This window comes from Salvelinus alpinus, chromosome 35 (assembly GCF_045679555.1).
Source record: "Salvelinus alpinus chromosome 35, SLU_Salpinus.1, whole genome shotgun sequence".
Lineage (NCBI taxonomy): Eukaryota > Metazoa > Chordata > Actinopteri > Salmoniformes > Salmonidae > Salvelinus > Salvelinus alpinus.
Window position 1 is genome coordinate 13079504 of NC_092120.1, and position 60948 is coordinate 13140451.

The 60948-nt window shown below is 43.9% G+C and overlaps 2 protein-coding genes across 2 annotated transcripts; both read right to left on the bottom strand.

Moving 5' to 3' along the window:
- Nucleotides 1–30953: 30953 nt before the first annotated feature.
- Nucleotides 30954–39513, bottom strand: LOC139564138 (uncharacterized). The gene is made up of 7 exons (XM_071383355.1): nucleotides 38828–39513; nucleotides 38101–38388; nucleotides 37811–37907; nucleotides 33588–34497; nucleotides 33371–33440; nucleotides 32933–33107; nucleotides 30954–31845 (listed from the first exon to the last, which is right to left on the bottom strand). Exons 1-7 carry the CDS (start codon nucleotides 39144–39146, stop codon nucleotides 31692–31694), a joined length of 2013 nt encoding a protein of 670 aa, XP_071239456.1. The 5' UTR covers nucleotides 39147–39513; the 3' UTR covers nucleotides 30954–31691.
- Nucleotides 39514–39614: 101 nt separating this feature from the next.
- LOC139564139 (uncharacterized) lies at nucleotides 39615–41587 on the bottom strand. Its single transcript, XM_071383356.1, has 4 exons — nucleotides 40961–41587; nucleotides 40446–40862; nucleotides 40263–40359; nucleotides 39615–40036 (listed from the first exon to the last, which is right to left on the bottom strand). The coding sequence occupies exons 1-4, from the start codon at nucleotides 41331–41333 to the stop codon at nucleotides 39835–39837; spliced, it is 1089 nt and encodes a 362-aa protein (XP_071239457.1). The 5' UTR covers nucleotides 41334–41587; the 3' UTR covers nucleotides 39615–39834.
- Nucleotides 41588–60948: the final 19361 nt, after the last annotated feature.

Genomic DNA, 60948 nt, shown 5'->3' on the forward strand with positions numbered 1-60948 from the left:
TCATCTCTCCCAAGTGGACATTCTCTCTTTCTCCCCTGACCCATCTGTCTATCGCCTCCTTTGAATTCCATGCTGTCACAGTTACCAGCCCTTTCAAGCTTAACATCCTTATCATTTATCGCCCTCCAGGTTCCCTTGGAGAGTTCATCAATGAGCTTGACGCCCTGATAAGTTCCTTTCCTGAGGATGGCTCACCTCTCACAGTTCTGGGTGACTTTAACCTCCCCACGTCTACCTTTGACTCATTCCTCTCTGCCTCCTTCTTTCCACTCCTCTCCTCTTTTGACCTCACCCTCTCACCTTCCCCCCCTACTCACAAGGCAGGCAATACGCTTGACCTCATCTTTACTAGATGCTGTTCTTCCACTAATCTCATTGCAACTCCCCTCCAAGTCTCCGACCACTACCTTGTATCCTTTTCCCTCTCGCTCTCATCCAACACTTCCCACACTGCCCCTACTCGGATGGTATCGCGCCGTCCCAACCTTCGCTCTCTCTCCCCCGCTACTCTCTCCTCTTCCATCCTATCATCTCTTCCCTCTGCTCAAACCTTCTCCAACCTATCTCCTGATTCTGCCTCCTCAACCCTCCTCTCCTCCCTTTCTGCATCCTTTGACTCTCTATGTCCCCTATCCTCCAGGCCGGCTCGGTCCTCCCCTCCTGCTCCGTGGCTCGACGACTCATTGCGAGCTCACAGAACAGGGCTCCGGGCAGCCGAGCGGAAATGGAGGAAAACTCGCCTCCCTGCGGACCTGGCATCCTTTCACTCCCTCCTCTCTACATTCTCCTCTTCTGTCTCTGCTGCTAAAGCCAATTTCTACCACTCTAAATTCCAAGCATCTGCCTCTAACCCTAGGAAGCTCTTTGCCACCTTCTCCTCCCTCCTGAATCCTCCTCCCCCTCCTCCCCCCTCCTCCCTCTCTGCTGATGACTTCGTCAACCATTTTGAAAAGAAGGTCGACGACATCCGATCCTCGTTTGCTAAGTCAAACGACACCGCTGGTTCTGCTCACACTGCCCTACCCTGTGCTTTGACCTCTTTCTCCCCTCTCTCTCCAGATGAAATCTCGCGTCTTGTGACGGCCGGCCGCCCAACAACCTGCCCGCTTGACCCTATCCCCTCCTCTCTTCTCCAGACCATTTCCGGAGACCTTCTCCCTTACCTCACTTCGCTCATCAACTCATCCTTGACCGCTGGCTACGTCCCTTCCGTCTTCAAGAGAGCGAGAGTTGCACCCCTTCTGAAAAAACCTACACTCGATCCCTCCGATGTCAACAACTACAGACCAGTATCCCTTCTTTCTTTTCTCTCCAAAACTCTTGAACGTGCCGTCCTTGGCCAGCTCTCCTGCTATCTCTCTCAGAATGACCTTCTTGATCCAAATCAGTCAGGTTTCAAGACTAGTCATTCAACTGAGACTGCTCTTCTCTGTGTCACGGAGGCGCTCCGCACTGCTAAAGCTAACTCTCTCTCCTCTGCTCTCATCCTTCTAGACCTATCGGCTGCCTTTGATACTGTGAACCATCAGATCCTCCTCTCCACCCTCTCCGAGCTGGGCATCTCCGGCGCGGCCCACGCTTGGATTGCGTCCTACCTGACAGGTCGCTCCTACCAGGTGGCGTGGCGAGAATCTGTCTCCGCACCACGTGCTCTCACCACTGGTGTCCCCCAGGGCTCTGTTCTAGGCCCTCTCCTATTCTCGCTATACACCAAGTCACTTGGCTCTGTCATATCCTCACATGGTCTCTCCTATCATTGCTATGCAGACGACACACAATTAATCTTCTCCTTTCCCCCCTCTGATAACCAGGTGGTGAATCGCATCTCTGCATGTCTGGCAGACATATCAGTGTGGATGACGGATCACCACCTCAAGCTGAACCTCGGCAAGACGGAGCTGCTCTTCCTCCCGGGGAAGGACTGCCCGTTCCATGATCTCGCCATCACGGTTGACAACTCCATTGTGTCCTCCTCCCAGAGTGCTAAGAACCTTGGCGTGATCCTGGACAACACCCTGTCGTTCTCAACTAACATCAAGGCGGTGACCCGTTCCTGTAGGTTCATGCTCTACAACATTCGCAGAGTACGACCCTGCCTCACGCAGGAAGCGGCGCAGGTCCTAATCCAGGCACTTGTCATCTCCCGTCTGGATTACTGCAACTCGCTGTTGGCTGGGCTCCCTGCCTGTGCCATTAAACCCCTACAACTCATCCAGAACGCCGCAGCCCGTCTGGTGTTCAACTTTCCCAAGTTCTCTCACGTCACCCCGCTCCTCCGCTCTCTCCACTGGCTTCCAGTTGAAGCTCGCATCCGTTACAAGACCATGGTGCTTGCCTACGGAGCTGTGAGGGGAACGGCACCTCCGTACCTTCAGGCTCTGATCAGGCCCTACACCCAAACAAGGGCACTGCGTTCATCCACCTCTGGCCTGCTCGCCTCCCTACCTCTGAGGAAGTACAGTTCCCGCTCAGCCCAGTCAAAACTGTTCGCTGCTCTGGCACCCCAATGGTGGAACAAACTCCCTCACGACGCCAGGTCAGCGGAGTCAATCACCACCTTCCGGAGACACCTGAAACCCCACCTCTTTAAGGAATACCTAGGATAGGATAAAGTAATCCTTCTAACCCCCCCCCCCTTAAAAGAGTTAGATGCACTATTGTAAAGTGGTTGTTCCACTGGATATCATAAGGTGAATGCACCAATTTGTAAGTCGCTCTGGATAAGAGCGTCTGCTAAATGACTTAAATGTAAATGTAAAATAGTATTTTTTAGTGTGGTTATGAATGAATTCCTTAATGAGAAGTGAGTGAAACCACAACTTAAGTGTTATGGAAAAGGTACATTTTATAGTAATCCACATTTTCGGGAGGCAGTGTGTAAATGTTTGATCTAATGGATGTAATCAGGTCCAAAAGAGAAAATAACAAAGAGCACAACAGGAAGTAGCATTTTAATGGGCTACTGTGTTTAATGAGTTTGCCAGATCAGAGGCAGTAAGGATGACCATCCTTTTGTCTTTTAGTTATGACTGCTTTACCATGAGCTCATAGCTATCACACATTTTAATCTAGTTCCTATTTCACTTTTCATTCATTTTCATTGTTTGATTGACTTAAAGGTTGAGTGAATCTGTCCCTCTAAACCAGTGGTGGAAAAAGTACCCAATTGTCACGTTATACTTGAGTAAAAGTGAAGATACCTTAATAATAGAAAATTACTCAAGTAAAAGTAAAAGTCACCCAGTAAAATTGTACTTGACTAAAAGTCTAAAAGTATATGGTTTTAAATATACTTAAGTATCAAAAGTACATGGAATTGCTAAAATGTACTTAAGTATCAAAAGCAAAAGTATGAATCATTTAAAATTCCTTATATTAAACAAACCAGAATTTTTGCACAATCCAACACTCAGACATAATTTACAAACGAAGCATGTGTGTTTAATGAGTTTGCCAGATCAGAGGCAGTAAGGATGACCATGGATGTTCTCTTGATAAGTGTGTGAGAATTGGACTATTTTCCTGTCAAAATGTAACAAGTACTTGGGTGTCAGGGAAAACATATGGAGTAAAAACTATATTATTTTCTTTAGGAATGTAGTGAAGTAAAAGTAAAAGTTGGCAAAAATATATATAGTAAAGTACAGATACCCCCAAAAAACAACTCAAGTAGTACTTTAAAGTTGTTTTCCTTAAATACTTTACACCTCTGCAGATTTCCAGCTGTCTAATGTCCATTGCTCGTGTTTCTTGGCCCAAGCAAGTCTCTTCTTCTTATTGGTGTCCTTTAGTAGTGGTTTCTTTGCAGCAATTCGACCATGAAGGCCTGATTCACGCAGCCTCCTCTGAACAGTTGATGTTGAGATGTGTCTGTTACTTGAAGTCTGTGGAGCATTTATTTGGGCTGCAATCTGAGGTGCAGTTAACTCTAATGAACTTATCCTCTGCAGAAGAGGTAACTCTGGGTCTTCCTTTCCTGTGGCGGTCCTCATGAGAGCCAGTTTCATCATAGCGCTTGATGGTTTTTGCGACTGCATTTGAAGAACAGTAAAAATGTCTTGAAATTTTCCGCATTGACTGACTTTAATGTCTTGAAGTAATGATGGAGTGTCGTTTCTCTTTGCTTATTTGAGCTGTTCTTGCCATAATATGGACTTGGTATTTTACCAAATAGGGCTATTTTCTGTATACCACTCATTCCTTGTCACAACACAACTGATTGGCTCAAACGCATTAAGAAGCAAAGAAATTCCACAAATTAACTTTTAACAAGGCACATCTGTTAATTGAAATTCATTCCAGTTGACTACCTCATGAAGCTGGATCAAAAAATGCCAAGAGTGTGCAAAGCTGTCATCAAGGCAAAGGTTGGCTACTTTGAAGAATCTCAAAGTAGCCAAATCTCAAACACTTTTTTGTTTACTACATGATTCCGTATATGATATTTCATATTTTTGATGTCTTTACTATTAGTCTACAACGTAGAAAATAGTACAAATAAAGAAAAACCCTTGAATGAGTAGGTGTGTCCAAACATTTGACTGGTAATTGTAGGCCGATAGTTTTTTTTACATTTTCCGGGTCAAGGTTTGGCTTTTTGAAGAGAGGCATTATTACTTCCACTTTTAATGAGTTTGGTACACATCCGGTGGATAGGGAACCATTTATTATGTTCAACATAGGAGGGCCAAGCACAGGAAGTAGCTCTTTCAGTAGTTTAGTTGGAATAGGGTCCAGTATGCAGCTTGACGGTTTAGAGCCCATGACTATTTTCATGAATGTGTCAAGAGATACAGGATTAAAAAACTTTAGTGTCTCCACTGATCCTAGGTCCTGGAAGTTCTGAGCAGACTCAGAACAACTGAGCTTTGGAGATATATGCAGATTCAAATTGGAGTCTGTAATTTGCTTTCTAATGATCACAATCTTTTCATTGAAGAAGTTCATGAATTTATCACTGCTGAAGTGAAAGCTATCCTCTCCTGTTGAATGCTGCTTTTTAGTTAGCTTTGCCACAGTTTCAAAAATAAATGTTGGTTTGTTCTTATTCTCCTCAATTAGGTTGGAAAAATAAGATGATCGAGCAGAAGTGAGGGCTCTTCGATATTGCACGGTACTGTCTTTCCAAGCTCGTTGGAAGACTTTCAGTTTGGTGGAGCGCCATTTCCGATCCAATTTTCTGGAAGCTTGCTTCAAGGCTCGGGTATTTTTTGTAAAGCAGGGAGTACATTTCTTGTGACAAATGTTTTTAGGGGTGCGACTGCATCTAGGGTATTACGCAAGGTTAAATGAAGATCCTCGTTTAGGTGGTTAACTGATTTTTGTACTCAACAAAAGGGTAGGTGGAGAGAGTCTGGAAGGGCATCTAGGAATCTTTGGGTTGTTCGAGAATTTATAGCACGGCTTTTGATGATCCTTGGTTGGGGTCTGAGCAGATTATTTGTTTGCGATTGCAAACATAATAAAAGGGTGGTCTGATAGTCCAGGATTATGAGGAAAAACATTTAAATCCACAATATTTATTCCACGGGACAAAACTAGATCCAGGGTATGACTGTGTAAATGAGTCGGTCCGGAGACATGTTGGACAAAACCCACTGAGTCGATGATGGCTCCGAAAGTCACCAAAATGTGAATATTATCTGCCATGACTACAAGGTCCGATAGGAATTCAGGGAACTCAGTGATGAATGCTGTATACTGCCCAGGAGGTGTCACATTCTGACCTTAGTTCCTTTTTTATGTCTTTATTTTAGTTTGGTCAGGGCGTGAGTTGGGGTGGGCATTCTATATTGTTTTTCTATGTTTTGTTCTGTAGGTAATTTTCTATGTGTTTGGCCTAGTATGGTTCTCAATCAGAGGCAGGTGTCAGTCGTTGTCTCTGATTGGGAGCCATATTTAGGTAGCCTGTTTTCTATTGTGTTTTGTGGGTGATTGTTTCCTGTTTTGTGTTTTCACCTTTCAGGACTGTTTCGATTTTCGTTTGTATCATTCACTTTGTTATTTTGTATTTTTTAGTGTTCAGTTTAATAAACTATCATGGACACTTACCACGCTGTGTATTGGTCCGATCCTTCATACTCCCCCTCCTCAGAAGAGGAGGAAAATCGTTACAGGAGGCCTATAAACAGTAGCTATAAAAAGTGAATGAGTAAGCTGCATATATTTCATGACTAGAAGCTCAAAAGATGAAAAAGCAGCATTTTTTTGTTGTTGTGTAAATTGTAATTTGCTGTCATAAATGTTAGCAACACCTCCGCCTTTGCGAGATGCGCGGGGATATGGTCACTAGTGTAACCAGGAGGAGAGGCATTTAACACAGTACATTTAACACAGTACATTTAACACAGTAAATTCATCAGGCTTGAGCCATATTTCAGTCAGGCCAATCACATCAAGATTATAATCAGTGATTGGTTAATTGACTATGACTACCTTGAAAGTGAGGGATCTTACATTGACTTCTCTGGGATAGGTGGCAGTATTTTCACGTCCGGATGAAAAGCATGTCCAAAGTAAACTGCCTGCTACTCAGGCCCAGAAGCTAAGATATGTATATCATTAGTAGATTTGGATGGAAAATACTCTGAAGTTTCTAAAACTGTTTGAATCATGTCTGTGAGTATAACAGAACTTATTTGGCAGGCGAAACCCCGAGGACAAACCATTCAGATTTTCTTTTTTTGAGGTCACTCTCTTTTCAATGGGGTTTCATTGGGAATCCAGATTTCAAAGGGACCTTCTTGCAGTTCCTATCGCTTCCACTGGATGACAACAGTCTTTAGAAATTGGTTGAGGTTTTTCCTTTGAGAAATTAAGAAGTAGCACTGTTCAGAACGAGGGTAGAGGGAAGTGTACTCTTTGTTAGAGGCGCGTGACCTGAAAGCTTGCTACACTTTGTTTTCCTCCGGTATTGAACACAGATCATCCCGTCTTAAATTTTATTGATTATTTACGTAAAAAAATACCTAAAGTTGTATTAGGAAAGTAGTTTGAAATGTTTGGACAAAGCTTACAGGTAACTTATGAGATATGTTGTAGTCACGTTGCGTGAGTTGGAACCGGTGTTTTTCTGGATCAAAAGCGCCAAATAAATGGACATTTTGGATATATATCGATGGAATTAATCAAACAAAAGGACCATTTGTGATGTTTATGGGACATATTGGAGTGCCAACAGAAGAAGCTCGTCAAAGGTAAGGCATGAATTATATCTTTATTTCTGCATTTTGTGTCGCTCCTGGAGGGTTGAAATAGGATTGTCTGTGTTTGTTTGCTGGGGTGCTATCCTCAGATAATAGCATTGTTTGCTTTCGCCTTAAAGCCGTTTTGAAATCTGACACGTTGGCTGGATTCACAACAAGTGTAGCTTTAATTTGGTGTATTGCATGTGTGATTTCATAAAGTAATTTATTTGAATTTGGCGCTCTGCATTTTCACTGGATGTTGGCCGGTGGAGCGTCCCACATATCCCAGAGAGGTTTAAGTAACCCTATTTTGAGATGTGAGATATCACAATCTCTTTCATTAATGACAGGAATGGAGCAGGTCTTTATTCCAATGAGATTGCTAAAGCGAACACCGCCATGTTTTCTTTTGCTCAACATAGATTGAGGCACAGACACGGTCTCAATGGGGATAGCTGAGCTGACTACACTGACTGTACTAGTGGCAGACTCCTCTAAACTGGCAGGCTGGCCAACAGACTGCTGCCAATAGTCTGGTTTCTGGATTATTGTTTGCCACTGACTTCACTGGTATTTCATTTGCAGACAATTTAGAAAGATTATACAGTCATTTATTAAAAGAGACTAAACAAAAAAACTGGCATTTGACAAACACATGAAAATGAAGTTATAGGTAATAACTGTTTTCTGTTTCTATAAAAGGAAACCATTCTGTAATCCACATGACCACGGTGTATTGTTGAGTTACTTGGGAGGAGGGATGCTTATGCAAACAAAAACGTGTTACTGTTTGAGGACTTTGCACCCATCATCCCGGATTTGAGTAATTCCCATTGGAAAACAGATGTGGATTGGAATGACAGTTCCCTAGAAATAGGGTTGAGCCACAGAAAACAAAGGTGCTTCTCAGGCATAGTGGGTGCTATGAGACGTGAGATACATATGGAGGTTGGGTCACAGCCAGATACTGTAGGTGCATTACCATAATTTGCCTGTATCATCAACACTGCTAATACAAGCATAAAATGTGATATCATAAGCATTTCGCTTCACCCGCAATAACATCTGCTAAACACGTGTGTGTGACAAATACAATTTGATTTGAATATCACTTTATGGCTTAGTACACTGAGAGCAGCTTAGTTATTAGGTCACTTCTGCCACACTCTTAAAATATATGCCCTCTTTTTTTCTATATCCCACTACCGTGAGACACCCTCGGAGAGATGCACGTATACTTCCTCAAATTAAAGGTTATCATAAATGGTTGTGTCTAATCATTTTGTTGAATATCTAGCTATAGTATTTCCACCTTGCCACAAGATGTCACTTCAGTTCACTGGAAAGCACCCCTGTGTCTCATCCAAGAACCCCATTAGGTTCTAGAAAGCAATTTTTTTTCTAAGAGTGTATAAATAAATAGGTTTGAGCCACAGAAATAAAAGTGCTTCTCAGGCATAGTGAGTGCTATGAGACATGAGAGGTTGGGTCACAGCCAGATGCTGTAGATGCAACATCATATGTCTGTATCATCAACATATGTGAGTGCTAATATGAGCATAAACTGTGATATCACAATATAATATCACTTCATGACATGGTATACTGAGAAATGCTTAGTTATTAGGTCACTTATGCCACACTCTTAGAAACACACACACATAGAAACACACACATATATATATATATGTGTGTTTCGATCTCTTTTGCATCTTCCACTCCACTGAGACACCCTCGTAGAATGGCATGTATATTTCCTCAAAAGTTGAAGGTCAGAAAGATCAAGTGTGGTCAATAGCATTAAGGAAATCTTATTTTTCCTCAATGCTATTGACCACATTTGATCGTTCTGACCTTGGCCACCAGCTATAGTATTTCCTTCTTTCCACAAGATGTCACTTTAGTTCACTGGAAAGCCGCCCAGTGTCTCATCCAACACAGAACATACATTTTTGCCAGAGAGGTAGGTTGGGCATGAAATGGACAGCTTTTTGCATAATGTATATAGACATGATGTACTTGTTCTATAATTAGTTGGTCCTGAATATGGTTGGGTGAGGGCAAATTGGAAGAGTCTTTCATGCTATGATGAGAGGTGTGTGAATTTCAGACTACACCCTGATTGACACAATAGTCTGGTTTGTAGATTATTGTTGCCACTGACTTCACTGGTATTTCATTTGTAGTCAATTTAGAAAGATTACACAAGACTAAACCAGAAAAATGGCGTTTGACAAACACATAAAAATAAACGTATAGGTAATAACTGTTGAGTTACTTGGAATGAGGGATGGTTACGCAAACAAAAAGTTGGGACCATTAAGAGAACTTTGCATCCGTCATCCCGGATTTGAGCAACTCCCATTGGAAATCATTTGTGGGTTGGATTGAAAGTTCCCTAGAAATAGGGTTGAGCCACAGAAATAAAAGTGCTTCTCAGGCAAGGTGTGTGCTATAAGACGTGAGATACAGCCAGGTTGGGTCACAGCCAGATACTGTAGGTGCATCAACATCATATGTCTGTATCATCAACATATGTGAGTGCTAATATGAGCATAAACTGTCATACCACAATATAATATCACTTCATGGCATGGTATACTGCTTAGTTATTAGGTCACTTATGTCAACCATGTACAGGTGTGGTATCTTAATTTGATCACTTTGTTGTCGCTAAGAATTTTCCTAAGCTGCATGAAATTCAAATGAGCCTCATGATTTACATACATTTTCTTTCTCTTTCGCTCGCACAAACTCTACAGAACCAGACAGAATAAATGTCCTACTACTGTAGGTCCTACTACTGCGACATTCCAAAGTACAAGAATGTATCCGAAATACAGCCATACACATTAACAACTGTCATTTTTTATAGCTTAAGATATTGGTCTTCATTCTAACATACAAGTGTATCTGAAATACAGCCGTAGGCTACACCTGAATTATAGCCTAGTGTAGCCTATCAAAACCAATTTCCTGTTAGAAATCACCCTCTTTTTGAGAATCCTCCTGCTCCAGGAATATTTTACTCCTGAGATTGGTCAAATTAAGATCTTACACCTCAGTGGGCACAAACAGGTTGAATCCATGTTGTTTCAATGTAATTTGTCAACGTATTGTAAAATCAAATGATATTTGTCACATGCACCGAAAACAACTTTACTGTGAAATGCTTACTCACGAGCCCTTTCCCAACAATGCCAAACTATTGTTTTGAGGGCAAAATTCAACCGCACGATTATGTCATCATGGTATTAGATAGGGTGCAGGCCAGGCCGCAGGCTATTAGCCTGCCTGCCTGCTTAGTGTAGTCTGCCCTTAGCACAGTCAGTGTTGTCAGCTCAGTTTTTCCCATTGAGACCATGTCTTTGCCTCAATTTAGGTCAGGCAAAACTAAACATGGCAGTGTTCGCCACCGTGCTTCTACATCTGCATTGCTTGCTCTTTGTGGTTTTAGGTTGGGTTATGTATAAGCACTTTGTGACATCTGCTGATGTAGAAATGGCATTATAAATACATTTGATTGATTTATTGCTGGTAACCAATTTCCAACATAGACAAACCTTGTATAAAATGTTGAATTTGTACCTTTGAAATAACTTCAGATCTTTAACGTTATATCCACTATCAGAAAATAAAACTGAAGGCTGGGCAGCACCTCTTGCTGGTAAATTGATCTACATACAGCTATTCATTTAACTCAGCCCTGCTTAGCTTAGCTATTTATCACCGACTGCTATCAATGTGCTATTGTGAGAATGATTAGTGAGAGATACTGTATTATAAAATCTACTGTAAATAGATTCTCTGATGCTATCAAAGTCATTCCAAAGGGTAGGTTTAACAGAGCAAATTAAATGTAAGTCATATATCATCAATATTTAGGCCTATATAGCATTTGCGAAGTCATCAACAGCTATTGTTTCAATTCAACCCAGGGTTCAACAAAAAATAGACTACATACTGTATGTTAACCAAATGTCCACTATGAAATTACATTCTATGCCCAGTGGGACCTGCACACAATTTTTTTTATGAGAATGTTTCAGTTATAGGTTGAAGTTGAAATTTCAAAGTGTACTGCTCTGTCTTCAGCTGCAAGCATAGCTTCTCTGTCCTGTAGATGTTTCCAGGTCACAGAGAAAACATGTAATATGATGACAGATGACTTAAATGCAGGAGATTCAGCACCACTTGGCTGATTTGAGGCAGTCGAGGAAGATGGAACAGAAGGAAACTACTTCCCTTGGTGAATGAGGTACCACAGGAAAGGAAGTGAAAGTGACAAAAAACGTGGACCACTCCTTTTTGTCGATAATTCACTGCACTACGCCTGAGCAATGGTGATGAAGAAACTGAGTGAGGCAAAATTATAAAAATATTCATAGGCTACAATAAATTAAAGTTATGTTTGTTACAGAAAACATTGTCTCTACATTTTACATTTTTCAGGTTCAATGTGGACATGTGTTAAACTAAGCAGTATGGACTGGGCTGTTGCCCTCCTCATGCAGGAGGGCCAGCCTGTGGCATTCGCCTCCAGGGCACTCACTCCAACAGACTAGAACTATGACCAGATCGAGAAGGAGTGTCTCAGAATTGTGTTTGTGTGCCAATGCTTCCACAACTACCTCTATGGGCGCGACAACATTACCGCATTGACAGATCACAAGCCCCTTATTGCTATATTCAGCAAGCCTCTCCTGAACAGCCTGAAACGCCTTCAGATCATGCTACTGGCTCTACAAAGCTACAACCTCGAGGTGGTGTATAAGCCAGGGCCGGAGATGTATGTGAGTGACTCAGCAGGGCTTCTGCATCAGGCAAACACGCTCCATGCATGAACAACACGCAGTGTGCAGCTTACAAACAGAGCAAGTGGATGTTGAACACATCAACCAGGCTGACTACCTCAATGTCACAGACCAGCACCTTGTACAAATCAGACAGCACACAGACAGGGACGAGCACCTCCAGGCAAGCGGTACTGGAGCACCAAGTCTAGGTCCAAGAGGCTTCTAAACAGCTTCTACCCCCAAGCCATAAGATTCCTAATCATCTAATTAAAATGGCTATCCAGACTATTTGCATTGCTCCCCCCCCCCTCTCTTTTACACTGCTTCTACTCTCTGTTTATTATCTATGCATAGTCACTTTAATAACTCTACCTACATGCACATATTACCTCAACTACCTTGGTGCCCCCGCACATTGACTCTGTACCGGTACCCCTATACATAGCCTCGCTATTGTTATTTTACTGCTGCTCTTTAATTATTTGTTACTTTTATTTCTTATTTTTTGGGGGGTATTTTTCTTAAAACTGCATTGTTGGTTAAGGGTTTGTAAGTAAGCATTTCACTACCTGTTGTATTCGTCGCATGTGACAACTCAAATTTGATTTGATAAAAGCTATGTGAGAGGGAAAGGATGCCTGGAAAGCAGTCCTGCAGTGGTGCAATACCTCAACAGAAGGCATGTGTCACGCCCTAACCTTAGTTATCTATGTTTTCTTTATTATTTTGGTTAGGTCAGGGTGTGACGAGGGTGGGTATGCTAGTTTTTTATTGTCTAGGGCTTTTTGTATGTCTAGGGGTTTTGGTAGTCTAGGTATATGTATGTCTATGGTGGCCTGAATTGGTTCCCAATCAGAGGCAGCTGTTTATTGTTGTCTCTGATTTGGGATCATATTTAGGTTGCCATTTTCCCTTTTGGTTTTGTGGGTTCTTGTTCTATGTTTAGTTGCCTGTCTGCACTATCCATATTAGCTTCACGGTTCATTTTGTTAGTTTTATTCAGTGTTCATTCTTAATAAAGAAGAATGTACGCATACCACGCTGCGCCTTGGTCTCCACCTTTTTATTTTTATTTTATTTCACCTTTATTTATCCAGGTAGGCAAGTTGAGAACAAGTTCTCATTTACAATTGCGACCTGGCCAAGATAAATCAAAGCAGTTCGACACATACAACAACACATAGTTACACATGGAGTAAAACAAACATACAGTCAATAATACAGTAGACAAATAAGTCTATATACAATGTGAGCAAGTGAGGTGAGATAAGGGAGGTGAAGGCAAAAAAAAGGCCATGGTGGCGAAGTAAATACAATATAGCAAATAAAACACTGGAATGGTAGATTTGCAGTGGAAGAATGTGCAAAGTAGAGATAGACATAATGGGGTGCAAAGGAGCAAAATAAATAAATAAATAAATACAGTAGGGAAAGAGGTTGTTGTTTGTGCTAAATTATAGATGGGCTATGTACAGGTGCAGTAATCTGTGAGCTGCTCTGACAGCTGGTGCTTAAAGCTAGTGAGGGAGATAAGTGTTTCCAGTTTCAGAGATTTTTGTAGTTCTTTCATTGGCATTGGCAGCAGAGAACTGGAAGGAGAGGCGACCAAAGGAAGAATTGGTTTTGGGGGTGACCAGAGAGATATACCTGCTGGAGCGCGTGCTACAGGTGGGTGCTGCTATGGTCACCAGCGAGCTGAGATAAGGGGGGACTTTACCTAGCAGGGTCTTGTAGATGACCTGGAGCCAGTGGGTTTGGCGACAAGTATGAAGCGAAGGCCAGCCAACGAGAGCGTACTTTTGACGGCCGTGACAGAAGAACCCACCATAAAAGGACCAAGCAGCGTTAAAAGGAGGGGCAGCGTCTTATGGAAAAATGGACCTGGGAGGAGATACTGGATGGAGCAGGACCCTGGACGCAGGCCGGGGAGTATCGCCTTCCGAAGGAGGAAATTGAGGCAGCAAAAGCGTAACGGCGATATTATGAGGACAAATACAAATAAAGCAAGCACGAGAGGCAGCCCCAATAAAAAATGTTGGGGGGGCACATGAGGAGATTGGCTGAGTCAGGTTGGAGACATGAGCCAACTCCTCGTGCTTACCGTGGGGAGCGTGTGACTGGTCAGGCACCGTATTTTGCAGAAATGTGCACAGTGTCTCCAGTTCCCATTCATAGCCCGGTGCGCTCTATTCCAGCTCTTCGCATTTGCCGGGCTAGAATGGGCATCCAGCCAGGACGCATTGAGCTAGCTCTACGTTCCAGATGTCCAATGCGTCTCCACGGCCCAGTGTATCCTGTGCCTCCTCCCGCACTCGCACTGAGGTACGAGTCACCAGCCCGGTACCACCAGTGCCGGCACCACGCACCAGGCCTCCAGTGCGCCTCCAGAGTCCAGTACATCCTGTTCCTGCTTCTCGCACTCGCCCTGAGGTGCGTGTCTTCAGCCCGGTACAACCAGTTCCGGCACCACGCATCAGGTCTCCAGTGCGCTTCCACAGTCCAGTATGGCCTGTGCCTCTTCCCCGCACTCGCCCTGATGTGTGTGTCCTCAGCCCGGTACCACCAGTTCCGGCACCACGCAGCAGGCCTCAAGTGCGCTTCCACAGTCTAGTACGGCCTGTGCCTCTTTCCCGCACTCGCCTTGAGGTGCGTGTCCTCAGCCCGGTACCACCAGTTCTGGGACCACACATCAGGCTTCCAGTGCGCTTCCATGGTCCAGTGCCTCCGGCGACAGTACCCAGCCCAGAGCTTCCGGCGACAGTACCCAGTCCACAGCTTCCAGCGACAGTACCCAGTCCAGAGCTTCCGGCGACGTTTCACAGTCCGGAACCTCCAACAACGGGCCACAGTCCGGAACCTCTTATGACGGGCCACAGTCCGGAACCTCAAACGACGGGCCACAGTCCGGAACCGCCAACGACAGGCCACAGTCAATCAATCAATCAATTTTATTTTATATAGCCCTTCGTACATCAGCTAATATCTCGAAGTGCTGTACAGACACCCAGCCTAAAACCCCAAACAGCTAGTAATGCAGGTGTAGAAGCACGGTGGCTAGGAAAAACTCCCTAGAAAGGCCAAAACCTAGGAAGAAACCTAGAGAGGAACCAGGCTATGAGGGGTGGCCAGTCCTCTTCTGGCTGTGCCGGGTGGAGATTATAACAGAACTATGCCAAGATGTTCAAAAATGTTCATAAGTGACAAGCATGGTCAAATAATAATCATGAATAATTTTCAGTTGGCTTTTCATAGCCGATCATCAAGAGTTGAAAAACAACAGGTCTGGGACAGGTGGCGGTTCCATAACCGCAGGCAGAACAGCTGAAACTGGAATAGCAGCAAGGCCAGGCGGACTGGGGACAGCAAGGAGTCACCACGGGCGGCAGTCCCGACGCATGGTCCTAGGGCCCAGGTCCTCCGAGAGAAAGAAAGAGAGAAGGAGAAAATTAGAGAGAGCCAAGATTTTCAAAATTTCCATAAATGACAAGCATGGTCAAATAATAATCAGGAATAAATCTCAGTTGGCTTTTCATAGCCGATCATTAAGAGTTGAAAACAGCAGGTCTGGGACAGGTAGGGGTTCCATGACCGCAGGCAGAACAGTTGAAACTGGAATAGCAGCAAGGCCAGGCGGACTGGGGACAGCAAGGAGTCACCACGGCCGGTAGTCCCGACGTATGGTCCTAGGGCTCAGGTCCTCCGAGAGAAAGAAAGAGAGAAGGAGAAAATTAGAGAGAGCCAAGATTTTCAAAATGTTCATAAATGACAAGCATGGTCAAATAATAATCAGGAATAAATCTCAGTTGGCTTTTCATAGCCGATCATTAAGAGTTGAAAACAGCAGGTCTGGGACAGGTAGGGGTTCCGTAACCACAGGCAGAACAGTTGAAACTGGAATAGCAGCAAGGCCAGGCGGACTGGGGACAGCAAGGTGTCATCATGCCCGGTAGTCCTGACGTATGGTCCTAGGGCTCAGGTTCTCAGAGAGAAAGAGAGAACGAGAGAATTAGAGAGAGCATACTTAAATTCACACAGGACACTGGATAAGACAGGAGAAGTACTCCAGGTAACCAACTGACCCTAGCCCCCCGACACAAACTACTGCAGCATAAATACTGGAGGCTGAGACAGGAGCGGTCAGGAGACACTGTGGCCCCATCCGAAGAAACCCCCGGACAGGGCCAAATAGGAAGGATATAACCCCACCCACTTTGCCAAAGCACAGCCCCCGCACCACTAGAGGGAAATCCTCAACCACCAACTTACAATCCTGAGACAAGGCCGAGTATAGCCCACAGTCCGGAACTTCCAACGACGGGCCACAGTCCGGAACCTCCAACGACGGGCCACAGTCCAGAACCTCTTATGACGGGCCACAGTTCGGAACCTCCTATGACGGGCCACAGTTCGAAACCTCCTATGACGGGCCACAGTCCGGAACATCCAATGACGGGCCACAGTCCGGAACCTCCAATGGCGGGCCACAGTCCGGAGCCTCCAACGATGATCCCCAGTCCAGAACCTCCAGCGATGATCCCCAGTCCGGAGCCTCCAGCGGCGATCTACAGTCCGGAGCCTCCAGCGGCGATCCCCAGTCCGGAGCCTCCAGCGACGGTCCCCAGTCCGGGGTCTCCAGCGGCGGTCCCCAGCCCGGGGTCTCCAGCGATGATCCCCAGTCCAGAGCCTCCAGCGATGATCCCCAGTCCGGAGCCTCCAGCGGCGATCCCCAGTCCGGAGCCTCCAGCGACGATCCCCAGTCCGGAGCCTCCAGCGACGGTCCCCAGTCCGGGGTCCCTAGCGGCGGTCCCCAGCCCGGGGTCTCCAGCGACGGTCCCTAGCCCGGGGTCTCCAGCGAGGGTCTCCGGTCCGGGGCCTCTGGCGATGATCCGCAGTCCAGAGCCTCCGGCGATGATCCACGGTCCGGATTTACAAAGGCAGAGGGATCAGTGTAAAGAGGAGGGGCGGCGTCCAGAACCAGAGAAGCCACCGAGGGTAGATGCCCACCCGGACCCTCCCCTATATGTTCAGGTTTACGGTCGGGAGTCCGCACCTTTGGGGGGGGTACTGTCACGCCCTGACCTTAGTTATTTCTGTTTTCTTTATTATTTTGGTTAGGTCAGGGTGTGACGAGGGTGGGTATGCTAGTTTTGCGTTGTCTAGGGTTTTTTGTATGTCTAGGGGTTTTGGTAGTCTAGGTATATGTATGTCTATGGTGGCCTGAATTGGTTCCCAATCAGAGGCAGCTGTTTATCTTTGTCTCTGATTGGGGATCATATTTAGGTTGCCATTTTCCCTTTTGGTTTTGTGGGTTCTTGATCTATGTTTAGTTGCCTGTCTGCACTATCCATATTAGCTTCACGGTTCGTTTTGTTATTTTGTTCGTTTTATTCAGTGTTCATTCTTAATAAAGAAGAATGTACGCATACCACGCTGCGCCTTGGTCTCCACCTTTAGACGGCCGTGACAGCATGAATAGTAGCCCGGCCCAGCGCCTGATGGAACGGCGCTTAAAAGCAGCTCTGCAAGTAGCCAACACTCTCCTGGAGCGCAGTGTGGTGACAGAAGTACTGGAGAAGCTTCATCACAGAAGACAGGTGTCCAAGTTCATCTACGACAAATCAGCAAAGGACTTACCTGAGCTCAGGGTGGGTGAAGTGGTGTGGATGAAGCCACTACCAGGGGACCTGCCGGGCCTCTGGAGACTTGGATCCTGTTTGCAAAAAGTTGCACCACCCTCCTACTTGGTCGAAGTGAATGGATCACTGTAACATCATAACAGGGTTGACATTCGGGGTGGTGAGCAAGCACCTACTCAGAACCTTGATGGTCATAGGGGTCGCGTGACAAAGGAAGAAACCCCTACAAGTCACGCATGGCCTGAGACACTGGGCGAAGAGCCAGGGGATCACAGGACGACGGCTCCCTTGCCCATCAATAGTCCCCTCAGACAGTCAGGTGACGAGCTTGTGCGTGATCCCTCAGTCCTCACAGAAAAGCTCCCTGTCTTTTCACGCTGCGGGCAGCTGTCCCACCCACCTAAAATACTTAATCTGTAGTGTTGGATATAAATACTAGGTTTGTTTTGTTAGTGAATTGACATCTCCTGTCCTATTTTATAAAAGGGAAGATGTTATGGGTGTAAGATGGCACGTTAATGCCATCTGTTGGTAAATGTTAATTGCTGAAATACCCGTGTTTTTACCAGTGTGCTTGATATACCCGGATGTATTACAATGTGCTGAACAAGACTGGTTACTCGCATCAATGACTCCTCATCATTTAACATCCAAACAAATGCTGCTATGGCAATTAACTATTTGATAATGATTAACATCACTAACAACTAACGAAGTTGGGTGAATTTTAGCCCATCTCTCCTGACAGAGCTGGTGTAACTGAGTCAGGTTTGTAGGCCTCCTTGTTCGCACATGCTTTTTCAGTTCTTCCCACAAATGTTCTATAGGATTGAGGTCAGGGCTTTGTGATGGCCACTCCTATACCTTGACATTGTTGTCCTTAAGCCATTTTGCCACAACTTTGGAAGTATGCTTGGTGTCATTGTCCATTTGGAAGACCCATTTGCGAACAAGCTTTAACTTCGTGACTGATGTCTTGAGATGTTGCTTCAATATATCCACATAATTTTCCTCCCCCTGATGCCATCTATTTTGTGAAGTGCACCAGTCCCTCCTGCATCAAAGCACCCCCACAACATGATGCTACCACCCCCGTGCTTCACGGTTGGGATGGTGTTCTTTGGCTTGCAAGCATCCCCCTTTTTCCTCCAAACATAATGATGGTCATTATGGCCAAACAGTTCTATTTTTGTTTCATCAGACCAGAGGACATTTCTCCAAAAAGTATGATCTTTGTCCCCAAGTCTGGCTTTTTTATGGCGGTTTTGGAGCAGTGGCTTCTTCCTTACTGAGCGGCATTTCAGGTTATGTCGATATAGGACTTGTTTTACTGTGGATATTGTCACGTTCCTGACCTGTTTTCTGTTGTTTTTGTATGTGTTTAGTTGGTCAGGCCGTGAGTTGGGGTGGGCATTCTATGTTATGTGTTTCTATGTTGGTTAATGGGTTGCCTGATATGGTTCTCAATTAGAGGCAGGTGTTTTACGTTTCCTCTGATTGAGAACCATATTAAGGTAGGTTGTTTCACATAGTTTGTTGTGGGTGGTTGTCTCCTGTGTCTGTGTTTGTAGCGCCACACGGGACTGTTTCGGTTTGTTTGTAGTCTGTACCTGTTCGTGCGTTCTTCGTGTATATGTAAGTTCTTATGTTCAGGTCGGTCTGCGTCGTTTGTTGTTTTGTAGTTTGTTAAAGTGTTTTCGTGTTCTTTCGTCTTTTCTTTAATAAATTCGTTATGTCATATCACAACGCTGCGCTTTGGTCCAATCCCTACTCCTCCTCTTCAAGCGAAGAGGAGGAGAACACCCGTTACAGAACCACCCACCAAACCAGGACCAAGCAGCGTGAGTACGAGCAGTGGCCCACTACACAGGAATCCTGGACATGGGATGAAATTCTGGAGGGAAAGGGACACTGGGCTCACATTGGGGAATATCGCCGCGCTCGTGAGGAGATGGAGGCAGCGAAAGCCCAAGATCGGTGGTATGAGGAGGCAGCACGGAGGCGTGGCTGGAAGCCCGGGAAGAAACCCCAAAAATGTCTTGGGGGGGGGGGGGGGGGGGGGGGGATAAAGGGTAGTGTGGCGAGGGCAGGTAGGAGACCTGCGCCCACTTCCCATGCTTACCGTGGAGAGCGGGAGTACGGGCAGACACCGTGTTACGCAGTAGAGCGCACGGTGTCTCCTGTACGTGTGCATAGCCCGGTGCGGTACATACCAGCTCCTCGTATCGGCCGGGCTAGATTGAGGATTGAGCCGGATGTCATGAAGCCGGCCCAACGCATCTGGCCACCAGTGCGTCTCCTCGGGCCGGCTTACATGGCACCAGCCTTACGCATGGTGTTCCCGGTTCGCCTACATAGCCCGGTGCGGGTTATTCCACCTCCCCGCACTGGTAGGGCGACGGGGAGCATACAACCAGGTAAGGTTGGGCAGGCTCAGTGCTCAAGGGAGCCAGTACGCCTGCACGGTCCGGTATATCCGGCGCCACCTTCCCGCCCCAGTCCAGTACCACCAGTGCCTACACCACGCACCAGGCTTCCAGTGCGTCTCCAGAGCCCTGTTCCTCCTCCACGCACTAGCCCTGTGGTGCGTGTCTCCAGCCCGGTACCACCAGTTCCGGTACCACGCACCAGGCCTATAGTACGCTTTGAGAAGTCAGTGTGCCCTGTTCCTGCTCCCCACACTAGCCTTGAGGTGCGTGTCTCCAGTCCGGTACCACCAGTTCCGGCACCACGCACCAGGCCTATAGTGCGCTTCGAGAGTCCAGTGTGCCCTGTTCCTTCTCCCCGCACTCGCCCTGAGGTGCGTGTCCTCAGCCCGGTACCTCCAGTTCCGGTACCACGCACCAGGCCTATAGTGCGCTTTGAGAAGTCAGTGTGCCCTGTTGCTGCTCCCCGCACTAGCCTGAAGGTGCGTGTCCTTAGCCCGGTACCTCCAGTTCCGGCACCACGCACCAGGCATAATGTGCGCCTCAGCCGGCCAGAGCTGTCTGTCTGCCAAGCGCCGTCAGAGCTGCCCGTCTGTCCCGAGCCGTCAGAGCTGCCCGTATGTCCCGAGCTGTCAGAGCTGCCCGTCTGTCCCGAGCCGTCAGAGCTGCCCGTCTGTCCCGAGCCGTCAGAGCCGCCCGTCTGTACCGAGCCTTCAAAGCCGCCCGTCTGTACCGAGCCTTCAAAGCCGCCCGTCTGTACCGAGCCTGCAAAGCCGCCCGTCTGGATTGAGCCTTCAGAGCCGTCCGCCAGACAGGAGCCGCTAGAGCCGTCCGCCAGACAGGAGCCGCTAGAGCCGTCCGCCAGACAGGAGCCGCTAGAGCCTTCCGCCAGACATGATCAGCCAGAGCCTTCCGCCAGACAGGATCAGCCAGAGCCAGCCAGCCTGGATCCGCCAGAGCCGTCAGCCAGCCAGGATCCGCCAGAGCCGTCAGCCAGCCATGACCAGCCAGAGCCGTCAGCCAGCCATGACCAGCCAGAAACGTCAGCCAGCCATGACCAGCGAGAGCCGTCAGCCAGCCATGACCAGCGAGAGCCGTCAGCCAGCCAGGATCCGCCAGAGCCGTCAGCTAGCCAGGATCCGCCAGAGCCGTCAGCCAGCCAGGATCCGCCAGAGCCGTCAGCCAGCCAGGATCCGCCAGAGCCGTCAGCCAGCCAGGATCCGCCAGAGCCGTCAGCCAGCCAGGATCCGCCAGAGCCAGCCAGCCAGGATCCGCCAGAGCCAGCCAGCCAGGATCCGCCAGAGCCAGCCAGCCAGGATCCGCCAGAGCCAGCCAGCCAGGATCCGCCAGCCAGCCAGGATCCGTCCTTCAGTCCGGAGCTGCCGTCCCTCAGTCCGGAGCTGCCGTCCCTTATCCCGGTGCTGCCCCTTATCCCGGTGTTGCCCCTTAAATTAGGTGGGTTTATTTGGAGGGTGGTCATTGGGAGGGGGATACGGAAGCGGGGATTGACTATGGTGGGGTGGGGACCACGCCCAGAGCCTGAGCCACCACCGTGGTCAGATGCCCACCCAGACCCTCCCCTAGACTTTTGGTGGTGCGTCCGGAGTGCGCACCTTGAGGGGGGGGGGGGGGTTATGTCACGTTCCTGACCTGTTTTCTGTTGTTTTTGTATGTGTTTAGTTGGTCAGGGCGTGAGTTGGGGTGGGCATTCTATGTTATGTGTTTCTATGTTGGTTAATGGGTTGCCTGATATGATTCTCAATTAGAGGCAGGTGTTTTACGTTTCCTCTGATTGAGAACCATATTAAGGTAGGTTGTTTCACATTGTTTGTTGTGGGTGGTTGTCTCCTGTGTCTGTGTTTGTAGCGCCACACGGGACTGTTTCGGTTTGTTTGTAGTCTGTACCTGTTCGTGCGTTCTTCGTGTATATGTAAGTTCTTATGTTCAGGTCGGTCTGCGTCGTTTGTTGTTTTGTAGTTTGTTAAAGTGTTTTCGTGTTCTTTCGTCTTTTCTTTAATAAATTCGTTATGTCATATCACAACGCTGCGCTTTGGTCCAATCCCTACTCCTCCTCTTCAAGCGAAGAGGAGGAGAACACCCGTTACAGATATAGATACTTTTGTACCTGTTTCCTCCAGCATCTTCACAAGGTCCTTTGCTGTTGTTCTGGGATTGATTTGCACTTTTCGCACCAAAGTACGATCATCTCTAGGAGACAGAACGCGTCTCCTTCCTGAGCGGTATGACGGCTGTGTGATCCCATGGTGTTTATATTTGAATACTATTGTTTGTACAGATGAACGTGGTACCTTCAGGCATTTGGAAATTGCTCCCAAAGTGTGAACCAGACTTGTGGTTCTTGGCTTTTGATTTTCCCATGATGTCAAGCAAGGAGGCATTGAGTTTGAAGGTAGGCACTGAAATGCATCCACAGGTACACCTCAAATTGACTCAAATTATGTCAATCAGCCTATCAGAAGCTTCTAAAGCCATGCCACCATTTTCTGGAATTTTCCAAGCTGTTTAAAGGCAGAGTCAACTTAGTGTATGTAAACTTCTGACTCACTGGAATTGTGATACAGTGAATTATAAGTGAAATAATCTGTCTGTTAACAATTGTTGGAAAAATTACTTGTGTCATGCACAAAGTAGATGTCCTAACCGACTTGCCAAAACTATAGTTTGTTAACAAGACATTTGTGGAGTGGTTGAAAAACGAGTTTTAATGACTCCAACCTAAGTGCATATAAACTTCTGACTTCAACTACCTTTTGAGATGTCTGTATCCTCCTGACTAGTGGTTATTTTTTAAATAAACTAAATATGCTTCTCTGCTAAAATATGGGTAAAATATTGAAAGGAATGTGAGTCTTATTCAGTACATTTAGTTATTGCTTGCTTTTCTAAAGTCTACCAATCTTGCCAGCAGGCATGCCAGCGAAGATGATAGTTAGACAAGCTAGCTACTCTAACTTGATTGATTGCCTCAACCTATCTGGGATAGCTAAAGCCAACTTCATAAAATTGCTAGGTGGCTAGTAGTATTACTTTTTTAATTAAATTCAGATGTTGTGTCACTGATCTACATACCCCATAACGTCAAAGTGGAATTGTGTTTTTAGAAATGTTAACAAATTCATAAAAAATTAAAAGCTGTCTTGAGTAAATAAATATGCAATCCTTTTGTTATGGCAAGCCTAAATAAGTTCAGAAGTAAAAATGTGCTTAACAAGTCACATAATAAGTTGGATGGACTCACTCTGTATACAATAATACTGTTTAACATGACTACCCCATCTCTTTACCTCACACATACAATTATCTGTAAAGTCCCTAAGTCGAACAGTGAATTTCAGGCATAGATTCAACTACAAAGACCAGGAAGGTTTTCCTATGTTTTGCAAAGAAGGGCACCTATTGGCAGAAGGGTATAAAAAGCAGACATTGAGTATCCCTTTGAGCATGGTGCAGTTATTAATTGTACACTGTATCAATACACCCAGTCACTACAAAGATACAGGTGCCCTTACTAAATCAGTTGCCGGAGAGGAAAGACACCCTTCTTGGATTTCACCATGAGGCCAATGTAACAGAGTTTAATGGCTGTAACAGATTTTAATGGTTGTGATAGAATACTGAGGATGGATCAACAACATCGTTACTCCGCAATAGTAACATAAATGACAGAGAAAAGAAGGAAGCATGTACAGAATAAGAAATATTCTAAAACATGCATCCTGTTTGCACTGAAGTAATACTGCAAATAAATTGACAAATACATGAACTTTTTGTCCTGAATACAAAGCGTTATGTTTGGGCAAATCCAACCCATCACTGAGTACCACTCTTCATATTTTCAAGAATGGTAATAGCTGCATCATGTTATGGGTTGGCATGAACTAGGGAGTTGTTTAGGATAAAAAGAAACGCAATAGAGCTAAGCACAGGCAAAATTCTAGAGGAAAACCTGAATCAGTCTACTTTCCAACAGACACTGGGAGACAAATTCAGATTTCTACAGAACAATAATCGAAAACACAAGGTCATTTATGCACTGGAGTTGCTTACCAAGACGTTATTAAATGTTCCTGAGTGGCTTAGTTACAGTTTGGACTTAAATCGGCTTTAAAATCTATGGCAAGACTTGAAAATGGCTGTCTAGCAATGACCAATAACCAACTTGACAGAGCGTGACACATTTTTTAAAGAATAATGGTCAAATATTGTATAATCCAGGTGTGCAAAGCTCTTAAACGCTTACCCAGAAAAACACACAGGTGTAATCGCTGCCAAAGGTGATTGTAACATGTATTGACTCAGGAAGTTTAATACTTATCCAATCAAGATATATTAGTGTGTTATTTTCCATTAATACAAAATGTATATACTTTTTCTTCCACTGACATTACAGGGTATTTTGTGAAGATCATTGAAAATCAAATCAATTTGAATCCCACTTTGTAACAAAACAAAATGTTTAAAAAGTCAAGGAGTGTGAATACTTTCTGAAGGCTCTGTAATACTGTATATAATGTAAACTCAGCAAAAAAAGAAACATTATCTCACTGTCAACTGTGTTTATTTTCAGCAAACTTAACATGTGTAAATATTTGTATGAACATAACAAGATTCAACAACTGAGACATAAACTGAACAAGTTCCACAGACATGTGACAAACAGAAATGGAATAATGTGTCCCTGAACAAAGGGGGGGGGTCAAAATCAAAAAGTCAGTATCTGGTGTGGCCACCAGCTGCATTAAGTACTGCAGTGCATCTCCTCATGGACTGCACCAGATTTGCCAGTTCTTGCTGTGAGATGTTACCCCACTCTTCCACCAAGGCACTTGCAACATTTCTGTGGGGGAATGGCCCTAGAACTCACCCTCCGATCCAAAAGGTCCCAGACGTGCTCAATGGGATTGAGATCCGGGCTCTTCGCTGGCCATGGCAGAACACTGACATTCCTGTCTTGCAGAAAATAACGCACAGACCGAGCAGTATGGCTGGTGGCATTGTCATGCTGGAGGGTCATGTCAGGACGAGCCTGCAGGAAGGGTACCACATGAGGGAGGAGGATGTCTTCCCTGTAACACAGTGTTGAAATTGCCTGCAATGACAACAAGCTCAGTCCGATGATGCTGTGACACACCGCCCCAGACCATGACTGACCCTCCACCTCCAAATCGATCCCGCTCCAGAGTACAGGCCTCGGTGTAACGCTCATTCCTTTGTCGATAAACGCGAATCCGACCATCACCCCTGGTGATACAAAACTGTGACTCGTCAGTGAAGAGCACTTTTTGCCAGTTCTGTCTGGTCCAGCGACGGTGGGTTTGTGCCCATAGGCGATGTTGTTGCCGATGATGTCTGGTGAGGACCTGCCTTACAACAGGCCTACAAGCCCTCAGTCCAGCCACTCTCAGCCTATTGCGGACAGTCTGAGCACTGATGGAGGGATTGTGCGTTCCTGGTGTAACTCAGGCAGTTGTTGTTGCCATCCTGTACCTGTCCCGCAGGTGTGATGTTCGGATGTACAGATCCTGTGCAGGTGTTGTTACACGTGGTCTTCCACTGCGAGGATGATCATCTGTCCGTCCTGTCTCCCTGTAGCTCTGTCTTAGGCATCTCACAATACGGACATTGCAATTTATTGCCCTGGCCACATCTGTAGTCCTCATGCCTCCTTGCAGCATGCCTAAGGCACGTTCACGCAGATGAGCAGGGACCCTGGGCATCTTTCTTTTGGTGTTTTTCAGAATCAGTAGAAAGGCCTCTTTAGTGTTCTAAGTTTTCATAACTGTGACCTTAATTGCCGTCTGTAAGCTGTTAGTGTCTTAACGACCGTTCCACAGGTGCATGTTCATTAATTGTTTATGGTTCATTGAACAAGCATAGGAAACCGTTTTTAAACCCTTTACAATGAAGATCTGTGAAGTTATTTGGATTTTTACACACTATCTTTGAAAGACAGGGTCCTGAAAAAGGGACGTTTCTTTTTTTGCTGAGTTTATTTATCGTTAAACAGGACAAATCTGAGTGGGCACGTGCCCCTGTGGGCATGACACCTCTGCTATTTATGTTTGTGTTATTGTTATAATAAACAAGGGGAAAATAAATACATCAGAGCAATATTTCAAGGTAAGGTTCTTCTGTCCATGATATGCCATGCATTTTGATGTTTCTATGTCATTTTGATGTTTTCTATAAGCACTAGGGCTAGGCAATGGGAGATGGAGCCTACATGCAATAGAGTATTACACATTACATAGACTGTCTATACTTTATGCTGCTTTAGTGATGATATTCAATGCAAAATTGTACAGAGATCATTTTTTGGTCAATAAAATGTAATATTTTTAGACATTAAAGTGTAAAGTGTTATATTGTTACTATAACCTCTTCTCATATACATTGTTTATAATTCAGAGACCATACAGTAAGTGATATATAGTTCCCTTTTGAGTCTGTAGAATACTATCTAATACAACCTATCATAATCAACACCTCATATCCCACAACCTGCCTTATTTCTGCTTGTGGTCCAAAGGGGGTTACTGTAATGCCTGTCAGACTACACTGGTGCAACCTCTGAGTTACTCTGCAGGCACATTTCCCATCTAGTTACAATCACTCCATTCATAAGGAGGTTTGTCAAGATAGTTCATCTTCACAATGTTGTATCAAGCTGCATTTAGTCATGATAAAGGATTCATAATTAAGTAATTTGTGCTTGTTCTTTTTGTGACGAGTAGAGAGTAGAGTAGTAGTTATAGATCCCCACTTGGGAAATTGTTTTAGCACTCAGCATCATCAATAAATGACAAGGACAAGAGAAGACATGTAACAAACACATGATAAAAAAACAGACACATACGGTATGAAGGCACCTGCACCTTAGAGGCCTTAAAGTTCAATTCACTACAGTGCTGTGGAGTGGGTGCTGCATTACAGTGCTGTGGAGTGTGTGTGTGTGTGTCATTGTCCATGATCATGTGTGTCTTAGCTTGCAGCCTTTTTATGAATATGTCCTGCATTGATTCTAGACTGCAGCTGATTGTAGCACTGGCTTTCTTGATGATTCTGTCAAGCTTGTTTACGTCCTCCTTGGCCATTCCAGCACACCACACTGCTGTATAACATGCAAAGCATTTTGTCACCGACAATATCTAAGCTTCCCTAAAAAATAGTCTGGATTGGGATTTTTAGTAGACACTATGTGAATTCTCTTTCCAGTTCAGCTTGTTGTCCACTATTACACCCAAGTTCTTGTAAAAGGTCTTTATCATTAATACAAATTTGATTGAAGAAAAAAAATCCCCTAAAATCTACCACCTGCTCTTTGGTCTTTAGTAGATTCAGGTCCAGGTAGTTGGCCTCACACCATTTCACAAAGGACTGTGGTTTCCCTGTGGTGAGTATTGTCTCATCTCGTGACACAGCTTACTATAGCAGTCATCAGTTCAGTGTTGTGTGTAAAGACATTTGTGTAAAGGATACACAGGAAAGGTGACACGACCGTCCCTTGCGGGGGCCCCCATGTTTGTACATATCCGATCCGATACTGCCTGGTTCAGTCTTATGAACCGTGGTCTATTGATCAGATCACAATCCATTTGATTATGTGTGGGTTGAGATGAATGTCCTTTAGCTTTTGGGCCAGAAGGTGGGGTTGTATGGTATGGAAAGCACTGGAGAAGTCAAAGAACATTGTTGTCACCACCCAGCCAGGCTTCTCCAGGTGCTCTGTGGAGATCGAGAAGAGCATCTTCAACAGCAGTTTTAGGGCGGTCTGCAAATATCAAAGGATCCAGGTAGGCTGCCACCTCGGCTCTTAATAAGGGCATTCAAATGTGTTCAATCATAATGTAATAAAGATATAAATAAGTCATATTCTTCCAAAATCAAAGGGTTTATTTTGGTCATAATTCTATAACACCTATTCAATTGTTTCAGATCAGGAGCATTTGAAATTCAGAAAAATACTTCAGTAAGTTAAATGTTATTAATGTGCAAAAGATGGACAGTGTGTTTAAATGAAAAAGGAAAAACCTTTGTCTCGCTTTATTGCTATTACAAACTGTACAATATTTTATGCTAAATTGAACACCTGATAGAATAACGCTGCAAGTATGGATGATGAGGTACACCTATAAGTTCAACCTGTCAGGAAACTCCTGAACATGCACAAACAGTGCCTCCTGTTTATAGACTCAATGACATCAATTTCAGAGATGAACCAGGTATCTATTCAGTCCTGAAACTGTTTTTTACCGGCCATGCTCAACATCTCATTTTAAGTAAGTGGTCTGTATGGAATGTCAAAAGAAGACTGTCCAGTAGCTATCCAAACTTGCCACCCTACTGCCTGCCCCTGCGTCGTCCCCTAGTCCCCCCAGGTGTCTGTGTTCTGTGGGGGGTGGCAGGGCTGTGTGGGATTCGTCTGAAGGGAGGACATTTTGCGAGCACGACGGCGTCTGGATGCTTCTCTCCAGGCCTCCCTCTGCTGTCTCTGGGTCTCTTCAGGTAGATCTGATATCAGCACCCTCTTCTGATAATACCTGTAGAGAGAATGAGTATGAACACAGGCTCCACAACACAGATACACACACTAGGTCTGTCATAGTAGAACCACCCACACTTTGCTTTTGGAGAATGTGCTTATTGTTTTCTAGGTATTATCACCGCAATGTTGGAGCTAGAAACACAAGCAATTCGCTGCACCTGCGATAACATCTGCAAATAAACTTTGATTTGATAACCAGTCATAAATACAGACCGTACACTAATTGAAGTAAGCCTAAACCTTGGTGGACAGTCATTGTTTTACATTTCAGTAAATCTATTTATTTTGTTTGGAGTGGTACACTTCCACATGGAGATTAAAAGAATGAATGACGCTGTTTTGCTGCCTTAAGTCGTTTATTTATCAGCCCTCTATAACCGGCAGATGCTTGATAGAAAACATGAACATGCATGCAGCTGTTGCACAACATTTAAAAAATACTATTATGGCTAAACAGAGTTTGGAGAGCACACCTCTGTGGTGTAGTGCAGCTCACTCTACTTTGTCTTCTTGGCAGGTGGCTGGTAGTCAGGTTCTATGTCCTCTTCATCTCCCTCAGTTCTATGTCCATCATCTTCTACCACTTCCACATCTGCAGCCCTTTCGTCCACTCCTTCCCCAGTGCTAACGTCACCCTCCTCTCCGTCCTGTCCCTCTTGTCCTTCCAGGAGACTACCACTGGTGGCTTCTGTGGAGTTGGTGGGGGGCTGGATGACAGGGATATCTGTTTGAAGAAAAATGCTAGGTATTTTTTATGCAAGGTATATCTTCAATAAAATAAAGTAGCATACATTCTGCAATCTTCACTTTAATGTGTTGCTACACAGAGGGGAGTTGTTGGTACACAGAGGGGAGTTGTTGGTGTATGCTGTTGTATATATGCTGTTAAAAGGAATACTGACTGTACAAAACATTAAGGATACCTACTACCATACCTTGTTCAAAGGCACTTAACTCTTTTGTCTGGCCCATTAACCCTCTGAATGGCACACATGCGACAATTGAGAAATGGATTGTGTAAGGCTTACAAATCCTTCTTTAACCTGCCTCCTCCCCTTCATCTACACTGATTGAAGTGGATTTAACAAGTGACATCAATAAGGGATCATAACTTTCACCGGGATTCAACTGGTCAGTCTATGTCATGGAAAGAGCAGGTGTCCTTAATGTTTTGTACACTCAGGGTATGTTGTGTATGCGGTTGAGAGTGGAGAGTAACTTACGCTTCAGTAAAGATTCATAGTATTTGAGCAGCTCCTGGAGGCAGTCCTGCTCCAGACCTGGCCGAGGGTTGGTGGGCATCATGATTGTTACTCCCCAGCAGCCTCCATGGGACTGCTTCCCTATGAGGACGGACCTAAAGCCCAGAGCATGCACTTTCCGGAGCTGCAGAAGTCAAAAGGGTTTACAGAATTATAATTTCAATCAGATGGCTGCTAATCATAAATACAATAGGAATTAGTTCAATTCCAATAGAATAAAGCTAAGAATGTGTCCAGAAATATGGAGGGTTACCATTATTAAAAAAATGAGTCCAGGAACCTGGCAACGTTGTTTTAAAGGATGGTCGGTCTTGTCCACTCTATCAGTGTCTTGTCCATTGCATTATTTTGTAATTTGTGGTATTTCTTGAAAGGCTGCACGGTTTTGCAGCTCTCACATATTTTAGAAGCATAATTTAACAACCTTTTGCAGTTGTCACACACCTTCGTTGAGCCATGAGTTGGTTAAATTTGATAAAGAATGAACAAAAAAACAAACAGAAAGGCGTCAAGGAGAGCACATGGTTAGCACATTTGATTTGACAATAAACAGAAGTTGCAGTCAATATTACCTCTTGAACAGAGACCCTGAGTGTGGCTTATTACGATCAGCTAGATTGGGTGGGTTTTGATAATATGATAGCCTTAAGCATAGCCTCCCCACTCCCTATTAATCCCATTTCAAGTACAAAAAAAATGAAATAACCTACTCAGCAGCAGAGCACACACATCAAGTACAGGTTGAAGGAATGGGGGATTAATGGAGATTTGATTGATTTATGGACAATTGAATTTAAACTTCTTTAACATTTTACTGTAATTTAAGGTGCGAAATTGATTAGCTACCAGTCAGAGAAATACACTGCACTGTCAGGAGTAGACTAATTCCAATCCTCAAGCTAGATCGGCAATGGAAAAATGCAGTTTAATCCAAAACAGAATGTTTTATCACAAATCAATATTATTGAAAAAGATAACAGCTTAAGCCCCCATGCAGTCTTTGTAATTCTCTTTTTAAATCACCACTGTATGTCTAATAAATTACTGTGTTTATTTAGTGAAAATAACACCAACATATACTGTATGTTTAACCATTTATTTCCCTGAGCCTCCTTTGGCCCTTAAAATGCTCAGTCTGTTTGTGTGGGCATTAGGAAACACATTTGAAGATACAGTATTTACATACACAGACCCGATTGGCTGATAGGATGGTCTAGAACCCACCCCCTTACCCAGATGAACAATCATTGGTCTATTATAATCAGATCACATTGTGACATCATGATGTGGGCCAAAAGTTCCATCCTACCTGAACAGGCTTAAATTCCAGGCAATTTTCAAACAGCTCTTACACAAAACAGGCATCATTTTCACAATTTCTGAGTTTTATTTCAACCTCATTGTGTGGAAATATAACAAAAAGCAGGAAAATCAAGTTTAACTTCACTGCCCCTTTAACACTGTAGTGAAATGGGAACTCGTTCCGAACAAAACTGAATTTATCACACTGATTTTGTTTACAGTAAGTCAACAAAACTTCTTAAAGAAATCTGTCAACATCAAAAAAAACACTTCCGGTAATCATTTAGAACATCATTATAACATACAAGTTATAAAATCACGTTTCCCCATCACAGACAGCCAACAGAAACATAGGACAAATATTCCAAGATGCATCTCGTGATAGATGATAGAACTCAATTGCAATCTGTAGTGGTGATTGATTGATATTAAACAAGAGCAACATTACAACATTTGAAGCTATGCATCATGTATGTGCATCCTTGTTTGTGTGTTTGCATCTCCTATGAAACTGGTTCACCATTCAAATTCAGTCAGGTCTTTGAGGAAGGCGGCAACTGCATCGGCCTTCCTTTGCACAACTCTTCCAGTCCTGCGGCTCACCCCGGCTTCTGAATCAAGGTACGAAGAGCATTTGGTTCCTTCATTTGGGTTTATCCCTACTAGAAACCTAAACAGTCAACATGGAAGCGTTAGTCAATCCAGGCAATCAGGCATTGCTTTCACAACTCTTTCAATTCGGGTTGCAAAGCTACGGGTAATTTAGAAATCTAACGGAATCTTCAGTAATTTTGGTAATTAAGAGAAAATGTATGGCAATCTATTGTAACTTTGGTAATTTATACTTGAATAAAAATATATGTATTCATATATAGTATTCATTTTTTTTTTTTTTTTTATATCTGTGTCCATATTGTCCATGAGTTTCTAGTAGATATGGTTCAAGAGAAAATAGCCTAATTCATGAAAAAAGCATCTAATCAACGTTGGCATTATTTTCAATTAACTCTGCAAATCTTCCAACGATTTACTTTTTTACAACTGCCACCAGTTTGACGCCAAAACATTGACAAGAAATACATACAGGGCGGACGGTAGCCTAGTGGTTAGAGCGTTGGACTAGTAATCGAAAGATTGTAAGATCGAATCCCCGAGCTGACAAGGTAAAAATCTGTCGTTCTGCCCCTGAACAAGGCAGTTAACCCACTGTTCCTAGGCCGTCATTGAGAATAAGAATTTGTTCTTAACTAACTTGCCTAGTTAAATAAAGGTTAAAAAAATAACACATTTTAAAAAAGAATGACATAGTAAAATAAATAAGTGTGTAAAAAATATATGAAGGATACTTCATGCTGAAACCCTCATATGAAACACCAATGGTATTCACTAAGTTGATGGTTTATATTTAGGATGTTTTACAGCTTTGTTTTTCTATTTTAAAATATTCTTCTTTAATTATTTCATATATTTACATGCGATAAGGCCACACAGAGGGCCAGAGATAATTACAGACACCTGTGATAATCTGAGGTACCCAAAAGGGCCACCATATGTATTGTAATAGATTACATAAAATCCTTGAAAGATACCAAAAATCTGGCAGTTTACTGGTAAACAAATGTTTCCAGAAATATACCCTCCCTTTGCAACACTAGGTAAGAGTCTCAACACTGAGATGCGCAAAGACGAAATGTAATTTAACTGCAAGGCATGCAAGACAAATGTAAGTGCTGGATGAATAAATGTTCAATACTTGCCTCTGAATAAGCTCCAGTGTTGCTGAGGCTGTCTCCTGGTACTCTGTATTGAACACGTAGAAACAGCCGAAGAGCACAGAGAGGGCAGCAGCAAAGTCGGACTGATTTTCCAAAACACAGACCACTCTCCCCTCGATCGACACCATCCATTTAGATGAAGCCAGCAGGGAACTCCCTGAAGTATACAGTAATAATGATTGTGTTAAACAAGATACTTTTTTAATATAGGCCTACACAATATATTTCTGTTCCACCACAATTAAATATTACAGTATTTAGGCTAGAATTCATCTTATTGTTCTATTCTTCTGTGCAGCGTTAACATTATGTAGTTAAGTACCAGTACGTATTTCTGGTGGTTAATATAGCCAAACCGTGGACATAATCTGATTTATGAATATGATCATCTCCAGTCCATACACAAAATGTTGTCATTACCAAGCATGATAAGTCTTGGAGTGGCCGGCAAATGCAACTGAGCCTCTACATCCATCTGGGTGTCATTCACCTACATTAAACACAAAAAGAACAATGTTGTTGAATCCTGATATGATCAATCATGTGTGTAAAAGCACAGTATAATGTATATAGTCCCAGTATAAAACAATCAGATTACGTGTTTTATTTGAATAAAATCACACACACAATAACTTACATCAGCCAAGAGGAAGAGAGAGTCCTCTTTCTCTCTGAAGTGGGACAGCACCAGAAGAATGGCAGCACAGGCTGTGAGGTTTCCACTGACGTCACCTTCAATGTCATTGAGGAGACTTTGGATGCCTCTCCTCCAGTTGGGTTTCTGACTTCGGAAGAAATTGACAATGGTCTTTCCTTTGCTCCGGAGAGCATCACTGAGGCAGCGGTCGATCTCAACTCCAGTGAGCATGTGGAAGTGGGCGCAGAGCCATCTCTTGGCAAAAAGAAAAGGCCATTGTTCCTTGACGTCACCAATGCTTGGGGCTGGCCATGCATTTATCATGTGGCGTTGGTTAATGTACGTAAGCCTCATGAATTCATCCACGTCTCCCCTGTCCACACCACTGGGGCTTGCACTGTTGAAAATGGTGGCCATAATCTGTCTCTTATTTTCCAGGGAGTCAGGAGTCTCTCCTTCCGGAAGGTCCTGTGGGTGCCAGTTGATGCACCCATAACTGTCCACTTTTGTTCTTGCTGTTTTGACTTGTCTGTTGCTGTTTTCCCCTTTTTTGTTCGTCTTGGGTCTGCGTATTCGATTTTCAGTGTTCCGGTTCACATGCTCCACTCTGGTCTTTATTTGGGTGAGCAAGGAGGAGTACCTTCTGCTAAGCAGTTCCCCTTCTTTTGACAGGTCTGCAAAGCTCTCTGGATATTCTGAAACTATAGCTTTGGCAATTTCTGAACATACTTTCTTGTTGGGGTTGAGGCAGTGTACACGCATTGCATCAACGGTGATCCTCACCATCAGCCGCCTATCTGCCGCCTCGACTCTTCGTCCCTCTGCAATGGCTCGCCTGAGGCTTTCAGGCGTCTGCTGCCAAGGGACATGAAAGTTGCTGATCCAATCCTCATCATCATCATCATCCTCCCTAAAAAGCAATACCAATTGCATGGGATAAATTGATGGTTGCTTGTGTGGCAAGTGTTCACAGTGCTATACAAAGCCAAAATGTTATTATATGTTTATTTTTGCCTGAGCCAAGAGGATTTGGTACATCCAATGAATCCTGGTAGAGAATTATTGACAATGATGATGGGAGGCTCTTGTAAAAGTCCATTTTCTTTCAAATTTGACCATTTGTCATGTCCTCATTAGCAACAAGGTGGATCATTTTGTACTGGTCTTTCGCTGTTGACAGTCCAAGAATAGGTGTCAGAGTCTCTTTGATAGGGATCTACTGACAGAAGCGTATCCTGGCTGTCGCATCGGAACCAAGACATCTGAGCTGAATTGGCTCAACATAGCGTCCGGTTAGACCATACACCTTTTCCATTTATACTGTACGCAGATCTTTCGTGACAATCAATGCTTCTTAAAATATCTATTAAAATTTGTAGGTTGTACAATGTAACAGCAATATTTAGACTTAGGGATGCCACCCGTTAGATAAAATACGGAACGGTTCCGTATTTCACTGATAGAATAAACGTTTTGTTTTCGAAATTATAGTTTCCGGATTCGACCATTTTAATGACCAACGGCTCGTATTTCTGTGTGATATTATGTTATAATTAAGTCTATGATTTGATAGAGCTGTCTGACTGAGCGATGGTAGGCACCAGCATGCTCGTAAGCATTCATTCAAACAGCACTTTCGTGCGTTTGCCAGCATCTCTTCGCAATGCTTCAAGCATTGCGCTGTTTATGACTTCAAGCCTATCAACTCCCGAGATTAGGCTGGTGTAACCGATGTGAAATGGCTAGCTAGTTAGTGGGGTGCGCGCTAATAGCGTTTCAAACGTCACTCGCTCTGAGACTTGGAGTAGTTGTTCCCCATGCTCTGCATGGGTAACGCTGCTTTGGGGTGGCTGTTGTCGATGTGTTCCTGGTTCGAGCCCAGGTAGGAGCGAGGAGAGGCACAGAAGCTATACTGTTACACTGGCAATACTAAAGTGCCTATAAGAACATGCAATAGTCTAAGGTATATGAAATACAAATCGTATAGAGAGAAATAGTCCTATAATTCCTATAATAACTACAACCTAAAACTTCTTACCTGGGAATATTGAAGACTCATGTTAAAAGGAACCACCAGCTTTCATATGTTCTCATGTTCGGAGCAAGGAACTTAAACGTTAGCTTTCTTACATGGCACATACTGCACTTTTACTTTCTTCTCCAACACTTTGTTTTTGCATTACTTAAAACAAATTGTACATGTTTCATTATTTATTTGAGGCTAAATTGATTGTATTGATGTATTATATTAAGTTAAAATAAGTGTTCATTCAGTATTGTTGTAATTGTCATTATTACAAATAAATACATTTTCAAAAATCAGCCGATTAATCGGTATCGCCTTTTATTGGAGGACCAAAATCGGTATCGGTGTTGAAAAATCATAATCGGTCGACCTCTAACTTAGACTAAATAATGTTAAACAAGGTTGGAATGTGAATCAATGACATGGGGTATCAGTCTACTCGGTGACACCCACAGAACACAAATGTGAAGATTTTACGCAAATATTAGCATTGTAGCTCTTATCGCTGGACTGTGACTGTGTGAAAACACCTCCCCAGTCAACCCATTGTGTGTATTGACATTCATATTGCACTGTACAGCTTAACCTAAGGATTGGAGATCAATGAAATGCGGTATCAGTCTACTCAATACCCAAGATATTTTTTTACAACATCCTCCTCAGAGTTATCAGACTCAAACATCCATGTAGTATTGTTTTTCCTCAGGAATAGTGTTAACATAGATTGACAATAAATGTGGCTCAATTCACAGTTCTTTCAGAGTACCGCAATAAGAACTACGACGCTAACGTTCTCTGGGTGTCACTGAGTAGACTGATACCCCATGTCATTGATCCACAATCCATAGGTAAGGCTGTACAGTGAAATAAGTATGCCCCCAATGCAATTCTAAAGTTTAATAAGTGTGATTTCAACAGATTTGTCAAATTAACAAATTATTGTCTTCTGTTGATTTTATATAACAACATTCCAACCTCGTTTCGCATTATCTATTCAATTATGGCATAATTATACTATTTGTAATAATTTGCATCACTGTCAATTATACTTTTATTTTGAAGGCTAACCGCAAAGTAGACTATTGTGGCTAATCCTTATTGTGGCTAGCTTCACATAGATGGGTCTGACCACCATTAATCAGAACTGTCTTATAAATTAGGGTTATTTCAGATGATGACACCTAGCTATATAGTTAGCTAGCTAACTACTGAGTATAGCTACTGAAACGTTTTGCTATGTTTTTGGGGAAGAACATTGTTTGCATCCATGAGCTAGCTAGCTTTTATGACCAGCACTGTAGGTGCGCTAGACAACTTTACCAGCATCATAGCATACGTATCGATGAATCGTTGTGACATATGAAATACGAGTGATAGTATAATCAATGTATAATAACTATGTAAAACATGTATGAACGCGTTAAATTATTATGTGACGTGCAGTCATGTTCAGGTCCTGATTGGTCAACAAGTTTATTTGACACTTCAAATAGTGTTATTTAACACGCAAAGACCCACACGGTGTTTCATAGTATCCGAAATCCTGGTTGAGAAAGACACGACTGAACAAATAAACAACTAAACAGCACAGCAAGTAAGTGAAATAAATAGGTTTTGATGTTTTACTGGTAATGGGGACCTGCGTAAATTCCAACAAAATAACTTTTTGGTCAGTGTGGTGTGTGTGTGTGTAACCTTTAACTAGGCAAGTCAGTTAAGAACAAATTCTTATTTACAATGACGGCCTACCCCGGAAGACGCTGGGCCAATTGTGCGCCGCCCTATGGACTCCCAATCACGGCCGGATGTAATACAGGCTGGATTCGAACCAAAGACTGTAGTGACGCCTCTTGCACTGAGATGCAGTGCCTTAGACCGCTGTGTCCATGTGTGTGTGTGTGATCTATTTAACTGTACTAGAATGCTTAAAAGGCCGCAAAAAAATTTAATATTGGTATTGGGGCTTTTTTGGCAAGGAAAATATCGGAATCGGACAAAAATGTCATATTGGTGCATCACTAATTGTAATGTAATCTACTGTGTTACACTGCAAAACACACTGAAGGTATTTTACTGTGGATTTGTGACAGTCTTTCACAGCACTGATAAATAAAAAATAATTGACAACCCAGAACCCAGGCCTGTCAAAGCAGGCCTGGGTTCTGGACAGCCAGACTGTGTGGATGAAAGGTCATACCTGCATTTTGCCCTCTCCTTGTAGGCCCGCAACTTCTCAGGGTCGGCACGGATTCTCTCTCTGTATTGCCGCTGTGTCTCTGCGCTTGACAGCCTCCCTGATGTCAAGAGACAATAGAACCGTATTGTTATTGGCATGATCCTCTTAAACCTGAATTTAACTTGGATTTTACCATGAACCTCATAGCATAATCCATAAGACCGCTTACAACTTTACAATCCCCTCACCACTCCACTATAAAAAAATCAACAACAAACAAAAAAGGACAGAGACAAGACACACAAGCATACTTTTCACACGCTCTGTCGATGTCTCCTCAGACAGTTCTGAACGTCTATCGCCTGGACTCTGGCTACCAGCAACAGAAGACGTTCCATCAGACTCTTTCCCCAAGACGTGCATCGGGCCTAAGCCCTCCTGTTGTTCCGCAATGCTCTCCTCACTCATCTCCCATTTGATGTAGAAGGACCCAGTGTCAGCAGGCTCCTCTTTTATCACTGGGCTGGTGACTGGACTGGCTGATGGGGACTGGCCTCTGGTTCTCTCTGCTGAAAGCCCAGGAGACCCTGCATTGAGACCTGGGATTGAAAAAATACATTTTATCTAAAGCTGGGGTTGGTCTCAAACTGGCCAGGTTTGAGCATAGACATGTTCAAGTAGCCTTTACCAGCAGATCAGTTACCATGAACAAGAAGATGTCTCATCATAGGCATTGCAATGCTAAATAGGGCAGTAACTAGTACACAATGATAATCTGCAGAACATATACTGAGGCTAGTAGGGTAGTTAGCTACATGACCACATGAGAAAACATTTTATGTCATGTACCAGATTTTTCCCACTATTGGCAATGGCATAACTTTAGCATATGGGGAATATCAACTATGAATGCATTCATCATGATATCATAGTGTCTATAATGATGTACACACTGACATTTATGCACCGGTGACCTGAGTGGGAATGTGCAGTATTATGAACTACTGATAACCAAGCAATTAGGACAGAGCTACTCACTGGGGAAATCCATTCTCCAATCATTTTCGCTTGCCACCTCGTTCTCATTGCACATTGGTTTTCCAAAATCTCTTCCTGGTGAAAGTGCAGAAAATTCAAAGGATAGGCCTACTCGAAATGCTGTTAATTCGTCTTCAGCTTTTTTAAGCTTACATTTAAGCGTTTCATTTTCTTTGTCCCTTTCGGCCACCTTCCTTTCATATTCTAGTATTTTGGTACTGTTCATATTGTAAATAACATCCATGACAGTATTTACCGCTGTTCTGATAGCATTTTCCACTGCACGAGCGTTTTCTTCGTTTTGTAAACAGGAATTCATTGCTCTACTAGGGAGATAATAAAAATTCACCGACACAGCCTAACGTTACCTAGTTTGCTAAATTGGCCAAGTCACAGAGTGAAGCAGCAATACCAAAGATACTTATAACTAGCTAGCTAACCCTTTTGTCTGTGGCACTGTAACGTTAACGTCACTAGCTAGCTCAGCTGGCTAAACAGCAGCAAACAACTTTACCGATGTGTGCGTCAGTTTGTAACACTCCAGTGACAATATTATCGAAGAGAGAAAGCGAACAAAAGTGTGGTATTTCAAAGGCACTTTCATAAAATCTTCGGAAAAAAAGAATTTGACATGTTTTAGAGAGCAACTGTATTGCAGCTAGATGTTTACCTCGCAGTTCACTTCCGCCGCGTTGAACGCGCGCGTCACGTGTCAAATGTGTTTGTGGTGGCTCAATCACAGCACCATCTATTGGTAAATCGGTGAATAATCAAATAGCAATAGGTGTACAATGTGAACTAATTTATTGACATTTCTAAAAAAAATCATAAACATACAACATTAACAGCCCCAACCAATTCATTGAATAACTGGATTGTTAGAATATGATACAGAACTCATTCCCTCAACAAAGGAGATATCAACAATTATGATCCCCAAATCCCCATCTTTGTTCAGTAGCCTAAACTCATCTGTGCAGGCCTAATCCCCCCCACCGAATTCCACCCTACTGCCTGCCCCTGCAGTGTCCCCTAGTCCAACCAGGTGTCTCTGTGTTCTGGGAGAGGTGGCAGGGCTGTGTGAGGTTCGTCTGGAGGGAGGACATTTTGCGGGCACGACAGCGTCTGGATGCTTCTCTCCAGGCCTCTCTCTTCAATCTGCGGGTCTCTTCAGGTAAATCTGATATCGACACCTTCCTCTGCTGATTCCTGAAAAAAAGGAGTGAGTATGAACACAGATATTATAACAAATACACATGATCACAACGTTAAACATATTGCATGCTCTGTTTTCAAATGTCTATGAAATGAACGTCTCCATGCAGGACAATGGAATTAAGATGAATTCTATTCACGGTAATGTCAATATTCTCATCAAGACTATTGAAGGTAGACACCCAGACTGTGGTAGTGAAAGGTACTGTAACCTATTTACCTGCGTCGTTCCTTCTCCTTGTAGGCCCGGAACTTCTCAGGGTCAGCACGGACTCGCTCTCTGAACCTCCGCTGTGTCTCTGCACTTGACAGCCTCCCTGAGACAATAGAACCATATTGTCGTTAGCATGATCCTTTTAAACCTGAAAAAAAACAACAACAAAAAAACATTTCACATGCATACTTTTCAGATGCCTGGTTGGTCTCTCCCCATACTCATGTCCACTCTGGCTACCAGCAACAGGGTGAGTTCCGTCTCTTTGCATGGTTGGAGTTCCACCCCTCTGCTGGGCTTCATACTCTTTTCCCAGGACGTGTGTCGGGCCTAGGCCCTCCCGTTGCTCCCCAATGCCCTCCTCACTCATCTCCCATTTAATGTAGAATGTCTCAATGTCAGAGGGCTCCTCTTTTATCACTGGTCTGGTGACTGGACTGGGTGATGGGGACTGGCCTCTGGTTCGCTCTGCTAAAAGCCCAGACTCTTCTGCAGAATGGGAGGAAGGGTTCTGGTGATGGGACATATAAATAGTTGATGCCCCAGTGGGAAGAGCTGTGTCTTTGCACTGGGAAAAAACCTGTGGAGGAGTCCTTCCACCAAGACCTGTGATCAAAACAAAGATATTTGGACAAAAGCAGGGGTTGGTAAGTGTATGTCAAAGAGTTAAAAATTGGGATAAAATCAATCGGGACAATACTCACTGGGGAAATCTATTCTCCAATCAGCTCTGCTTGACACCTCGTTTTCATTGCAAATTGGTTTCCCTCTTTGCATTTCTGGTGAAAGTGCATAAGTGCTTGACCTGACTTGATGACATTCATTTCCAGAAAATTCAAAGGAGCCTCGCAATGCTGTGATCTCTCGTTCTGCTGTTTTAACTTTGCGTTTCAGCGTTTCGTTTTCTTTGTCCTTCTCGGCCAACTTACTTTGATATTCCTGTATTTTGGTACTGTTGATACTAGAAATAACACTCAAAACATTATGTATCGCTGTTCTAACTGCATGTTCGACTGCACGAGTGTCGTCTTCATTTTGCAAAAAGGAGAACGTTGCTCTACTATGGAAATAATTCATTTTCTTTCTACATGAAAGCCGGCCACTAAAGACTGCATGTGCACCAAGCAGTGCTAGCCGACAGCTTCTAACACAGGTGATGAGATAACAACAAATTGGTAAGAGAACGAACCGGCGGTATTTCAAAAGAACACGTTAATACCAGAGAAAATAAGACAACAGACCCAGTTCATGTTGATTATCTCCAAACAACATTCACTTCCGCATGTATTTTAAAGGTGGTGGCGAAGTCACAGCGGCGTCTAGTGGTGGCTAACTCAATGCTGATTTTGTTTAAAGTTTCACGTTTTAATGTCACATGCGCAAGTACAGTGAAATGCCTTTCTTGCAAACTCAAAACCCAACAATGCAATAATCAATAACAATGTATCACCAGAAAGGAACACACGAGAAATACTAATAAGAAATATGAAATACACAGTAAAGCAAGTAAGTAGGCATACTATATACAGGAAATATTTAAAAAGTCAGTTCCAATACTATGCATGTGCAGGGATACTGGAGTGATGGAGGTAGATAGGTATAAGGGGAATAGGCAACAGGATATACGATAGACAGAGTAGCAGCAGCTTGCATGTGAGTTGGCTTGCGGGTGTGTAGAGTTTGTGTGTTGTGTTGGAGTGACAGTGTGTGTGAGTGTGGTGCCCTGTTAGTGTGCATGGAGACATTGCAAATATTGAAATAAAAGGGCCAACTTGCAGTAGCAGCTTTGCTCCACATGATGGTAGTATACAGCAAATAATATGGACATAAGGGAAGAAAGTTGCCCATTGCTCCAAAGCTGTAGGTACCAGCTTTTGACAGATGGTCACAGTCCATCATATATGCACAGGTGCATTATATCATCAAAATAAAGCCAGAAAGTTTTATGGGAATATCTTTACAAATTAATGTGGATATATCCATATAATGTGGTTTGCTGGCTCATAACATTTCAGGTTATGGATATGCATGGAAATCTAAATAAATTGTTGTGAGCAGAAAGTATGGGATAGATTGGGGTGGAATTACAAGTCTAACAATAGACAACCAAAAATATAACATTAAAAATTATAGCTTTGGACATTTCTTGATCATTGGAAGGATGGACCAATATGAGGTAAAGTCAGGTAATCTGTATACATATCCTGCTTAGTTCTTACTGTCTGACTGAAATAGAAAAACACATGGAGTCATCACAAGTGCAAACACAGTCACAGCATGTTCCTTTTTAGCCTTTTTGTGACCTGGGTGTTAGGGGAAGCATTCTTTTCATTAGAAGTGGCTGAAATGACTCTCCCAGGTCTAGGGGTTTTAACGCTCTTGAGGCTGCTTCACCAAGTTGTTCTGTGACCCGGATACTAAAGCAAAGTGGTGGAGGTGTCTTATCGTGGGGGGTGTAGGACTTGTATGTTGAGAGTAGATGGAGGTGGTAGGGGGGAGAATGCAGTCTTGCAGCTGTGCATGTGCTTGTGTGTCCGTGTGTTTGAATAAGGGGGGGCAGAAAAGATTCAGAAGTGTTGGAGCAGAAAATCTCTCTCCCTCCTCTTTTCTCTCACTCCTTTTCTCTTTCTCTCCCTCCGTCGCTGGGCCAGACGTAAAGCAACAGCAATTTGCGCGATTTCACAGCTCACTGGGTCCCTAAAACTCTGACTGCCCTGCAATGACAGAGGGAGAGGAGGAGGAGAAGGGAGAGGAAGGAATGAGGAAGAGGACAGAGATAAAGGGATGGAGAGGCAGGGTGGTGGCGAGGGTAAATAGAGGAGGAGGATTAAGAAAAGCAAATTAAAAAAGAACAGAGAACATTGTAGAGAGATGGGGGAAGATTTATTATAATATATACATATATTTGGCTAAATGTGAGGGCAGGGCAAGATGTGTACTGTATTGTGACGGAAACAAGAATACATGCATGTGTAGCACTGATCCAACACTGAAACTGTCAAACCTTGATGAAGACATGGGGCTAATATATTCCCATCTGTAAGAGACTTCATCTTACTTAAACAGTGTAAACAGTTTTATATCTCAGGTCTATAAGGAAATACTTGGACATTTCATGAAAATACTATGGACCTTTCTGGGAATATGTGTAAGAAATAATAAGAGCCATTTTGGATGCTAATCCCAACATCTGACCCGGAGTCCTAATCCGTTCATCTCTCCATGCCCTCTTAGACATCAATAGGGTTCCCTTTGGGTGGTCATTACCCTGCCAAGTGTCTGTCCTTTGGAGCAGGGTCACCCTCGAGACCCCTCAAGGACCACCACCAACTTCTGAAGACCTGCACCGCACGAGGTTAGAGACACATTCTTGAACAGAGTCACAGACAGGGATACATACAGACCAACTTTTCCTTTCTTCATTTAACTTCATACAGATAGCGGTTGTCTTTGTCAGTGGCTCTCGACCTTGGTCAGCTATTCTTAAACACCTTGCAGCAGGCATGCAGCAGAGGATTGAGACCAAGAGACTCAATTCCATCCTTAAGTCTTTCAGAACCCCAGACCGCGAGTCCAGTCGAGGGATAGTCGACACTCCGAACACCCTCTCTCAAGACTAGAGGGCAGGGAAAGACGTTAAGAGGCTGAGCAAGAGAGAGGGAAAAGAGGGAGCCATTGAGATAAGAGGTGTCACCTGAATGCTTTGTCTTGAGAGAGTTAAGAGCGGGTTCAGGGGTGGTTCAGGACATCTGGGCAGGGTTTGAAGGGTCAGCCAAGGGACAGGAAACCCTCCTAATCCCCCAGCTGGGCCTGGAGGAGAGGATTTGGCCCCACTCGGCCCCCGGCCCCAATCCCAACACCCACAACAGTAGCTAATTGAGCACCACTCTGATCACAGCACTCCCATCTAAAGCCTGAATGCTTTCACAGGCTTTTGGAGCTCAGCCTGGAAATCTGTGCTACTGTATCTATTATGGTAGATTGATAACATCTATGTGCACAGCATATAGGAAGCCTGCGAATTGAATTCTAAGCACTTCACACAGATGTACAGATGGCTGCAAAGGCTTTGAATATGTTCTGCCTGCCTGTATGCATACAGTTAGACACTGTTGGCAGGCATGTTAAGAATATTGATAACAAGATAGGCGGATGGATGGACTTAGAGTTCAATGAAGGAATAGAGGGCAGTAGTTTGTATACAAATATGTGCAAACATAGCTAAGGCAGGCTGGTACATAGTTAGAGGACACTGGCCTTGAGCTCATGTTGTGTTGCCTCTCTCCTCTCAAATAACTGCCCCTCCCCCCACATCGCATTACCATACAGGCCGAGGGGTCAAGTGAAGGTGCTGTCCTCCACCAGCCAACTGGAAAACTAAAGAGTTCAAGAGGTCATGGATAAGCAGCACAGTTGGCTGGTTGGTCAGACAAATCAAATTTACATCATATTGTGTTCCCTCTTAAATCACGGTACATATGGAATTAGGTTGGAAGACTGCGCATTTAATTGAGTTTATCCTGGTACTTGACCAAAATATTGATAAGAAATGACATTAGATCAATTGACAATGCTGAATTATGTTTTTTAAGTTTTATTTAGCTTATCTAATAATATCATGCAAAATTATTACAACTTTAGTTTGCTGGTCGAAGGAATTGCCCATAGAGCGCCGAGACAGGATTGTGTTGAGACACAGATCTGGGGAAGGGTACCAAAAAATAAATCTGCAGAAGTTCCCCATACACAGTGGCCTCCATCATTCTTAAATGGAAGAAGTTTGGAACCACCAATCTGGCCTTTATGGTAGAGTGGCCAGACGGAAGCCACTCATCAGTAAAAGGCACATGACCAGCCCGCTTGGAGTTTGCCAAATGGCATCTAAAGGACTCTCAGACCATGAGAAACAAGATTCTCTGGTCTGATGAAACCAAGATTGAACTATTTGTCCTGAATGCCAAGCGTCACGTTTAGAGGAAACCAGGCACCGCTCATCACCTGGCCAATACCATCCTTTTTTTTGTATGTATGTTTGCTTTTTTTATTAGTTTAGCTGAAACAAGGTTGCTTTGCAGTATTCTGGATGCATATAGCAGGAAACCTGTATGTGTGTAGTAACCACTGACCTGGTGCATTTACATTATTGGTTTCTGACAGTGTGCAGAAATTCTTTGGTTGTGCAAACCCACAGTTTCATCTACTTTCATATAGCAGGAAACCTGTATGTGTGTAGTAACCACTGACCTGGTGCATTTACATTATTGGTTTCTGACAGTGTGCAGAAATTCTTTGGTTGTGCAAACCCACAGTTTCATCTACTTTCTTTGCCAACAGTGTCTAACTGTATGCATACAGGCAGGCAGAACATATTCAAAGCCTTTGCAGCCATCTGTACATCTGTGTGAAGTGCTTAGAATTCAATTCGCAGGCTTCCTATATGCTGTGCACATAGATGTTATCAATCATTTTTCAGCGAGAGGAACTGGGAGACTAGTCAGGATCAAGACAAAGATGAACAGAGCAAAGTACAGAGAGGTCCTTGATGAAAACCTGCTCCAGAAACTGATATTTCATTTTTTTATTTCTAAAACCTGTTTTTGCTTTGTCATTATGGGGGTAGATTGATGAGGGGAAAAAATAATTGAATCTATTTTAGAATGAGGCTGTAATGTAACACAATTGTTGGTCAGGTCATGTCATAGTTCTTTGTCCCTGCTCTTTTGAACAGTGCTGAATAGACTGTTGAACAGCCATCACTAGCCGTCTACCGGGTGATGCACACTCACTCACACAAAACACACACACAAGCTATCACACACACACCTCATACTCACAAACACATGCACATACACTCATACACACACAGCCAATGCTGCTGTCCCATGTTGGAGACATTGAACCACTGGTCACTTCCCGTTTCACACTGTGTATTTAAATACTGTATCCCCAACTTAGCTCATCATAATAGTTCTACTACTGTACATTGTATTTTAGTTACACTGTTTATACACACATATGTATTTACAGAATACACTGGATTCTTGACAGAGCTTACTCTAATATATCCCCTGCTATACATATGCTATTTGGGTTGTTAATCAGATTTGTCCCAGATTTCTTGATTTCTTGTCCTTTTTTGTATTTTATTTCCTTACATTTTAATTGTTTGACATTTTACAGCATTGTTAGGCACTAGTAACATAAGCATTTCACTGCACCAGCTATAACACCTGCTAAACTGTACGCGACCAATAAACTTTGAATCGATTTTTCTTTGAATAAGTTATTCAGTCCGTTTCATGTACAGAGGACAAGCTAAAAGTGAAGGGGTTTGGGTCCAGTTTGCCACCACCACCCACAGGGAGATGTGCATTACATGCTACATTGGTGTTGGCACCTCTCATCTGAACTCACTATCTCTGTAATTTCCTTTTTATCCCTTCCATGACTTTGACCTTCTCTGCGCTGCGAGCATTTGGTAAGCAGTGATTTATCTGCCAAATAAATTTGTTGGCTCCATTGAAATGTGTTTAAGGTGGGGGTCATTCTCCAGGCCAAAGATGGCAGCTAATAAATCTAAGTTGGGTTGAGGGGCGAGAGGAGAGATAGATGGACCAGGAGATAAAAGGGGGGAGTTAACAACTCTGTGAATGGGGGGGGGGGGGGCATTCTAAGGAGATATAGGGTGTTTTATAGAGGCTTGAATGCTAAACGTCTCGGTACAGTGCAGCGTGGGAGACCTCACCTTGAGTGAGATCCGGCATTAAGATGGAGCATCATTCATGTTGACAGTTTGAGGTTGAGCCAGCAGGTTAGAGGGCTCATCTAAAGAGTAAAGGGCGGTGTCCCTCCCTCCCAGCTCTCTGGGTTTAGAATGCTTTAGTTACATCACCGGCCTGAAAAATGACTGGCCTCATTCACATTATTACCCACAAACACTTCTCTACTCCTAGCCTGTATCACTGGCATTATACATTACTTTGATGATCTGACTCTTTTAATAAGCATTTATGACAGTGTATATGATTTTATGAAGAAGGTGAAGGTTCGAATCTAGTTTGAATACTGTACTACTATCCCATATACACTCTTAGAAAAAAAGGTGCTACCTAGAACCGAAAAGGGTTATTCTGCTGTCCCCATAGGAGAACCTTTTAAATATCATTTTGGTTCCAGGTAGAATGTTGTTATATAAAATCAACAAAACACAATTTGTTAATTTGACAAATCTGTTGAAATCACACTGGATGTATTATACTTTAGAATTGCATTGGGGGCATACTTATTTCACTGTACAGCCTTACCTATGGATTGTGGATCAATGACATGGAGCATCAGTCTACTCAGTGACACCCAGAGAACATTAGCTCTTATTGCGGGACGCTGAAACAACCGTGATTTAAGCCACATTTATTGTCAACCTATGTGGATTGAACACTATTCCCGAGGAAAAACATTACTGCTTGGATGTTTTGGAGTCTAACTCTGAGGAGGACGTTGGTGGGAAAAAATCTTGGGTATTGAGTAGACTGATACCCCATTTCATTGATCCCCAATCCTTAAGTAAAGCTGTACAGTGCCATATGAATGTCAAAACACAATAAGCTGACTAGGGAGGTGATTTCACACAGTCACAGTCCCGCGATAAGAGCTACAACGCTAATATTTGCGTAAACTCTTCACATTTGTGTTCTGTGGGTGTCACTGAACAGTCTGATGGCCTTGAGAAAAAAGCTGTATTTCAGTTTCTCGGTCCCAGCTATGATGCACCTGTACTGTTTCCGCCTTCTAGATGGTAGAGGGCTGAACAGGTCATGGCTGGGGTGGCTGAGGTCCTTGATGATCTACTTGGCCTTCCTGTGACATCGGGTGCTGTAGAGGTTCTGGAGGGCTGGCAGTGTGCCACCTGTAATAAGTTGGGCTGACTGCACCACCCTCTGGCGAGCCCTGTTGTTGTGGACGGTGCAATTGACAGCCCAACAGGATGCTCTCAATGATGCATCTTTAGAAGTTTGTAAGCGCTGTTTGAAAGTTTGAAAGCGCTGTTGCGCCTTCTTCAGCGCACTGTCTGTTTGGACGGACCATTTCAGGATGTCAGTCGAGGAACTTGAAGCCTTTCACCCTATCCACTGCGGCACTGTCTATGTGGATGGGTTACCTACTCTCTCTGCTGTCTTCTGTCCACGATCAGTCCACGATCAGCTCCTTCGTTTTGCTGACGTCCTCCATGGATTTGTTGGGGCAGTATGCAAATTGTAGTGGGTCTAGGGTGTCGGGTAAGGTGGAGGTGATATGATCCGTAACTAGCCTCTCAAAGTACTTAATGATGACAGAAGTGAGTGCTACGGGGCATGCAGCCTCTTCTGTGTAAAAGAGACTGGACTCAGGTTTTTCTTACCAATGCCAAGTCGCTCACCCACCATTGCACCTTGTATGAAATGGTGGGCTGGACCTCACTTTACATGCGCAGACAGCTACATTTGTATGTGTTCATCCACAAAACCCTTCTGGGTAAACTCCCCCTCTATCTTGGTACCCTGCTCTCCTTCACCACTATCATTTATCAGATGCTTTCTGCTAGGTGGTTGATACTAAACGTCCCCAGGGCCGTTACAGAGTTAGGCAAGTCTGCCTTTTCCTATTGTGCACGGGAGGAATGGAACAGTCTGCAAAATACGCTTCACCTATATGTACTAGTGCCCCTTAGTGAGTTTAAAACTCTGTGTAAATGTTTCCTGTAGGCCGGATCAGCTCTTAATGATGTGCTGTTTTTTATTGCATGTTTTAAATGTTGTAATGTTGTATTGACTGCTGCTGCTTTCTTGGCTAGATCTCCAATGCAAAACTGTGTTTCAGTGGGTATCTTCCTGGTTAAAGAAAGATTAAATAAAACAAGATGGTGCTACATATTCCAAAATATTTCTAAGCATTGATCAAGAAACATCAAACATTCTGCAATCTTAAACTAAACCAAGGCCAATACAGCACATGACTGTACAAGCAACTTGTTGGCGAGCGTCGCTCAGTGTCAGTCTATCCATGATTGCCCTTTTGTTTACCTTAATTCACCACCAGTAGTTTCGCCACAAATGAGGTGGCCAGCGCTGGTACCAGGGGTCGTTTGGTTGGTTCACGCTGCTATGTATTGCGTCACAGTGGGAGGAGAGGGGAGTGCAAGTGGCCAGAACCCCGAGCAGATGTCAGCAGCTCACCATTAATGAGGCCTAATCACTAATTAGGGAGGGGTGGCTAATGAAGGTTACTACTGAGAGGGAGCCAGGGAGCAGCCTGGAAAAGGGAGGATAGGACAGTCACTAGCGTCTTATCAAAACAGGGCTGTTATGGAAGGTTCACGGTAAACCGTAGACATATCCAAGTTAAATGTGCTCCATTGTTGTCCTTGGACCAGATGCCGTGTCTGTGAACGTTTGAGTTCTGAACTGTACACGACCGCCGACCGGGGGTCAAGCACACGCTTGTTTGTCTTGGAATAGGAATAACTTTGTACTGGGGATTGCATTTGCTCGTGAAGGCAGCACAATGAGGAAATCAAAAGCGGTAGTAGCAGATGGAGACAGAGATGGATGGAGGGTCCTAAGAGGCAGATTTTTATGGGCCATTATTTACAAGCTCTTTAATCTGGGCTATTTCCTCGCCCTTGGCAATGGACAGGTCTATGGGTCACGCTAGCTGAACCCTTCCACTCCTGGTCATCCATCTCCCACTGGCTATGAGACACAGAGGGATGAAGGGATAGAGAGAGAGAGGGAGAGAGGGAAGATAGAGAGAGACATGGAGCCACTCCACTGAAAAGCTGTCACAGCCATTATTCATGAATCTTTCTGTCGTTCTTTCACTCTTTTTCTCCCTCTGCATACATTAAATTAGTGGAGCCCTTACAGTGTTGTTGCGATGCCAACAGCGCTCCTCTGGCCCAAATCTTGCCTAATTTTCTCATCTGCAAGATGAATATTAGCCGAATTGCTGTCCATATCGATTTGAGCTAAGGTTAAAAGTTTTGAAGACCTTGGCTTGAATATGAGTTGCCTAGCAACCGGCCCTTCACCCGCCCCCCCCCCCCCCCGTTTGACTGGGGTCCCGGCCTACCCAGACAGCTTAAGCCTGGACCTTGATTTCCTCTCCCATTTGTGATTAAATGCAGCCCCTTCTGCCTGACACGGCGACCTTAACCCCGGACCTCCCTGCTCCAGGGTCACTTAACCTTGAACCCAATTACAAGATAAGGTTACTTAAGTGTGACCCACGCCTTGCTTCACTCAGTTAATAGAACAGTCAGGAAAAAGGGCCAGCGCAGCTGATTCGCTTCTAGCTAATTCGCTGGGTTGACAAAGGTCGGGTGGCTTCCATAAAGAACGGGCAGCTTCGATTTCTCATGCAAAATGAGACTCAGCAATACAATATTGTGGCGGACTAAACAGCAGCGCTAGCAAACCTGGTATTCAGATAGGGCGGTTTCATCACTTCAGACACCTCTGCTGAGCCTTGTCTTCTGTGTTGCATATCAAGTAGGAACTGTCTTGTAGTCATAGAGCTATGCTCTACTAAACAAATATATTGTCTATTGTCAGTCCAACATTGTTCTAACAAATCCAGTTTGCTTTGCTATGATGCTTGGGACCCGTTATGGCTGAATTAACTAGTCATTCTCTTGTTCTGCCGTTCACCCCTCCAATCTGGCACTACTCCTGTTGGAACCTGGCCAATGGGCTGGCTTAACAAGCTGTGCTACATCCATAGCAGACCAGAGGGAGAGAGATCAAAGTCTACAACTGACGAGCTAGCATTAGCAGCTAATCCTGCTAGCTTGCTAGTTTTAATGCTGCTACTGGTGTTGCTGCTACAATGTACAAATGTGATACAAATGTATTCAAAGACTAGAATAATACAAATATATTAATATGGACTGCAACTGTCAAACACTACAACTACCAAGCTAGCAATACATCATTACAGTGTGCTAGTTCTAGTGCCGCTACTGCTTGTTAATGTATCATTATGGGCTGCGTTACTGTTATTGGTGTTACACTTTGTATTATTCTCCTGATCAATTTAAGATAGACTTAAGCTAAGACTTAATAGCTGTGTATGCTACTAGCACCATTTATTTTATGCACTTGCCGTCATAGCAAATATCTTCAAACTCCAGTTCAAATACAAATAGCCATGTATATGAAACAATGATCTTTGACCACAATGAGCAATGCGACAAGGGAATGACAATGATGTGAGCACACTGGCAAGCGTAATGGCAACGACTGGCATATGTTCAGCCACTGACTGTAGAGGACACACTGTATTATAGTGGTCTGGTTTAGCCTACATGGGCTTTGGGCTTGTTTTTCACTGGGTTGTTGTGTCACAGTGGTCCTGAACTCTCTGGAACTGCCCACAGATCAACACATGGTTAACCTTATCAACACATCGCCTTTTTTTATCAACTCCCAAAATAGGTCACACATTTTACCCATAGTGAAAGACAAAGGGTTTCTGATCAAATTTTGCGACCATGTTTGCCGACATATGGATTTAACCAGATCACAGCATGTCAGGTCATACACACGTACTGTACAACCTCATTACAATCTCCATCGTGAAATAAATACTTTCATATGGCGGACCACAATGTACCATAACACAAATTTTGTTAAATTGGATAAAATCTCAACTACAACCACTTTACTTTGGGTATAGTAAAACGGTAAACAGGCAAAAACATTTACACACAGACAAGCATGCACTTAAACACTTAGCCAAACACACAGCGTATATCTCCCTCGATCGAGCATGCATAGAGGGAACAATATGGCCATTGTGTTGGCTACGGCAGTAAAAATAACACTAGTTTTTAATACACTCCTTTGGAGAGAGTGCTGGCTGATTGCTTAACGCAGTCAAAAAAGAGATGGAGAAAGGAGAGGGAGAATGAGAAAAACAGGGGGGAGGGGGGCGAGCAAGCGAGAGAGTGCCCTGGTAGCGGCTTGCTGACCGCCAGTTGAACCTATCACTGAACTGAGGATGAACCCTCAACTTGAGGAGCGTCCGTCACAGATCTCCCTGGGAGCTACACGCGAGGGCAGCCACTGCTGGGACACACACACATTGGTACGTCATACACGCATAATCCTCATACGCACAGACACATCCCCATTCATGCACGCGTGCGCACACACACACACACACACACACACACACACACACACACACACACACACACACACACACACACACACACACACACACACACACACACACACACACACACACACACACACACACACACACACACACACACACACACACACACACACACACACACACAGCAATGTAATAATGACACACTCACATGCACACTTTCGATCCCTGACACACAGGTCGACCCTGCGTGCCATTTTCACAAGCACATGCCCTCTGGTCCGCAGAGGCGTGCGTGTACAAGCAGACATGCAAAAGCATCACGCACAGCGTTTGTGTGTCACACACACACGCAAGCACGCACATACACAAGCGCACGCTAACAACAGCTAACACTTTACCAGACACATTCGCGGCAGCTAGCCCTTTAACCATCCCACTGTGACACGCCCATGGGGACATGGCAGAATGCACCGCAGGGTCATGGACAGGTCAGCACAGAGCATACCAACCCTGTCCCGGTTTGGCATTCATCTCCAAATGTCAGGGGAGGGGAAAGAGAGAGATGTAGGGGAAAACGGTTAAAGGTTGCAGAAGGGGCGCTGTTTTTCATGTTATCTGACTTTTCTGAGGGGTATTTGGTGTTACCATGAGATCCCAATGGAAATCCTCACTGTACGCAGTGGGGGCCAAAGGGAGCTTCGGGGTGAGGAACGACGGTAACAGGAGGATTTTGGATCACAAACCCCCCCCCCCCCAACCCTCCTTGTCTGGTCTGGCGGTGCGCTGTCAACATGTCAGACACAAAAGCACAAGAGTTCCACGTACTGGACCCCCCGTCATGTAACCCACCCCTTTCCCCCCAAATGTGACTTTTCCTTTTGTTTATTTTGATTCAATCACATTATGGCGACCTTGAATCTAAATGCCACCAGGATGCACTGTGGTGGAAATTTGGTCTGTTGTTAAATGTTTTGACAAGGCCACAGACTCATAGGATTACAATTTGCGTGGTATGTACTGTGTGTTGCGTTATTGTCACAGATGCTTGCAACAAATATATAATATTCCAAATCCATTTAGTCTACAACAGATTGTCTATCCTGAAATACACAACAATATATTACGCAACCATTTATGTCGTAATATAAATGCAGGGATATGTGTATGGTATTAATAACATATTTATCAACATATATTATTCATTGCCCAAAAAATTCATAAATACTAGTGTAAATTGATTTTTGTCAATTCGCATTTGCCTGTAAAGGTAAGCACTATTGTCCACAAATGGAATTGACTCTGGCATGGACACAGTCAAGCTTCTTGTAGAATTTACAATATCCCATTGTTTGAGAATAGCTGAGTATTTCATTGAACGGGTGGATGAAATAAAGACATTTCCTATGTTTCCTCTGATCATTTATTCATATCCCAGAGGATGGAAGAAGGAAAATAACAGAAGCTTGGTGTACTTGTACAAATGGGCTTACCCCAGGGACAATCATCACACAATCATTTCCTCTTTTATTGGTGTTATGTTCTGTCTAATTTCTTCTAACGTTTTTTAGTCACTTAAGTGGATCCCAATTAAACTGTAGTTGTTGTGTCAACCTCCTTACACTACATGTGTAATGGATGAGACACTGCATAATTGGATAACCTATTACAGGGTAACTACACCTAGGTCATTCCACTGGTTGTATCTGGTGTAGGGCTTATTCAATTTAAAGTGTGACCTCTTTATTTTATATAATAAAATGATCTTGAACCTCTTTGCAGAACACGCATCTGTCAAAATGATGAAGACATAGGTCTGTGTAAATGACAAACGGTTTGAAAGACAAACACACACAAGTGATTTTTAGGAGTGACACGAGGTAAGAGGATTTCCAGTTGATCCTCTGTTGTTTCCTAACTGCAGATGGATATGAGTGTCGTCTCAGGTCAGTAAGTTATGTCAGACATAGGTCACGGAAGCATGTCTTACCCTTGTTGTTATCCAGGCCAGCAGGCATCACATTGAGAGTCCTCACAGAACACTTTAGGTTTACTTGTGATATCACACACTGTGAGTGAAAAAGGGACTGTGTGACCCCTGGAGGGGCTGGTGGGGCCCCCCCGCTGTGTTGTTCTGTCCTCCGTACAGGGACACTGAGGTCTTTATTGAGTACTGAGGAGGTTTGAACATTGGCCCATGAGGTCTATCATGTTGGGACGCTTGTTTGTGAGTGTATCATTAAAATTCTATGGATGTGATATGAAAAATCTACAGTATGATTGCGTATCAGAACCTCCACATCTAATCCTAAATTAAGTTCTAAAACCAAGACAAGAGTTACAGTCTATTGACCTGCAGTGTCTAAGTTTTTGTCCTCATTGTTTCAATACTGAATGAGACCTCTCGAACCAATGACTCTCACCATTAATGAAATACAAAGGAATAAATATCAACCAGCAGACATTTGGGCCTTCATGGAAACGTGGCAATTTTCTGGACTTTATAAAAACAACAGCTGGGAGTCTGGCTGTCCCTGAGGTAATGACAGGTGTTGGTATCTCCGGGTAACGTGCCTATCGACAGCTGCCATGGAGACCTGGCTGGGCGTTGGCCACACAGACACAGAGCAAGGGAGGCTGACAGGTGGTGGAGAGGGAACCGCTGTCAACATCCCTGTTATGAGTCATGACCTAGGATGGGGTTTCACCTCCAGGCAACTGTTAGGTCATTGATACACATACACAATTCCCTTTGATAGAACAGTGGTGGTTGCTTTGTTATCGTTCCTCACAAATACCGGAACAGTGTCCATACTGGTTATTCGAGGGTGACTCTCACACTCACTTTCTAACTTTCTCACTTTGAGTGTGTGTGTGTGTGTGTGTGTGTGTGTGTGTGTGTGTGTGTGTGTGTGTGTGTGTGTGTGTGTGTGTGTGTGTGTGTGTGTGTGTGTGTGTGTGTGTGTGTGTGTTCAGTGTCCAAGCCAAATAACACAGAATTTACAGCATTGATGGAATTTCTTTCATTCTGACCCCTGTGGAGAATTCATACACTCATAAAAGACTAATTTCACCAACACACAAGTGCACACCAACATACACACACACACGCGCGTGCCCAAAAGTCTCACTCTTTAATCACACTCGATGAAGTACTCAGGAACATACAGCTGCATCACCCAGCATCAATTATCATGGCGGTGACCTCACACATCCGGGTCAATGATTCCCACAACAAGAACAAAAAGAAAGCTCGTCCTGGAATCCCTGTTCCCAATTACTCTACAGTGAGCTGCCCGGTGGACAATGCTGCAGGTGAGAAGTTGGATGGGGCCTCTGTTAGAGCTTGGCAGAGACACAATGGAACACTGTGGCTTCGGCTGGAACAGCTAGGCTACATGCTCGCTGGCGATTTGGCGCTCGCCCTGCTCTTGTATCATCTGATATTTCATATAAAGTATGACAAGTCACAATGCTGGAAATGGCTATGCTAGTTTTACTACCTGTCCTGATCTGGCATCTCTCTCTATAACTTTTATTTAAATGACAGTGCATTGTCTTTATTCAATTTCAGATAACATAATGATCCATAAGGACATCAAATGTTAAATATCAGATTTTAAACTATTTCAAATCTGTTCTCCACTTCAGTAATACATTCTATAGGGTTACATGGAAACAAAGAAGATGAATGTATGAGTTGCAATGCACAGACCATCTGAGGGCAAAAACAACAGAGCTCTCCATTGATCCCACATGGGTCAAAATACATCATGGGACATTTACTCCTGAGCCCATTGTAATTGTTTATTGTAATTTGTTTCTGGGAAAACTTGCAACATGTTTTCAGTCCATCTCCGCAACAATTACCCTGCCCTCTCTGCATCCTGTGCGCTCAATGCAACATGCATGTGATCTAATATTCCTGATCTATGGCCACTGGTTTGAGGGCACTGGAACCAGAGGACCATAATTAGTCTACTGTTCAATATAATGGAATTTTTCCTTTCCACAAAGAGTGGTTACAAAATCTATATGGTATAAAGTGTTCTCTTAAAAAATATAAAACAATGTTGATCTGCGAACCGAAACGGACTATATGACTGACTGACACTATTCACTCCAAAGACCAATCCTGAAATGGATGATATAGTGGATAATCCATAGTGGATGATGGTTCGCATTGACCCCAGCAGCCAAGGCTTCAATGTCACAACCTCTGTGGCTCTTCTGTGGTTGGATGTTTACGCTCAGTTCACAACCAATTACAGAGGGACCCTTCTGCACACAACGTGCGATTGATATCGGCTCTGGGCCATGTGAAGTTGACTTAGTGGGTCAAATGGAGCCTGCAGACATGGCAGTGAATGAGAGAGAAACAGAGGGAAAGAGAGAGGAGATAAGAGAGGGAAAGACAGAGGGAGCAAAAAATAAAAACTGAAAAAGAGAGGGGAACAAGAAAGAAAGATAGAGGGGGAGGGAGACCGAGAGAGGGAGAGAGCAAGTGAGAGAGTAATGGAAAGAGACAGGGAACAAGAGAGAAGGAAAGAGAGAGGGAATGATAGAAAGAGATAGAGAGGGAACAAGAGATAGAGAGATGCACTGGTGAACACCCATGAGGTGTACAAAAAGTGGAAACAGACGGGCTAAAAATAAATCATCTGAAATATTTAACTTACTGACCCAGAAACAGCCCCAGTGTAATCATATCTGTGCTCCAACAGAAGAGACTGCAATGGCACAGCCATGATATCATTTGTGCCAATGGAAACGGTAATGAAATGCCAGGAGTACGTGGCTCGTCGCAGGAGAATCACACTAGAAAACCTACGCAAATGAACCACATAATGTCAGTGTGTCGGGTATAATGTTGGCAGCGAAAATCTGCATGACTGAGACCAGAGTACCATTGAGTAAAATGAAGACACTCACTCAGAACGTTTGATGCGGTAGTAATTTATCAATGAACTCATAACACTTTTCACTATGGTCCAGTTTTTAAACTCTCACGTGACCTTTCTCTGCAATGAACAGCAATAGGGTATTACCTTTTCAGATATCTCAATCAGATATGGAAAATACAACTTTTGCATGGCAATACTGAAAGAAAACATAAGAACAATAGTCCTTCTCCTTATGATAGAATGGTCGAATGAAAATAATTGAAATGTATTTGTGTATTTGGATCCAAGTTAGCTTTTTACTCTTCCTGGTGTCCACAAGAAACACAGTGACTAGACAACCGTCGACAGACACGTATTGTGATGGTGAAGATGTTGGAGAAGACCTGGTGATTGGCATGTACCTTTGTCCCTTTCTAGCTCAATCTCCATGTCCATATTCAGCAGTGAGATTGGCCTATAACCCCAGCCCTGTTGCCATTACCATTTTAGAGTTCCAACTGAGCAGCGGGGATGCTGCACAACACCATCAATATTAATGTTCTGTGGCTAAACCGGCTTTGGAAGAACTTTCTCCCACATTAATATTGATGCTGTTGCCATATATTGGAGTTGGGCTCTCTTTAAGGATTTATAACAGGAACAGTGGAGGTGCACTCCTCGCGAGGGGCAATGCCATTTTGGATCCGTACCTCGATGATGCAGACGATTTCTCTCTGTTCGTAGCAATATCCGTGGGAGAGGGGTGACTTCTGTGCACCCTTGATGAGATCTGAGGAGAGAGGGTTGCCTTGACGCAGATCCAATTCCCTTCCGATGCTGCATGGCCGGGATGATTGTTATGAGCTTTCCATTTCAAGGGATCTGGGAATGTCAAATGGGTTTGTTGATTCTGGAATACGGGGTATTGCTTCTGGAACATCTTCACAAACAGTCCACTGTTTAGCCACACACACTGACTCCCATATCACATTCATTATTAGTTTCGAAGATGCATTTCTTTACATATCAAGTGTCAAGTGGGCTTACTTATAAAAGCGTTCCAGGCCTGGATATTTTGTCATGCATTCTGTGATAAATTGACTGTGTAGAAAACCCAGTATAAATTAAACGGATGTGAATGACCTTGACATCGCTGCCTGACATACAATCATTCTATCAAGACTTAATAAGGAATCCAGAAGCATTGGTCATCTTCTTGACTGTTACATTTAGTGACAGAGATATTATTGGACATGATTTTGGGGGTCTCCTTCTGGATCTTATGTCCCTACTAGCACTTTATGAATCCGTCTATTTCCATCAAGGACAAACATTTCTAACTAGGCAACACAAATTGCTTATCATACACTACATGTCCAAAAGTGCTGTACACCTGCTCGTCGAACATCTCATTCCAAAATCATGGGCATTAATATGGAGTTGGTCCCCCCTCTTCTGGGAAGGCTTTCCACTAGATGTTGGAACATTGCTGTGGGGACTTCCATTCAGCCGCAAGAGCATTTGTGAGGTCGGGCACTGATGTTAGGCGATTAGGCCTGGCTTGAAGTCGCCGTTCCAATTCATCCCAAAGGTTCGATGGGGTTGAGGTCAAGGCTCTGTGCAGACCAGTAAAGTTCTTCCACACCGATCTCAAAAAAAAAATCTGTGTGGACCTCGCTTTGTGCATGAGGGCATTGTCATGCTGAAACAGGAAAGGGCATTCCCCAAACTATTGCCACAAAGTTGGAAGCATATAATCGTCTAGAATGTCATTGTATGCTGTAGCATTAAGATTTCCCTTCACTGGAACTAAGGGGCCTAGCCTGAACCATGAAAAACAGCCCCAGACCATTATACCTCCAACTAAACTTTACAGTTGGCACTATGCATTCAGGCAGATAGCGTTCTCCTGGCATCCGCCAAACATAGATTTGTTTGTCGGACTGCCAGATGGTGAAGTGTAATTCATCACTCCAGAGAACGTGTTTCCACTGTTTCCACTCCAATGGTGTCAAGCTTTACACCACTCCAGCCGACGCTTGGCATTGCGCATGGTGATCTTAGGCTTGTGTGCGGCTTTTTGGCCATGGAACCCCATTTCATGAAGCTCCCAACGAACAGTTCTTGTGCTGACATTGCTTCCAGAGGCAGTTTGGAACTCGGTAGTGAGTGTTGCAACCGAGGGCAGACAATTTTTACATGATATGCGCTTCAGCACTCGGCGGTCCCGTTCTTTGAGCTTGTGTGGCCTACCACTTCACGGCTGAGCCGTTGTTGCTCCTAGACATTTTCACTTCACAATAACGATACTTAAAGTTGACCGGGGCTGCTCTAGCAGGGCAGAAATTTGACGAACTGACTTGTTGGCATCCTATGACGATGCCACTTTGAAAGTCACTGAGCTCTACGTTAAGGCCATTCTACTGCCAATGTGTGTCTATGAAGATTGCATGACTGTGTGCTTGATTTTATACACCTGTCAGCAATGGGTGTGGCTGAAATAGCCAAATCCACTAATAGTGTATATTAAACATTTGAATTTGCATGGAACAAAACGTGTCAACAATGAAAACCATGTCTTGGCTCAGACTCCCAATGAACATGTTACTGACAAACCCATATATCTCTGACATGGGTCGCCAAATACAGCTGTCCAGCTAAAATCCCCCTCTCTCCCTCCCCCTCTCTCTCTCCATCCCCCTCCCTCCATCCCTCTCTCCCTCCATCCCTCTCTCCCTCCCTTCAGCCCATCTAGCTTTTGCGTGCGAGCCAGTAAGTGGGACCTCTTAGGGGACAAAGAGTGACCTCAATTCAATCTGACGTCTCGCCTATCGATCTCCTCCGATGGCGGCCTGGGCTGTCGTATCCCCCGGAGACAGACAGCTTGGCCGTCCTTGTATGACTGACGTTCACGTTTAAAAACCTCTGGCCTGTTTATCAAGCACAACCCCCCATCTCCCTCTACCATCCTCCTCTCCGAAATATAAATTACACAGGCTGAATCAGAATACAATCACCCAACTCCCCAACCCTGTTTTACAAGTGTTTGTCATAACAGATTGAGGAGGTGTCTGGGTTAAATGCATGTGACTGGTGCCTGTGTGTGTCATCTCCAGAGGCACCTGCGTGTTTTAGGGGGTGATGGGACGTGGAACAATTACTGTCAGGCTACGGGTGACATATCGGCAGGGTTATTGTATTTATCATCCCAACCTCTGACTTGAGCCTTGATTGGTGAGACTTAACCTCCAGATTGCATGCAAGTCTTTTGCAATGCTGTTCCAATATTGGTTTATTCAATGAAATACTTCTATGTTCACACATGGGGAAGTACTATACAACCTTGAATTTGGTGTTTGACTCCACCTACAGATTCATATGTCTATGTAGTCATGTTTTGATGGTATGTGTAGGTGGAAATGTTCGCCGTAAAAAGGCAGGTGTGCAAAACGGAAGGCAAGAGTAATTATTCTCAAGCCATTCAAAGCAGCCATGTCAGGGTTTGATTTACCCTTACCCCCAGTAGTGCACACACACAAACACACACACACACACAGTCACTCACACACACACACACACCTTTGGGCCACATGTGTTTTTTATATTCATACCAAGGGAGGGAAAAAAAGTGTGCCTTCAAAATGGAGGTTGAGGGG

Excerpts from the sequence above, each read along its gene's own strand:
- LOC139564138 (XM_071383355.1), bottom strand. The coding sequence starts at position 39,146 with ATGAATTCCTGTTTACAAAACGAAGAAAACGCTCGTGCAGTGGAAAAT. Across the intron at positions 34,498-37,810 it reads AAGGAGAGGGCAAAATGCAG|GGAGGATGATGATGATGATG; the intron begins GTATGACCTTTC and ends ATTGCTTTTTAG. Across the intron at positions 31,846-32,932 it reads ACACTGGAGCTTATTCAGAG|GTTTCTAGTAGGGATAAACC; the intron begins GCAAGTATTGAA and ends TTGACTGTTTAG.
- LOC139564139 (XM_071383356.1), bottom strand. The coding sequence starts at position 41,333 with ATGAATTATTTCCATAGTAGAGCAACGTTCTCCTTTTTGCAAAATGAA. Across the intron at positions 40,360-40,445 it reads ACCAACCAGGCATCTGAAAA|GGAGGCTGTCAAGTGCAGAG; the intron begins GTATGCATGTGA and ends CTATTGTCTCAG. Across the intron at positions 40,037-40,262 it reads AAGGAGAAGGAACGACGCAG|GAATCAGCAGAGGAAGGTGT; the intron begins GTAAATAGGTTA and ends CCTTTTTTTCAG.